Below are 70,840 nucleotides of genomic sequence, written 5' to 3'. Positions count from 1 at the left end.
GGGGTTCTAAATCTCGTCTGCTACATTGTCTTGTCCATCTCGTCCATGGCTAATACAAAGATGACTCGGGCGATACGTCTCGATCTTGGACAAGTTTTGAAACCATGCACCAGATGTTTGTCATTTAGAAATCAACACTCCAACCATTTTCCCACCAACTCTGTACACAAAATTAGTGGACTTATAATGAACTCAATTGATTTGTACTTGTAATTAAATATTGGAGGTTGAAGAGTAATTGAAAGAAAAATATAATTGCTGATTTTTCTTTAGAAGAGAAGAACAAGAAAATGAAATTTGTATCTTCAATGGGTTGAGACATTTATCTTTTATAGATATCCAAGGGTCATGTTAAATCAATGCAATTGTTGGACATGACACCCATATAAAGAGAAAATAAAAAGATGTGATTTTGAGGTATTTAGACTAGAAGAAGAGAACTCAATGTCTGGTATTAAGGCCAATGATTCTCTTTTTCAAAATTCAAATGTAAGGATTTGAATCAAAATAGCCAATAATCGACGGTAACTAAGAGTTATAACAACTAGTAAAGAATAACACTCCCTGTGGTTTGTGAGATAATGAAAATTCCTCACTCGAGTCTCTAGTAAAAAATGAGCTCTAAATTCATATTTGATATATCAAAGATCAAAATAGTCAATGGTATCAAGTGATATTAACCTCGCATTACACTCTAAGCTTACCTAAACCAAATCGCCAAAGTTAAGGATCAAGATCCAAACACACAATGATTACTTTTTGTAGTTGGAAGGCATTGTTGAATTTATGTAAAAAATAAACACATGTAATCATGAGTGAACAATGCATGAATTGACAAGTGGCATAACTTTGCACATGCATCTGAAGGAACTAACCTCTATAATTATCAATATGCATTTTGGATGACACGCGCCTTAATGTGCATAAGGACAAAAGACTTGAGACATGAAGAAAAATCATGTGACGTGATCTAAAAAGGTGATATCATTAGAGAACTAAGTGATACAATTAAAAACATAAGAAAAAAAAATCTATACATAGGGTGTTTACAATGAAGAAAGTTTTGATATTTTTGTTGATTACAATTTAAACTCTACTAATTTTAAAGCTTACTTCATTGTCAAAGTGTTTGTAAGTTGAGTTACATCAGGATTCAAAAAATGAGAAAATATGATATGAAATATAGAGGCACCCGTACAATTTCTGAGGCTTCACAATGCTCATGTGGCTAACGTGACTCATAACCTATTTTCAAATGGAAGTAAATGAGAGGGGGCGCTATGCAAACCTAAAATCACCTCTTTGGCAAAGGGTGTGTTTGAAAACCGTAGGTTGAGCATGAAAGCTAGGAACTCATGCCAATTTGAGGAAATTGTGTGTTTGCAATGCATAAATGACGAGAATTATCGACCTGCCAACTCTTCAACTTTCTAAAAAATGGACTTTTCAACTTTCATCCTCGAGGGCAGGGGCGGATTTAGAGAGGGGGTTGTGGGGAAACTTGCCCCCACAAGAGTTTTCAAATTCTATGAATTAATGTACTATTGTGACAAATTTTAGCGACGGATAAAGAAATCTGCCATTATTGCCCCAACAACTTTTTTTTCCACTCTTAGTTGCCCCCACAACTATTTTTTTCACTCTTCATTGTCCCCACAAATTTTTTTCTACTCTTGGTTGCCCTCACATGAGCAAAATCTTGGCTCCACCCCTGCTCGAGGGATGAAAGTTGACAACTCCCTTCATCTAACAACTTTTTGAAAAGGATTCAAAGATAATCATCATCTTTCTATCTCTTTCTTTGATCTAGAAAGCAAAAGAAGACTACGAACTAGAAACATGGTTAATTGCATACGATTCTCATTTTTCATCCTTTCCCTCAGTCAATATCAACAAAAACTACAACAATAGCAAAAATCATGCCTCCATGAGAGTATGTATAGTTTAAAGCTTCTCATCCTCACTAAAATCTCAACATAAATATGCAATTCGTACAGTTCGCCATTAATGGATAGATCAGATCTCTTTTTTATGTTATTTTTGAGAGTGATTGGTTCCATGTTTCTCACTTCCCTCTCTCTATGTATTTTTCTCTAGTGTTAATTGTGTTCCTCTTCAACCCATTGATCGTACTTCCTTTTAATTGAGTATTGTGAATCGATTGCTTCTAAAAATTAGAATCAACAAGAACGAAAAGGAGGGTTACAACTTGTTCCTATAATGTAAAATTTTTGTTTTTTATTTTCTTGCTTTTATACCAACCAAACACCAAAGTTAGAACTAACTTTCAATCTCAACTCTCAGAAGTTGAACTTTTGAAAGTTGAACTCTCACAATTAACTCTCGTTTGCCAAACACACCCTAAAGGTAATAGAGAACTATCACATTAACGGAAGGGTCAAAGTAAAAAATTTCAAAGGGCAAAGAAAGAAATTTGTCGTGTTAACAAGATAAAGAGAGAAACCTCACATGCCAACTTTAATGGAAGTAGATAATGAAGTTTTTTTCTTTTTTTCTTTTTTAAGGTACAATATATATTTGCGTATAGAATTGATAACTAATGATGGTTGAGATAATCATTACATTATAATGTTATATTAGCTCAAGTCATTTGCATGACATATTGATTTCCATTTGAACACAGAATCTTTGAATAAAATACCCCTATAATTTCAAACTTAATCCAAAAAAGTACATTACCTAAAATAGTAATAATAGGTTCATACCTATAAAAATTGAATTATTTATTTCATTCCAAATTCCTTAACAAAATAGTGAATCTCATAAATTAATTAAAAAACGATATAAAATAAGACCAACCAAGTTATCAATTAACCTACAATATTTTAGGTGAGTAGACCCATCTATATTTTGGTGAATATTTGAGATAAGCTCAGGTTTAAGATTAATACTTATTGTCCCCCTCCCTCAATGTGAAGAGTTATTGTGCTCTTATTTCATGTTTAGAGTTATTGAGAAGATCTTAACAAAGAGAATACATCTTTGTCTAAGTTAAATTTATATGATTTATATACAAAAAAAAAAAAAAAAAAAAAAAAAAAAAACTACCTATTAGTCCCATCTAAATTGAATCATAAAATTAACAAAGATTTTAACTACACATGTACATTGATATATGAAATAAACAACAATGCTCATTTTTTATTTTTTATTTTTAGCAAAATTTTTTTCTTATTAACTTAATAAGATTTTTGTCTTGCTTAAAGTGGATTACCACATCAACAATCCAACACTACAGTCCTCAAATTTTCATTGAAAAATTAAAATTCAAAAGAATAATTCATAAAATAATATATTTTTTTTTATATACTTAATCGAAGATTTTGAAAATGGATAGTTATCAAACTTCCACGTCACTCCTAAAATTAAAATTAAAAATTAAAACGAGAAAAATAATTCTAATGATAGTCATAGTGTTTTTTAATAATTTAGAGCATTGTATTTTTGAAAGAAGCGCAGACGCTTCAAAATTTTGAAGGAATCCCTCAATTAAGATGACACGTGGTGACTTGTGAGATGTATTTCAAATGTTAATGAAAATATTGAAGGTTAAAATGTTAAAAAAAAAAGTTGTCAGGTTGAAGTGATGATTCTGTCGACTGATGAAAGGGATAAAAATGTCCCAAAAATGGAAGTGATTTGATATTCAAGCAACCATTTTGATTTGACTTCCATATAACCTAAATCATAAAATTATAATCACTTATTAGGCTTTGATTTGAGAAGTCTTTTGTTAAACCCTTCCTTCGTACATTGTTTTCACGTTCACGCCCGCGCAAAACTGTATCAGTATGAGAGAGAGAAAAAATTACGTAAAAAGGCAGCGCATTTTAAGCGCTGAAGTCGAGCGTACGCCGTAGGATCAATGAGAAAAAACTTTGAAGCGGACATCCACATTCAAATTTTGAAGAAGCCATCTTCATTGAATTACACGTGGCATTTTTAAGGAGGTATTTTAAAATTTTGGAAACATAGCCACGTGTCTTATAACGAGCAGGGTTTCTTCATAATTTTGAAGTGTCCTGTCTACTTCAAAGTTGGACTCCTCAGCATCTATACGATGCTGTTATCTCTCGTCTCTTCAGTGCTGTGCTGTCTCTCTCTCTATAGTCTTTTCTCTTGTATCCTAAAGTTTTTTCGTGGCACTGGGAGGCTTACGATAGCACATTCTCTAGCGACGTCAGCATCTCTTCGCGTGCCTTACTGTTCCGCTTCTGTAAGTTCTCTTTCTCTCTTAAAGTAAAAAAAAAAAAAAAACAAAATCTCCTTTAATCTCTCTCTCTCTCTCTCTCTCTGTTTATCTTTGAAGATTGAAGATGAAGATTTGAAGTTTTTTCTTTCTAGGTTTTCAATCGATAACAATTTTGATTTTATTTTGTCTCTGTTTTTGAAGATTTTTTTTTTTTTTTTTTTGGGCTTTGAAGATGCGTGGAAGGAGGACCTCGATCTTGAATGGTTAGAGAGCATTGTAAGTTTTTTCTTCAATTTCCAATGGATCGAGTAGTTTGCAGTTAGTTCTAGTAGAAATCTTTGTTTCTTTTGAAGTAATGAGGGTTTTATCTTGTTTGAATCTCTGTTTCGAAACATAAAATTTTGATTCACATATATTTCTATGCTTGTTTGGTAACATTTACGTGCTAATTTTTCTGCTCTGTGGAGTTTTTCCTTTTTTTTGGCTCTTCGATTATGTTGAAAATTGTGATGTTCGAGTATCTTGAGCAATCGATTTGCTCTTAGAGCTTAGATTAAAATAGAGTTCTCTGCCTTAAATCCCCATTTTTTTTGCGATCGGTTACAGATTCTACTAGAGAATACGGACACTCAAATGCGTAGAATTCTTGCTGAGAGTTTTTCTTCAAACCTCTAAATCTCTATTGAACTTGATCGAGCTTACTTGCTTAAAGCTTACTTCCCTTCTATTAAAACTTCTAATTTCAAAATCGACACTTCATTTATTTTTGGGAGATAAAAAACAGATCTATATGTTTGAACCATCTTCAGACCTAAACGTTCAATTTCGGTTGCTAGAAAATTCAATGAAAAGCTGTTGGATTACACATCTAAAAAAATGTGGTTGCTTTGATTTAAATGGATTTATGTTGTTTGTGTTGTAGTTTAAAAGTGGTTGCAAATACTTTTATCCCAAAAAATAAATGTTTAATAATCACCGTGCTGTAACAGATTTAAGGAAGGCGTTAGAACTATGAAGAAAATCAAGGTTTCTTGCTTTAATTTTTTTTTAGATTCTTATTTGAAAAAGTGGTATAAAATTGGCATGTCACTGCCATTTGTAATGTTTTTTTTTTTTTTTTTTCTCAATCTGCAAAATAAAATGTAAATCCGAAATCGTTACCCATTATGGAACTCTGTTCTTCACTTTATCAGAGAGTTATGTGAAATGTGGGAGATATATATTTTTTTATTTTCCTTTTTACCTTTTCTTGTTCAAAATTGAATCTGGAGGCATGTTCTCTTTACTAAAATTGTGGAATTTAGATTGTCAACTATTGCTTTAAAAAAAAAAAAACCTATACTAGATTATAAACTTGAGACTGTCTTCCATAGATCCAAATCAAGGTTTTCATTGTTTGCCCTGCCACAAACATTGCTGATTGAAAATTTAAAGGTGAAATTTTCAAATAGACTATATGAGCTAGTTAAGTGAGTTGATGAATGGTGTATTCCTAAGCTACGCTCCAATCTTGAGAGTTACATATCCCAGCATTCTTTATTGAATGGCCTTCAATTACGGAGGAAATGGACGATCAACCATGATCAATGGTAATCGAGAAGCAGTAAAAAAAACCATAAAACAATCACATGCAATGCAAGAGATGGATTTATGTGTGGTTGGACAAAGGATATTAGAATTTTGGACTAATTGAATAGTTAATTACTATTTTAACAGTCCCAATTATCAACTGATTTGCTTAGCTAGCTTGATCTGTGAAAGCTGTAGATACCCTGTACAGACACATAAGCTCATTGTAACACACATACATGCAAACACTAGAGGGCTCTTTACATGAATGAACACACGACACCCTAGATGTCACTCGCAAGACTAAATATTGTTTGGGCTTTTTGAACCTTACTGGTGCTTTCTGTTGTCCTTGTAAAGCACTTAATTTTGCTTGATAGGATTTCTTCCTTATTTTAGTTTATTTGGTTCTTTTCGTTGGCTAGCTGGGTGGGTGTGCATGGCCTGATGTGAGGGGGATTTTAAGTATTCATTGATGTTTAATCCAAGTCTGTTGATGAGTTAATGTCGTTGAGGTGAATGAATAACTATTGAATTGTTTATTCTGTCATTTTTATTTTATTTTTCCTAAAACTGTGATTTTTGGTTGGTTCTCTGCTTTCTATGGGGTTTAGTTGTTAACTCCCTGCCTAAATTTTCAATTAAAAAAATATTTTTGTTGTTTCAGATGGATTCTGAGGCAGTAATATTCCCTTGTCAACATCAAGCAAAGTCTTATACTTCAGCTTTCACCTCTGTTCAGATACATTATGAATAATCCGAGACAATGGGCTGTTGTGTTTGTCACTGGAAATGAAGGAGAGGCAACGGTGGAGAGTTGAGGAGGACGCTCTTTTACGTGCGTATGTGAAGCAATATGGCCCGAGGGAATGGAACTTTGTGTCCCAACGTATGAACGTACCATTCGACAGGGATGCCAAATCTTGCTTAGAAAGGTGGAAGAACTATCTCAAGCCAGGCATCAAGAAGGGTCCTCTCACCGAGGAGGAACAGCGCCTTGTCATCCGCCTTCAAGACAAGCACGGTAACAAGTGGAAGAAGATTGCAGCTGAGGTCCCAGGCCGCACTGCAAAGAGGCTAGGAAAGTGGTGGGAAGTCTTCAAAGAGAAGCAACAAAGGGAGCAGAAGGAGAACAACAAGACCCTCAACCCAATTGAGGAGGGAAAGTACGATCGCATCCTTGAGACCTTCGCGGAAAAGCTGACGAAAGAGCGTCCAAACCCTCCATTCCTCATGACCAATTCCAATGGTGGTTTCCTCCACTCTGATCCACCTCCCGCTCCACCTCCTACTATGCTTCCGTCATGGCTTTCTAATTCGAATGCCACACCTATTGTAGGGCCATCGTCTCCCTCTGTTGCTCTAACTCTCTCACCCTCAACAGTTACTCCACCTACCACGATCCCATGGTTGCAGACCGAAAGAGTGGGAACAGATAACGCGTCTCTAGTCTTGGGCAGTTTGCCGCAACACGGGGCAGTTTCTACAGGCGTAGTAGACAAGATAATGGTTTCCGAGCTTGTGGAGTGTTGTAGAGAGTTGGAAGACGGGCACCGAGCTTGGGCAGCACACAAGAAGGAAGTAGCCTGGAGGCTTAGGCGGGTGGAACTGCAGTTGGAGTCTGAGAAGGCATGTCGGAGGAGAGAGAAAATGGAGGAGATAGAGTCAAAGATTAGGGCCCTTTGGGATGAACAGAAGGCGACGATGGACAGGATCGAGGTAGAGTATAGGGAACAACTAGCAGGTTTGAGGAGGGATGCTGAAGCCAAGGAGCAGAAGTTGGCAGAGCAGTGGTCTGCCAAGCATGCTCGCTTAACAAAATTTATAGAGCAGATGGGATGCTGGTCCAGGCCTGCTGAACCCAATGGCAGGTGAGATGGATTGGTTCTTTTGGTTTGTCGGTCACTTTGGGTCCTTTGTGCTCTTATTTCATGTAAACCTCAACTCCAACCTTTTCGATTTTCCTATATTTAATGATCGTATGTGCATTATTTCCTGATGCAACTGTTAGGGGTATCTTCCAAGTGTTCTGTCAAGTTTAAAGAAACCTTCCTCATGTGTAGTGGGACTGGATTGTTTCTTCCTGAGATGCAGCGAATGAGATGGTTGATATAGATGGAATGATGGATTGGTAGATTGATAAAATTTATCTTACTGAAATTCAATAGGTATGGATTGAGTTCTCAAGGTTTTTCAAATTCAATCCAAATTAATGAGGTCATGTGATGATGGCACCGAGGTATGTACAATTCGTTATAGGGTTGGAACTTTTGAAATATTATCCAGGTTGACAACACAAGTGGGAGTACAAATACAGTCAAAGTGCCTGCTGTACACAGGCACATTCACATCCACCAGCTTTTCACCAATAACCATTGATGAAAACCTTAAAGATGATCAGAGAAAATGATCTAAATTTCCCAAATTCAAATATAAATTCGTTCAAATAACCGAGGAAAAGCTAGTAATGTCTTTCATTCTCATTGCGACACCAGAATCCGGACCAGACCATATCCTCTGTTCTCCAACCCAGAGGCAACCAGTTGTGAGTCTTCGGCTATAATGGCACCATCACTAGCTCCAATTGATCCCTCTCTTCCATTACTTCTGTGGCAGAGACTCCGACAAACATTCTTTATCTTGTAACATTGGAAAGGCCCGATTTTTTGGGGAGATGTACAAGTGTGTATAAGCAAGACCCAAATAAAGATGTCAAGGGCTAATTAGAGATCGTTCTCACCAGAAATCAATTCTTTTCATAACCCTCATCTAATGTATAGCTTAAGATAACTGTGAAATTGATAGTCCAGAATTTTAAACCACTAGTTCATTTTATAGAAGGCTGGAAAAATTAAGTGTGAGCTTGGTAACACGTCTGAAGTCTGAATGGAGGTGGTCCACTGAAGTTTTATTTCCATTTGTTTCCTTTCAGATATCAGACTTTAGAATCGAAATTCAGAAATTTTAAATCAATGACGAGGGACGTTGGATGAAACTTCTAAAGTTTAATTTTCTTATTTCCAGACTCCAAACTTTAGAAGTGTTATCAAACATAGCCTAAATGGTGTGATTTTTGGTGAGACATACATGTGCGCATACACATCTAAAAATTCTAGTTCTGCCTCACATGCATCCACAAAAAAGCCTTAGGAGTAAGCAAAACGAGCCATGTTCCTTAAAAAGACAAACTTGCTGTCATAGGAATTGAGTTTATATCTACTTTCACCATCTCCATTCACATTCTTTTGGGTCTTCCTCTCTTTCTGGATGAGCTGAAGAATTATACATAAATTTTGAACAGGTGAAAAGAAATAGAAGTTTTCTTTCTTACTAGGACCTTCCAAAGAAGCAGCTAATTCTAGGTCTAAACTATATTTTGCCATGGTTACGATGCCAAGATAAACATCAGTATTAAAACTTTGTAGGTATGTAATCTCATTTCTACCTTTCCGTGTTACAATATCCATCCATCACAAACAAATTTGCCTCTTTCACCCTCTCCTCTCTCCTTACCATGTTATAGCTGTAAATCAAGACTGATAATTCTCTCTTTCTTCTTCCTACTTTTTCTTTTGTAAGCAGCACCAATGATATCAAACCATTCATGGTGAGGTGAAAGAAGCTTACATTGAAACCAGAAAACAAATCTTGACTCTTAGGCCGATGGTTGATGGTAGGAAGCTTCCCTCCCCAGGATCATTCATGTGGTCTTCCTCAAACAGTTTTTGCATTAAACCATCATTTGATTTTAAGTGCGGGGTGATGCTTTAGAGCTCATATTCAAAGATCTGCTTGGAGAGTCTCCACAATCCACCTTATTGAAGCACTAAGGCACCAAATTCCATCACATCTTCTGAGATGTGTCTCTAATAAATACCGACCAAGACGGAACCACATTGTTAATTTTCCACTGCTACAATGTTGATCTTTCTACAGAGCCCATGTTGCCTCTCCATGGGCATTAGTTGCCCTTGTCATATATGCAACAAGTAGTCCAGATTTATTTCTAGTTATCTTCCTGTTTGGCTTTAGCTATTGCACTATAATTTGAGCTTGATGGCTGCAATCCTGACCCTACCATCTCGTTAAGCAGAACCTCGGCCTCTTTCCACTTCCCATCCTTGCAAAGAACACCAATGGTCAGACTATAGCTACCCATGTTCGGAACCATTCCATTTGCTCTCATTTCTTTAAGCAATCTCAAAGCCCTATAAGAACTCCCTTGTTTGCAATATCCATAAATCATTATATTGTATATCACATCATTTGGTGTCAGACGCTTCTCACTCATCGATCTGAACAGCTTCAATGCATCCTTCATATTACCTCTAAGGCACAACCCATGTATCAAGACCCCGTAAGTGCAGACATCTGATACCAAACCAGCCTTTTCCATGGAAGATTGCATCTCGAATGCTTTCTCCATGTTGTCTAATCTAACAAAGGCATAGACAAGGATTGTATATGTCACTCTAGAAGGAGATATTCCTCTTTCCTCCATTTCTCTAACAAAATTGATAGCTTCCACTAAATTTCCAACTCTACAAAAACCTGCAATCAGAATGTTATAAGTAACTAATGTCACAGATGGACCGCTCGCTTTCATCTGATCAAATACCCTCAAAGCTTTATCAAACTTCCCTACTTTACAAAACCCATCAATTAGAGTGTTGTAAGTTATTGAACTCGGACATAAACCCGCCTTCCTCATCCGTCCCAACAACTTCTCAGCCTCCACAGGCTTCCTCTCTTGACATAACCCACCAATTAGTGTGTTATAAGTCACAACATTATACACTACTCCCTTCTCACGCATTTCCTCAAACAGTTCGAAAGCTCGACCCAAATTACCATCACGACAATACTCGTGAATCATCGAATTGTACGTATATATGTTAGGAACAACTCCTCTAACCTTCATCTCCTCATAGAGCTCAAACCCATCCTTCTTAAGGCCTCTCTTGAAATACCCATTAATTATAGATGTGTAGGTGAACTCATTAGCAACCAAACCCAACTTTTCCATCTTGAAGAACAATTTTTTCGCCTCTTCGATATCGCCACTCTTACAATATCCATCGATCAAAGTAGAGTATATTACAACACTGGGAGACAAACCCATCTCCTCCATTTGAGATAAAAGCTCAAACCCTTTGATCAAATCACCAACCTCACAACAACCCTTAATCATTATTCCAAAACTATAACTATCTAATTCAATTTTATTCTTTACTTCATTGAAAACCCTCCAAGATTTTTCAAATAAATTCAACTTGAGAAGAACACTTAAAAGATTATTGAAAGTGTTTGATCTTGGTACAAGGCCTTGGTTAATCATCTGATGGAAGTACAAGAGGGATTCTTCATGCATTTGAGATTGAATATGAGCCTTTATAATTGCTTCATATAGAAGAAGATTGGATGATGTAGAATTCACATTGGGGTGTGTTAAATGGCCGAGGAGAGATGCGGGGGTGAAGTATAGAGAGGAGAGCCTACCAGAGAGTAATTGTAGAAGGAGAGAATGAGCTTCTGATAACATGTTGGAGGAGAGAAGGAGGTGAAGGATAAAGGTTGTGGACTCATGGGTGTGTTGGAAACCTTGGCTAATAGAGGAGTTGAAGAGTGAGATAGCTTTAAGTGGTGGGGTTTTCACCATTTTTTGAATAAGATTCAAAGCTTGCTGGGTTTGGGACATTTTTTGCTCTCTCTCACACACACGAAAGTCGTTTTTGAAGGATAAAGCAGAGTTTGATTTTGCTTAAATAGTCAAAGAAGACGACTTTGCACATTATGGAGAAATGACGAGGGAGAATAACATGAGATAGTTTTGGAATTAAAAGTGAGGGACAAGGCTTCGAAAAATACTCATTCAATAATTTAACGGGTAGTTTGGGAATTTTGAAAAGTGTGGGGGATAAAAATGTAAAAAATGACCGTTTGGGCAAACCATGTCACTTCTAATGGAACATGAGAAGTCAAAAGCTGATTTGAGTCGCTTCTGGTCCGTTTTTGATTCCTCATTTTTGTGGGAAATAGAGGTTGATCCAAGATGCATTTTTTTTTGGATCTAAAAGTGAGATGTTGGCTGGCCTCCCAAATGGAATTCGACTTTGAAGGAACCCTCCTCGTTACAAGGCACGTGGTACTTGAATTTATTTTGCGCCCCTACATTTCTGAAAGAAAAGAAAGAAAAAAGAAATATCTCCTTAGAAATGTCACATGTCTTGCAGCGAGGATGGTTTCTTCAAAATTTTGAAGCGGGCTGTCTGCTTCAAAGTAATTTCCTCCAAAATGTATTTCCAAAGGCAACCTCACGAAGCTAAATGGTGAATTTCATACCAGTTTTTATTGTATTACTCCACTTTTTGAATAATCACAAAATTGAACATGACTGTTAAGAGTCACGGTAAATTAATCAACTCTCTATGAGCATTATCGGTCATTTGTTCATGAGGGAAAAATCAATTCCACGATGCACATACAAGACAAGACAGGAGAAGAAAGCACAAAGTTTTTTACAAGAATTTTTGAAAATCTCAAGATCATTGGAGCTACCCCATTTGTTTTCTTTACAAAAGGCTAAATTCATTTCTTCTTTGAATGGGACTGGAACTTTAAATACAAAAATGTTGCAATAGAAAATATCTTTCATGTGTCCCACTTGAAGTGAGTTTAACTCTGTTTGGTAATATAAGGTTTTTATTTTTTATTTTTTTATATTTATATTTTATTTTATACCAAATAGATCACTTCTTGTACTTTGTTTTTATTTTTACTTTTAGCGAAGGTATAAAAATAAAGAGTCGTGATAATCTGACACTTTTTTTTTGAGACGCCTTCATCACAAAATCGTAGATCATTTGCCTTGGGATACACACATGAAAAGATTTATGATTTTATAACTGGCAGGTCAAAGAGCGTATGGGGGGCGTCTAAAAAAAGGGAGCATTAGCTTAGTCAAAAATAAATTCTTAAAAATATAAGTTCAATAGATGCCGTTAAGATCCTAACCTAGATTAATTTAAATCACCATATTGAAAAGCAAACCAGACCAGCCAAAGGTCATGACATGCTACAAACCATGGTGGTCCTCCACCATGAATGGTTCCTTAGTTGGTGCTTTCAAGGAAGTCTGGAATTTTTCTTTACTAAGGAATGATGAAAGCTTAGGTTCCTTTAATTGGAAACAACTTTAATGAGAATGACTTATATGGGGTTGTCAGCTAAGGACGGGTGACCCAACCTTACCCACTCAACGATAGGAAAAAGAGAAGAAAAACTTTATTTTTTTATATCTTCTTTCTCTTGAACAACCTCCAGCAAACTCATGGCAGTTGGCCAGTTGGGGCAGTCTGCAATCCAAGCTGGTCCAGCCATTTTACATATATTTATTCGCACTCTTGTAGATAGAATGTCTGCATTTGAGTTGCAAATTATACAGTGGCTTTAACTATAGATATTTGAAAATTAATTTTAACCAAATTATCATTATTTTTTTAGGAGGAAAATATGATTTTATCCCGTGAGATGCATTGCCAACTCAAAATCCATACCAAAAACATCAATACGAGTGAAGTTAATTGTGTTGTGTAAATATCTAGTATTCTGTCGGTCATACGGTGATGAGCTGTGGGGGTTTCTATTTTTGGGAAGATAGACACATTTTAGCAACTCCCAATTTTATAAATACAGATCTCTAGATCTTTAAAACTCAAAAGAAAATAGAAAAATCTTAGAGGGACTTTGTTTTTCACTATGTTTCACACTGCATTGATGTGATGGCCATAGATGTATTTTCTTGAGATACGAGTGAAAACATCTATGGTTATGTGCACATCTCCTCGTCAGCGTAGTGAAAAACAAAGTCTTTCTCCCAAACACGATTCAAGAAAATAATAATTATTCTTGATTTGATTTGTGGACATGGGCACACTCTCGAATCAAGTAAATCCTTGTGTTTTGTGTGATTTTTGTATTTTTTATTATTTTATTTTTTCACAAATTGAATTATGATTCAGGATCCCAAAGTGAGTGATAAAACAATTTGAAATCCAAAGGCAAATCATATCATCTTATTAATGTTCGAAAAGTACCTAGATAATAAGTTAAGATTGCTACCTAACACCTAACTGAAAGCATAATTTATATATATATATATATATATATATATATGATCTCAAATATCATGAATAAATCCATGATTAAAATCTCAATAGAAATCTTTTTTACATGGAAAGTTTCTCAAAAAAATATACTCATCTATAATTTATAAAGGTAAGATTTGACCTAAAGAAAACTTTGAATTTGCTTTTGACTCCCTTCGATAAAACCATCTTTCTTATCTATTATTTTCTAGACAGATTCCAAATTCCTTTATCCGATAACTAGTTGACGTATATGAATTTGATGCCAGCTCCTCACATAAATTTTTTTTTATGTGAGGTGCCTAAGTTAACACATCATGTCATGAACCAATTAGGAAGCGAGACCTTCACCAACATAAATTTGATATCTTCCCCTAAAAATGTATTGTGATACACTCAATTGGGCCTACTCATCTTACTTTATTCAAACCATCCATTGTTAAACTTATACACAACAAATAATAATACTAGACAGTTACTATTGCCACACAAAACTCTGTGCAATTCTATGGTGATTTACATAAGAGTTGGTGTGGCAATAGCAATGATCTAATACTAATAATAACAATAATAACAAGAGTCGTGATGGAGTGACATTAAAATTGACATTGTTTCATACATAGTTGTCATGGAGGTGTGCACATAACGACAAATACTTTTCACTCGTATCTTGATGAAAAACATATATGATTCCGTGCATATATCTATGTCAACGATGTGTGAAATGGTGTTGATTTTAATGTCACTTGCACATTTTCCTACTAATAATAATAATTTGACTTTTGGGTATCAAAATAATCTAGCAATCTGCAACAATCAGCCATGCAATGTTTTCAAACTAATAAATAGAATTCACCAATCAAGTTAGAATGGTAGGGTATGGGTCCACCAAAAGTCATAAAAAAAGTATTCCACAAAGAAAAAAAAAAAAAAAAAGAAAGACTTTTGAATTAGAGTGGGACCCTTTAATGTGGGTCCCAATCATGGGTATATTTCACATGAAGATAGAAATTACCATCAAAAGACCATGACCCTTTACCCATAATGACCATCCAGGTGCACTTATATCAACAAATCCACCCAATCAATATTATCACTTGGAGAATTGATTGTTAGACCTACACTTCCCACTCCCACTCCCCATGGAAGACAAAGAGAAGAAGAAATACAAACATAAACACCAACACACCAAACCCACATCAGATCCTATTTTCAAACCCAGCTCCAATGTTAAGGGACTCAGATTTGGTGGCCAATTCATTGTAAAATCCTTCACCGTTCGACGAGCTACGCCTCTCGAGCTTTCACGTCTTCTTCTTCCTCTTTCACTCTCCAACCATTCCAACAACCACCCATTTGTATCAACCACAGCCTTCTTGCCAACTAACTTCACCATCTTAGCTCACCAAGCATGGCACACCCTCACACTTGGCCTCGGCACGAAGAAGTCTAAAATTATCCTATTTGTGTTCGAATCGATGAAGATGAAGACGGGTGTGGAGCGTATATGGCCACCCGAGATTCCACTCGGTGAAGTGAACCGGAAACTTATAAGGGATCTAACCGGGTTTGAGATGGCTCGGTTCAAGTTTAGAAAAGGGTGCATCACCTTCTATGTGTATGGGGTAAGAAAGGTTGGTAGCTCGGGCTTTTCATGTGCTAATGATCTTAAGATGATTCTACAGTCTGTGGTTTCACTCAAGGATTTCTTGGATCATACGGCCATGCTTGCATTGCCAAGACAGAGGGGCATTAATTATTCACCTCCTGTTGCCATGGCTCACTAATCCAATTCTTCTTCTTTTCTCTCTGATTTTATGGTTGATATTTTTTCTTTCTTTTTTTGCTTTTTTATAGTGGAGATTGCTTTATTTATTTTTATTTTTTCTACTTTTCTTTTGTTTAATTGTAAATTAGAATGTGAAAATTAGAGTAGTTAGTGGAAAGTTATTGTTTGTTGATATTTTTAGAAGTGAAAAATTCTATTTATTTATTTATTTTTTCATTTTAAAATTAGATCAAGTAGTGAATGGAATTTAAAAATAAAAATAAAAAATCTCAAACAACATTTAATGAAAGAATTATTGTACATTTTGTTTGAGATACCTTATTGAACATTATTATTAGGATCAACTAATTGCCAGATCACCCAGTACCAATTGCAAGTTTGCGACGCAAGAGGTGCATAATGAGCATTATTTTCTTTTTCAGTTTTTTTTTTCTTGATTGGTCTAAGCTTGTGATGTCGTTCTTTTTCTTTGTTTTCTTCATCATTCCAAAATTAAAAAGAAGAAGATTGCACTCCATCATCATCATCTTATTTTTTTTATTTTCTTCATCTCCTTCTTTTTTAATTAATCATTCAAGAGTATAATTACATGTTACATCATCCTGAATGATTCTCATAAGTTCTTGAGGTATGACAGCTTCATCCAAAATTACAAAAAATTCCTCTCTCTAGTTCTTAGTCGAGCCAAAAATCTGGTGTTCTATTGTCTCTCTCCAGTAAAACTCCAATGAGCACGTGACAAAGGAATTAGCTAAAAGCTAAAATTCCTTTATTTCTTCAGCATACCTCCAAGATACATCAATCTCACCCTTAATCGATCTGATTGAGAATAAAGAAACCGAGTAGATTAAGACGTGTTTATAAAATCTTGCCCTTGCATAACTCAACGCTTCTTTTATCCTCTTCAATTCAATTGAAAGATGGTTTGTTTTGCACGATTATAGTTCATGTGTGTGGTTGCAATTCTTAGAAAAGGTGCTTGCAATTGCGATTGTGATAATGTCAAGAGAATAGGAGTGAGAAGAAAAAAAAAAGATGAAGTAAATTGAAAGATATCGTAAAGACTCCTGACATTACATGTATAACCAGTGAGATTAAAACCGACATTAAAAAAATGAATATATTTTTAAATTTGGTTCTGCAAGTGACAACTTATGATCAACAAGTAGTCGGTATATATATATTTTAATATCATTTTCTTCAATCCAACTATATTGCGTAGCTGTGATGGAAAGATCAAGGCAGGTTTTCTAGGGATCAATTTTCTTGGACAATACCATCTGTTTGATTGGACACGAATTTTCCAATTTATTTAAGACTTTTCTAGGTTCAAACAGTGGTGTACAATCTTCATAGGGATTAATAAAACAGCTGTAGATAATCTGACTTCCCCACGTGCCATACTCAATTGACTACCTGACGTGACAAGTTTGGGAGCTGTAGATCTGCTCTCCTTGGGATGCCTGGTTCCCTTGAGATACATTTTTTAATGGGGAAGTGCAGCTGTGTATCCCGAGGAGTACAGATCTACGATTCCCAAACTTGTCATGTCAGAATAGTCGATTGAATTTGCCACGGGGGTAGTCAGATTATCACGATCCTCAATAAAAGTTTTCTAGCGATCAGTTTATTCTCTTGGGAATTTTGGTAATTGTTTTTCCTCCTTTTATGATAAATGGAGGAAACATGAGGAAAGTAAGTGTTTCATTTTGTTTTTCAATAAATCTTGTGACATAGCACCTTATTGGTCCACCACGAGTATAATGCTTACCACTCTTGGTCCCCACGAGCTAATCGAGAGTTTCTTCTTAAGGTCCACACAGTGTACGGCTCGATTGATTTTAATCTTGAGTAGCATTTATCAATCTAACCAAGAAAAAATATCTACCTAAAGATGATGGATTCACTCTAACACCTTGTGTACCTTCAGATTTATGCTTTTGCCTGCGATACTTCTAGGAGTCATGCTGGGGGGACTTTGTTTTCCACTGCATTTCACGCTGTGCTGACGAGGTGGTGCACACATAACTATAGATGCTTTTCACTCGTATCTTGAGGAAACAATCTATGGTCACCACATCAATGCAGTGTGAAACACAATGAAAAACAAAGTCCCTCTAGGATTTTCCTACCGCTAATGTAAATCTCCAGATGGCATGTGTGTGGTTTGGATGCATTTTCATTCTTAGCCGACACAGTATAAGAAATTTCATTAATTTGGTGTAATTAACCTCAGTAGGATTGGATAGTAAAGAAAGACTAAAGGGTGTCGGTTGAAGGCTGAATGGGATATATGATGGTAGAAGTAGGGAGAGCTGTCGCGCATTATCCTAAGCTGAAAAGAAAGAGGAGGGGTCGTGAGGTGAGGTATGAATCTCACCTGTTTCTGACACTTTGTCTACTAAAGTAGGTGGAAATGTGAACAATCTTCTTTGTTGTTCCCTCTTAAATCATCCTCATCATCGGCCCCTCCTAAACAATTAAGATTTTCTTTTTTTTAAACTTTAGTTAGGTAGCATTAAATTGTCCTTAGTTGATTTGGACAATAAAAACTTGGTAGGAGAAAAGTTTTCGAGTGAATGAAATTTTAGATATTTAAAGGAGTTGTAATCTAGAATGGTGTCCCATTCCTAGCTATAACAACGTTAGGTGTTTACATGGCACATTTTTGTTGGAGTTTAACATACTGGACTATGTAGATGGCTTGGTTAAGAGTTCTAGGTGTTTCAAACTCCAATAAAAATGTGCCATGTAGACATCTTACCTTTATTATAAGAATGGGACACCGTATTGGTTCCTCGGTCTACTTAAAGTATTATAAAAACTGACAAATAAGATGACATACATATGTCTATATGAGACAGTAGAAGTTCTTGGATTTCCTCCACTCTCGGGTGTGTTATACATTAGTGAAGCCCTGTAACCTTCTTATATTCATAGTCCTCCCCCTCTCCAACACATCAGTCTTTCGGAGTAGTTGGTTAGTCAACATGGTATCAAAGCACTAGATTTGTATAGGTCACAAGTTTGATTCTTTTCACTTATATGGGCAAGGGGGAGTGTTGATTGTATATTTTCCTCCACTCTTGGGTGTGTCATACCCCAGTTAAGCCCTATGACCATGACCCTCTTATAACCCTCTTATATTCATAGTTCTTCCCCTCTCCAAAAAATTGGTCTTTTTGAGTAGTTAGTTGGTTAACAGCTAGAGTGCCAAGGTAGAATGGGTTCCCAATCTATCCTCAAAATAGACTATGAAAAGATTCCCTTCAACATCGCTAGCAATGGGCCCATGATCCTCTTGAGCCTTCTGTCAGGAGATCAAGAATCCAAAACGACGATTGCATGCCCACTTCAAACAACTTAATGTTAATGATGTAAGATGATTGTGACCTATACTAATGAAGCCTAACTAAGAGGATACAATACTAAGTTCTCGCTAACTTAGTTGGTAAAGTCTTTGGGTAAAGATACTAGAGAACTGGATTCAAATCTCGCCAGCATTGAGTTACTTAAAAATAGGCTTACTGAACACCCCCCCCCCCCCCGCCCGTAAAAAAAAAATAATAATAATATATATACGTGCTAAGGTCAAATCTTACAAGAAAACAATGGTTGCGATTTAAGCAAGTGGAAGTAATTCGGACAACACAACACCCTATTAAATCAAGGATCCATCACTACTATAGAAAGGATCACTTACATAATTTCCCATCCCGAAACGCCATTACTCAGATAAATATTCTACTAACTTGTTCTTCAGAGTATGATTACAAGATACACGAGACAAATGATCGAAGAAGAACACACAACATTCAAAACACCGTAGTCAATATCGTGTGTTGTGGCTGCTCATGGAAAAGTCAGACTTTATGCTGAGGCCAATGCCTGTTCTGTCGTCTTGGAAGATTCATGCTTTGGGACCAAAAGTTGCCAGCCTGGAATCAAGGTAGGGCTATAGTAATTCGCCATTTGCTTCCGCGACTCGCTGCTCCCCGAAGGGCATACCAGTTATTTTACGAACTAGCGCATCCGGGAATGGAGGAACTGCCCGTCTTGATCCATATCTTCCAGAAGATAGGTCAAAATGGAAATGGGAAAGTCGAATCCCACATGAATGAAGGTAATGACGCAACAGACAAAGAGTCGAGGAACTCTATCGTATGTCAGAAGCTTTCTTGTGGTCCGTTACTTGCTGTAGACATGGCTTGGAACATCATTCTTTCTTGCCAGTCCTTGCCAAATGCCCAGGCGAGTGAAGCCTCATGGAGCTCCCCCCCACCCCACATATATAAGCTCGTTGAGCCTCATGGATAGTTTGCTCATGTGACATGGAACATCTTTAAGAGAGCAAAAGTAGGGGGTGAAATTTAAATAATACGTATCAAAAGGGAAATTTTATTGACACAACAATAATCTCAGAGGGCCCTTATATTTTTAGGGGCACCTCTAAAAATTGAAAAAACGTTTTTGGGCAATCCATGTCAAAGGGCACCCTTACGACACCATTGAATCCAGTGATCGGAGAGAGAAGAAAGAGAAAGATTGGAGGAGAAGAAGAAGAGAGAGAGAGAGAATGGCCAGCGCATTCATTCACCAGAGAAGATGCAGAGGTGTCGGAGAGGGGTTATGTTTGTGGTACCGAAGGAAGAGGAGAAGAAGAGAGAGAGAGAGAGAATGGCTGCCGTGTTGATTCATCGGAGAAGATGAAGAGGTGATGGAGAGGGTGGTCAGTGTGTCAATTCACCGGAGAAGAAGCAGAGGTGAGGTGACGGAGTGGGTGATGCCCTTAAATTTTTATTTTATTTTTAAAATTGACCCACCCCGGGTGTTCAGTGGTGTCAATATAACTTCCCTTCCGATCATAAAATTCGCACATGGCTGGTGGAGGCCATACAACAAAAGGGACCATTCTTACACGGGAATTAATTATTTTGAAGCAAACCATTCATAGATTGGCAACTAAGGCCATCGATGAAGCAATCAGACAAAATATAAATCAGAGAAAGTTGAACCCGATTCCACAAGTATATCAAACAAAATTGTAAGCAGCAAACAAACAATATGAATATCAGAACAATTAGGAATGATCACCCATGTATCATTCTTGAGAAGAGCATTGACCTCATCAAGGTTGGGGCAGTACCAGAATTGGGTCAAATCTCTTCAAATGGATCCAAAAGTCCATGACTTGGCCATAAACCAAGATTCTCCGTTCAGAAGAACTTGATTTTATCAAATAAAGAAAATAAGATATACGAGGGAGGAGGTGAGGCATGGACAGAAACAGCCCACAAACTCTACAACACACTCAACAATCTATGATCCTGTAAAGAGCAAATGCCCACCATAACCTCATCCATCTTCCAATTGGACATTTTAACAAAATCACGTAAACCAATCTAATCTAATCTACTTTGATCCTTCAATTATACCCTAATTGATTGTTTTTTCATACTATAGTCATCAAAATCGCCGAATTTTTCAAAAAATCGTGTTTAAATCGCAATTTTAAAGATTGATGATTAAATCATGACTTTTTTGTAAAAGTCACAATTTAAAAATATTTTATTATTATTATTTTTTTAATATGCTGAGCAAGCTATTATCAAAGACCATTTATTCTTAAGTTAAAAATAGGATTTGATAATATCAATGATAAAACATCATTTAGTAGGAAAAAAAAAATAGTCTGAACACTATTTCAATTTTTGTGTTTTTTTCAACTTTTTCCCTTGCCGACTTATTCCCAAACCCCGACTTGGTGACTATGTTTCATACCCAATCTCCCGTTGATTTCTCACCATTTTGAGATAGCTCTTAAAATGAATATATAGCATAGATTCACTTCCCTGCACAGAAGAAACCAACAACTTACTCCCGAGTTATTCAATATCTAGTGAATTGCAACAACCAACCTGAGCCCATAAAGCTCGATGTTTGCTTTAGTTATAAAAGCATAAAATCTTGCAGCTGCTGCTGCGAACAACATTTTCCATCTGGAAGTTAACAAAACTATAATAGAAACCAGTTAACAAGACTACAATAGAAACCAAAAATTTTCTTTCTCATCTAAAAACTAAATAAATGCACCAGACATAAATATTTATGGTGATAACCGAGTTCCACCATTGATGTCATGCAGGGGCTTTTAATCAGGAGTGGCTGTGCCTTGGTTGAGCTCAGCAAATCTCATGCCAACTCGCATTGAGTGCTTCAAGAACTTCTCTGCACACCTGCGAACACAAGTCTCCTCCTGCTTGTCTAGAGACTTACGGCGGAAGGTGTCCACACAGTCATTGAAACATCTCTCCACCAATGAATTATACATCCTCAGACTGCACATTGATTTGGGAGCAGGAGGAAAGGGGATTAAACGTCTAAGGATGCACTACTTGCCAAATAACAAACAAACCATTAAATCCAATAGGCACGACATGTCCAAATATTAAATATTGTGTACCAATTTTTTTTAAAAAAAAGCAAAAACTAGACATTATTGAATATATAGATTTCCCCACTTGATAAAAGACTTTCAACGCAGACAATAGCTAAGGTAGTGGTTAACAATTCATTCATATTCACTTCCTCTAACCACCAACCTACAATCCTAAAGATCTGTTAGTCGTACTTGCTTTGAAGTGTTAGCTTTAGGTAAGTAGGGATGGCAATTTTGCCCCGCCGATGCCCCAACCCGCGCCTATAGGGTTCTTTCACTTTTAAACTGTTTCAGCGCAGTTATGGAAGTAGAAATGAAAAACCGATTCGGTTTCAGGGCGAGGATGGTTTTGATATACTCCACCCTGCCCCGATTATATATATTAGATTTGCCATCCAGGAGTACCACTTAGTGAAGTGGTAAGACGTTTGTAACCAAGTTCCCACGTTCTAGGTTCAAACCCCCACTGACCCAACTTTTACTTATTATATACCCAATTTCTTAAATTAGTTACCATACCCAATTAAAGATTAAAACACACCATTCAGACATTAAACCAGAGCACGGGCTGGAGAAAAATTATTTGGGGCGAGGATAGGTCAAACATATTAGACCGAGTCGGGGTCGGGGTAACCAATAATAATTGAGGCCGGGGTCGGGTTTAGCTAAACCTGCCCCGTTGCCATCCCTATAGGTAAGTTATGAACAATGGCAAGATAAGCTGTCCTAGACTTCATTTTACAGACATGTTCTTAAGATCTTTGGAATACTAGCTCTGTGACTTGAGTTTCTTTAGTTGATATGCTCTTTAGTTCAAGGGTAAGGTGAGCTTTTTTTCTTCTTTTTTTTTTTTCTCCTGATAAGGGTAATGTGAGCTTTAAAAGGTTTGAACTTGAAACCACAAGAAATCAATAAAAACTAAAAAAAGATATTGATAGTGCAAAGAGTTATGCATCTCAGTAGCAAAATAACAATTTAGGAAGGCATCTATGTTGCAACTTATGGATTTCAATGACCTTTTTGTTCTTGATATCGACATCAAATGGAGAGAAGTTAAAAAACCTTTGGTGTCGAAAAAGAGTAATTTTGGAGGAAATTGGTAGCCGCAAAATTCGGGGAAGACCCGTTTGGGTGGGAGTGCAAGCCGAGTAAATTTCCATTTGGGTGTCGCGTGTGGAGAGGCATTTCTTAGAAGTGGGTGAGCACATTCGTTACGAAGTGGGTAGAAGGGATCATATTCAGTTCTGGGAGGATCGATGGTGAATTGATACTTCTTTAGTCTCTGTTTCTTGGCCTGTACTCCTTATCCCTGAGGAAAAGGTTGTCAATCTCTGCCTTTCTGATTCCTAATGAAAAGGGTGAGTCATTGGATTTAGAAGAAGATTGAATGACTAGGAAATTGAGGATGTTGTTTCTATCATTGATTTATTATCCTCAACGGGTCTTTCGCTGGATAGGAAGGATTATCGGATTTGAAAAGCTAGTTCTGATGGTCGTTTCTCGGTTAACTCTCTTTGCTTGCTTCTCGAAGGTAATTTTGAGGTGTGTTTCCCTACTTCTTTCATTTGTCTTCTAAGGCCCCTTCTAAAGTTTCATTCTTCTTATCGTTGGAGGCGTTGAACAAACTTCCCACAATTAATCTTCTTTGGTGTTAAGATCTTTTCCTAGTTGATTATTGTTGCTCGTGTAGAGTTGATGGTGAGTCTGTGGATCATGTCCTCGTTTATTGTAAGATGACTTTTTGGGTTTGGTCTCATTTCCTTTCCTTGTTTAATGTGCCTTGGTGTCTTCCTATTTTGCTTGTCCCTCTTCCTTTCGGTTGGGAACCATCACCCTTTGGTGGAAGGTTGAAGATTCTTTGAAAGCTAACTCCCTTTGCAATTTGTTGGGGTTTGTGGAAAGAGAGGAACACGTGCACTTTCGATGGGGTGGAGACTAATTTGCATGAGATCATTTTCAATATCCTTGATTTATTAGTCTTTTGGTGTAAGCAATTCAAGGAGTTTAGGGATTTCTTTTTTGAAGATTTTATGTTTAGATGAGAAAATATAATTAGGGAGTGATCGCCGTTGTTGTGTGTTGCTTTCCTTTTTTATGACTTCTTGTCCTCATTTCAATAAAGTTTATACTTATCCAAAAAAAAAAAAAAAATTGGTGGGAGTTTCATGACAACATATTGACTAGACAACAACTTGCAAGGAGCCATACGAAAATACATCAAAGCTTTATTTTGACCGTTTCTTTCTTGGGAATATGTTCCAGAATTGGCAGGTCTTTTAAGAAAGAACATGGCATGACTTTCTTGGGTACCTAAGGCGCCAATGAAACTAAAGCACAGACTGTTCTTAATGGGTTGGAGATCTACCGCTCCATGCTTAGTTATTTATAGGGTGATTTAGACATACCCCTACACATTCTGGGGAATATTTGAAATACCCTCGCATTTTCAAACTGATGAACCATCCCCTCCCAAAAATAATTAAAAAAAAAAAAAACCAAATGGAGGGATGTATCTAAATCACTCTTAATTATAAAGGGTACTGCGAAGAATGCCATTGCTTCACCATTCAATAGGGCCTAAATATCATGGAGAATACTAAGGAGATTTGTGTAAACAATGATATTTTGTGTTAGCCTAATTAAAAGAATTGGCTAAAGATGATGAATACTACCAATTTTTTGTATAACAGAAGCTCTTCTTAGCTTTCTTTTCCTCTTTGTGTTTTTTCATAAAATTCCATTATCACTTATAGGGGAAAATAAAGCATAATAAATCATTCTCATCAAAGCCTTATCCAATAATTATATTCCTCCATTCAATTCTGAACAAAGACTGCAAAAAATAATAATTGACAGATCACAAAAAACACTTGAAGTGCATGTGAAACTTAAGAATTATCCCAGAACTGAAATCTAATGCAATTTGCAAGTAAAAAAAACAAACATAATCATCCAAAATCTACTAAAAGAATCTAAATGTAATATCAATTGCTAATTTTAAATTAAAGTTAGGGTCAACTAGGATCTCTAATAATTTTGGGATAATTAGACACGACGAACCAAGCAAGCCTTAATTGTTTGATTTACTATAACCCAAGAAATCGTTTTTTCAACTTTTCTTTTTGTGTGGGGTGCATTGAAATAAAAAAACAAAAATAGGAGATCGATTATTAAAACAGAGAAAGAACCTGTCGCGGATCTGGAGCTGATCGATCATAGTAGACATTCTGAGCTTATCTTCTTCAGGGAGAGAATCGAGATCTCCAAGCATACTTTTGTCCATCTTCTTCGACTAAGATGAGAGAGAGAGAGAGAGAGAGAGGGCTAGGGTTTTCAGCTTAGCTAGGAGTCAGGACTCAGGAGTGATGCGGATGCCTTACGAAAACCCTAAGAAGGTTTGTGAGACCCCTCCATGTTTTGGTGAATATTACAGATACCCCCTGTGTTTTCAAATTGATGACATACTCCTTGACCATATTCAATTTATAGGATTAATAAAATAACTTAAATACCCTCACTTTCAACATTTCGCCCAAATACCTTGATTTTTCTCTTGAAAACTTTAGTTCGAATTTCCTTCTTTTATATATTCGATTAGAGTCAGGTCTAAAATGGAATCGAATTGATAGTAATTCAAAACCGTTTGGTTCTATGTAATGGGTATCGAAATCGATTCATTTTGTCATTTCTTAATACCATCGATGATTTGAACTTATCCTACGTTTTAAAATTAGAGATTATATTGCCACACCAACTTTTTCTAAGAACACTCCAGTTCATAACCAAAGATTATATTCCACTCATGAAATGGAGATTCACTTAAAGAATTAACACATATCTTGGAGTGCTATTAGTAAAAGTTGGTGTGGCAATAGAATCTCTCTAAAATTAATCCATATCTCCTTGAAGTTCATTACTTAAAAAGAAGACGAATTTTAACTTTTGAAAAAAAAACCTTTATTTATATCTTTACTAGAACAAAGTGTAATTATGTCAATACTTTGTAGATTGTATGTTAATTTTTGAAAGTATAAAAATAAAAAAAAATAAAAAAAAAAAAAAAACTTTATGATGATTCAAAATGTTCCATGTCCCATATGATTCTAGAAAATCGAAATCTATAAGTACCTGGCTACATGCGGTTATTAGTGGTTCTGATTTCATTTATTTTATAATTGTAACCGACCTTAATTGGAAAAAAAAAGTGTAATAGTTTGATTCTAGGGACCTTAGGAAATGGATCGGAACCGACTCAATGACACATCTAAAATGCTTATGTATTAATTGACTCCAAAAGAATATCCTACAACAAAAATTCAAAAAAATTACTTAATAGACCTTATGGGAGGAACATGGTTCTAAATGCACCCTACATTTTAGTAGTAATTCTAGGACACACACACACACACACACACACACACACATATATATATACTTAATAGACCCTATGGAAGGGATGTGTTTCTAAATGTGTCTTAAGTTTTGGGATAGTGTAAACATGAGATGTTCATCATGGAACCTCAATGTTACGTTATTTTGAGTCGTCACCAATTCCTTTTCGGAAATAGATGTGAATAGGCATCCGAAGTGATTTTGAAATTGATTTTATTATTATAGTGACTCTCATATATGGAAAAGACATGGTCTACCTAAGATCTAAGTTGGGAGGTCCGGTTAAAAGTTGGAGAAGGTGTTAGACACCCCATCTTTTCTACTAAATATGATTACCTTTGAAACTTAGCCAATCTTTTGAAAAGCTTAATAAAGTTAAAAATGCATGTTTAGAGGTGGTGTGCATAACAAGTGAAAATGTACCCTTGAAGAGGGGCTTGATGTCAATGTGAGACATTGAAAAAATCATATGAGAAAAGATAACCCATATAATCTACATTATTTTCATCAGTATGAATATTAGTTTAGACTTTTTAGAGGGATTTCGTAATGAAGTTCCTTTAATGTCACAACTTTAATACATATATGCAAGGCTAAAAACTTAGTGTTTCAACCCCAACAATGGGGTGACACATTTCTTCATCATTACCAAGTATATGTGAGTATGTGCATGGTGTATAATATGATGCATGCGATATATCATAAAAGAAAGAAGGTTTCAACACCTACCCTTTCGACAAAACCAAAGTCCAACTTACCGAAGGTGGGAGAAGATATGTATTACATCCTAAAGACTTTTTAAAACATAAAAATAAATAGAGGATTAGGAGTAAAAGATGCAAGTACTTAAATAAAAGTTCTAATCTACACCTACATTGTCCATTGATATTCTTGAATGATGTTTAGTCCTAAAAGAAGTAACTTGAAGGTTGAGAGGTTTAGTTAAGAGTAGAAAATTGAAAAAAGTGAGGGTTGTTGGTTGAGAGCTGAGAGATGGATATAAATTCTTGAGTTGGAGGTTGAGTTGAAAGAGGGTTAGAGAGGTAGAGTAGGAATTTTGGGTAATTTTAGGTAGAAAGATAGAGATTTGAGAACATGAATTGCTCATATAAAATATGATTATTTATAGAGTTTTTGGAGAACTTTTGAAGATAAAGTGGTCCAATCTTAAAAATAAAAAAAAAAGGACATGAGATTTTGGTTATTTATTTTGAGATTTTTTATCTTCACGAGGGTAAATGTGAAATTTGTGAAATGAAATCCTAAAAATATTTTTAGCTTTTGATTTTTTGGTAAATAGAGGTAAGAGAACAAAAGTATTTTTTGGAAGGTGAGTAGAGGAATGACATGTGAAAAGGTGGAGTGGTAGGTGAAAAGTAAACTTGGGTTCTCTTGTAAATGTCCTAAAAAATAAGAGTACATATATATATTTGAAATATATTAATGGGAGAGTTTTATACATGTACTTAAAAATTCTGATATTTTAGGGATATGAAGTTTCAAAACTTTAGGGATTTTTACTAAAGATCAAAGTGACTTTTTTGGTTTGACCACACTTTTTGAGGAGAATATTCTTGAAATTTCTAAAGGGAGTTGACTTTTCAATTAGGTTGGAGCATTGGGTGTTGGGGCTTATGAGAGACCATCATGTGTCATATTTTGGGGACAGGCGTAAGCCCTTGGGCTTAGAATGGACTTGGTATGAATTTTGATTTTAGACTTGGGTTATAGGCTTAAGATGGTTTAGGTTTGATATTTGGGTTATGAACTTAGGATGGTTTATGTTTAGTATTTTGACTAAGCTTGAATATGAACTTGGTATTGGGTAAATATATGCATAATAAGTTGGATAATAAATAATGGGTTTGGATTAGGGACTAGGTATGAACTTGGGTCGAACTATGGATTTGGAGCAATGGGTTGAATGGGTATAAAATTAGATTGGATTAAAGATAATGTTTGGGCATGCAAAACAATATGAGATGATGCATGTGTGTATAATGCATGAAGTGAAGTGCAGAGTGACAATTATTATGCAATGCCGATTCGTTGAAGGGATTTAAGCTCTTAATTGAAATCAACTTGAGATTTTGAAATTTAGGATTATTTTTCTAAAGGTTAGTGCAAAGTGGGTTATCTACAGGTAGTATCTTGATAATAAATTAATAAAATATTTCATTCTTAATGTCCTTCATCCCAATAAAATAACGAACTCACATTAAAGAACTCAAGATTCAAATTGTTGATCTCGGTGATTCAAGTTCAAATGTTGAGATCAACGATTTACAATTTTTAATCTCGACAATTGTAGAGGATATTTTTTGTAAAACACTAAAGAATGACATGTAGCACATTGAGATCCATGTAACTCCATGAGTTCTGAGAATAAAGCATCTGAATCCAACTAGATGAAGTTTCTCGGAACATTTCGATAAAGTCCATTAGTAAGATCAGAGTTCGGATGGTCGGGGAAGACAAGATGAGAGTTAACAAGGGATAGGGACGATCTGAATCCAATTAGGATATTTTGTAATAGGAAAAGACATTTAAGGGAAATCCCTAAAATGAAGGAGTGAATAAAGGCATGATTTTGATTAAATACATTCCAAATCAAGATCTACTTTCTAAATCATATAAGGATGAAATTGGCAAATGATATCCTAGGGTTTCTCTTCTATAAATACATGAGCAATTTTTTTGTACTTAATCTGACTTGGGCATCGGAGATGCTGTAGTGTAGGCACACCTAGGAGTTCCAAGGTTGTAAATCAAAAGTAATTAGTGAGGATTTTGCGGTAATGCAAGCTTTTTACATCTACAAGTTGGTATTGTTTGTGGAAAATTCTACAAGGAGAAACGATCATCATGACGAGAATAAGATAAGAAACAATTAAGAACAGAGAAAGTGCACCCCAAGCTCTTGTTGATCCTTAGAATCCCATGCAGGCCATGCATCATCTACTCATGCAAGTGAGAGCAGATATGCAGGAAGGACTCAAAAGGCAAAATGCTGAGATATAGGCCTTGATAAGAGGGAACAAAGAGCTATGTTAGTAGGTAGCAGAAATGACATAGGGCGAAGATGACCATGACCCAAAGGATTATGAAAGGAGGTCCAATGCGGGAGAAATTGAACGCACAAATCCAGACCAAACAATGGATTCAAGAAGAACATGGACTATCGCAGGGAACACTTTGGTTCGATAGCCTATGAACAGGGAAGAGGTCGAAGATTTATTGCTCATGAGGGATGACGAAAGCACCTGAGAAGGAAATACTAAGAGGATTACTCGGAACATAATGTGGGAACTCATAAGGGACCCTATTCTCAAAGGCGATCGTGTCAGTCGATCCCCCAAGAGTATTTCACATACCAAAGTTTGAGATGTTAGACGATACTAAGGATCTTTTGGAACACATACCCCTACTATAGTTCTGCAGTTTGTAGGCATTTGCTCTCCAGGATACAACAATCCACGTTTCAAGAGGCTACTTTAATTGTAACGTAACTTCAAACTAGACGAGATTGTGTGCTCTCACAATGTAAAATATAAGTATATTGATGACGATAAAACAATGAAAATTACGGAGTAGGAGATAAGAGGATTGTGTGTTTAAATCAACTAAATGAAAGTGTTTATATAAAAAGAGGAAGTGATTGTTTAGACAGTCACACATATTTTCGTTCAGAATAGGCACAAAAATAAAAGATACCAAAATACCAATGTGTTGGAAAATTTAAATAAAATGGGCCTTAGAAATTAAAGCAAAAATGGGTCTTCGCACGTACTCACGTAAAGTATAAATCTGAGATTTTGCACCCCCCTGCGCGAGTACGTTAAGATTTTCGGACAGATGAATCCAAATTCCAATTGAAATCTTAAGTTTTCCTCTTGGACCACGGGTGAACTGGCCCACTACCTCTATTAACTTTAAAATTAATAGAAGTACAACTATTTAAGAGTTGCAAATTAACTCTACTCCGAGTCATGTTGGACTAAAATAACTTAGAACAAAAACTATACTTCAACTAAAGCATAAAGCAAAAAAGGAATACAGTAAAAAAAAAGCAAAAGTAAAAGCAAAAAAAGAGATTGCGTTTTTTACCTTAAGGTCAATACCCAATGGATATTAAAGGTTAGTGATTTTCAAATTCAATCTACCGTCTAAAATTCCAACATTAGTATCAAGGGAATAATGCTTTAATGTGCAAACTCTTCTTGCTTGCTCTGAGGCTAGGTGCCATCACATGGTTCTAGGGGTTCCTCTCAAGCTCGATTATGAATTTTACCGAACTTGAGGAAATCTTCATTGCATAATTTGTCCACAACGAGAATCGAAAGATCAAAGTAAATATTTGTTTCCATTTGAAACAAGAACCTAATCATAATTGTAAATAACTATTGAAGTTGTTTGAATAGGTATTATAATGTTTTATTACACTAATATTATAATTTGAGCCAAACCTTTGTAATGCTTTAAGAATGTGTTTTAATATTTAATTTCAACATGTTAAATAATTTATGAAATTGGGTGTAATAATTAAAAGTTGGACTGCCACTAGCAATTCTATAAAAAAATAAAATAAAATAAGACTGAAGTGACCTAGATTGTACTTGATATTGCACACCCTAATTGGGTAGTGTGCAAGTACAATCCTGAGGTCACTCTAGCACAACTTAAAAAAATATTGTATCACGACCCTTTCTTATTTTTCAGGAAAGATCGAAAGAAGACGTCTCATCCAAGTTGGACAAGTAAGTCTCCACAAGAGTACAACTACAACAACAAGAACACTCTTACGGATCACAAACGACCAATGCTGAAATCTCGTCATAAAATAGATACTATTGGTGGTGGCCCACATCAATGATGATCTGGATTTAATCCTGACCGCCCATCAAATGGACCCTCACTCCTAGTCATTCTATGACTTAATTACAAACCCACCAACAAACCTTCCTAATTCTACTCCAAATCGAAAATCCAAAACAAAATAAAAGTTCTCAAATCTTCAACATCGTATTCTCCATCCAAAACTCAAGATGTGGTATCTAAGTAGAACCCCGCATTCATCTCCACAAGATCGCCGAAAAACAAAAACAATTTTCCCTGTATCAGATATTGGTATTTTCGAAGACATCGCAATCGTCGAAATTGCAGACAAACACATACATCATAACAAAGATATCACACTTCAACCACCACATCACAATGACACACAAACACATACAGCTTGGGAATGGTTTGCTTATGAATCCTCTCTATCCCAATTCAAAGCTGTGGTTGTCCCTCGAACCCCATCTTTCAATCTTCAAGTCATCACCATCATTCCCACAACTGGGAAATTCTTATGTGCTCTTGTGGTTCCTTCTCCACGACCCTTTGCTTACCTATACATGTATTCTCCTCAAGACAACATGTGGGATACAGTTTCGAAGATGAACTGTGAATCTCGTAATCTGGTGGCCACGGCTGGAGCCATTGTCGATGATTTCCTCTATCTTGCTGGCGGGTACCAAGGCAACCCTTCATGTATGTTTTTTTTTTCTTCCCTCCTGTGTTCATGTTGTTCTTGATGTTTATTTGAGAGATTCTATTGCCACATCAACTTTTACTAATAGCACACCAATTCACAGGCAATACAAGTTCTCATATTTTTATTTTTCCGGAAAATTACTAAAAAAAGAATCAAAGTCTTAGTTAATCATAAAAAAGTACCAGTTTTTTTTTTTTGTTGAGAAAATTACCCAAAAAAGAAAAAAAGAAGAAGAAAACAACTTAAAAGTGTTGGACTACCTATCGTTTTAGTAACTTGTTGGACAGCATGGTTTTAAAACTCGGTTTCTAAGAGAAAAATCAAGGGATTTTGGTTAGAAAGGGATTAATGACAAACTGACTCACTAAAATTGACGTGGTGGGTATTTACTGCGATTCTCACAATTCTGATGTGGGATGTGCACTTAACTATAGATGTGTTTCCTCACAATATGAGTAAAAACCATCTACAGTTATGTACACATCTCCACGTCAGAATTGTAAGAATCACAGTAAATCCTGTGTCACCCCAGCACGACTCTACTTATATAAGTGCTCTATTTATCAATGTCTTGGGTTCAAAATTAACAGATGTGGATCCATCCGCTTATTTAAATTCGGTGGAGCGATTGAACCTCACGACAGGGGAGTGGGAAATGCTGCCACCAATGCAGAAGAGAAGATCATCCGCTACAGGGTTTTCCTACAATAACAACTTATATATTGTTGGTGGTAACAAAGAAGCACCATATTCAGCTGAGATATACAATCCTATTTCGAAAGTATGGAAGTTTGTCGACAAATTTGTGCCAATGGAACCAGATGGGTTCACCGTTGGAGTGTTAGATGGGTGTTTGTTATTGCTGACTTGGACGGATATGGAATGGGTCGGAATATGGATCCAGTTGGGTTCTTCTGCACTAGAAAATGCTGGATGGACTTTGATTGGATTGTATCCGAACCAAGGCAAAATGGAGAGACAGAGGTTGAGGCAATATGGAGCGAGATTGGTTCGTGTAGGGGACGAGCTGTGGGTGGTGATAGGGGACTCTCAGTTTAGTACTCTTGATTGCCAAGTCGATGACACGTGCATATGGCCAACATTTCCTGGACCGGATTTCAGTCCGAGCGAAGGACGTTCGGTTGTGCAAACGGGTCAGATCTATGCTTTCTCTTTGGAGTCTAATGTTGAGTTGGTTTGGAGACAGATCCCAGTGTACTCTTTTTGACTCCTTCCCTTATTAAACAATCCCTCCTTTATTAATTCAATTTTGATGTCCTATGCAATGTAAAACTGAGCATCTATAACTATGGGATACTAACTGCCTAGACTTCTATTTATCTGGATAAGAAGTAGTACTAACAAAGAGTTCTTAGATATTCAAGAATTGTGTGAACTTTTTTGTTGGAAATTCTTCTTTAATTAAGACTTTAACTTCCTTTGAGTTACTAATCTAATTAGATGTTTAAATGGTAAAATATTAAGTTAATTTATATATTAATTACAAGTTGGTAGTTTGGAGTTCAAAACATACTAAATGTATACTACATTTAAGGAGAAAATATAGGTTTCTACAAAAAAATTAAAAACATCTGCACAACAACATCTATTCATAACGTTTTTTATGTGCCAGAAATATTGTTACACTTGGGCAATAATTTATCTATGTTTCTCTTCATCAATTGAGATTAATATCTATAGTCATGAGCTTCAATATTTTCCTTAATCATTTTCTACATTTGCAATTGATTTGTTATAAAAATATCATAAAAGAAGAAGAAAAAAATGTTAAATTGTATACTCAAGAACCCAAACAAAAAAGAATAAAAAGAAGAGAAATTTCAAACAAAAGAAAGTAAACTGATTTTACTAAAAGAATGTGAGATAATTGTCTCACCCAACTCCTTTTTGGTCTTGGAAAATTCTGGGGTCTTGGTTTCTTTGCGAATGAAGGGTGTTTTTGGATGGTCATTAGTCCTAAAAATAACAATTGTGACTTTGAGAGAATTAGAATACAAAACAAATTTTATGCTTAATTCTTTGTGGCTATAGTTTCTTTGTTTAATAAAAGAAGTCATTGTGTTCTTAAAATTTTGAATGTAATGCTTGTGATTTTGGGAAAACCTCAATATATTACAAATTCTATTCTTAATTTTTTGTCATGTCTCACATGAATTGCGCGTTGTTCTGTCTTTAACAAGGCATAATTCTTCATCAAATTTTTTAGAATTGAGACTCGATATTGCTATCGTGGCAGAAAGGATGAGTGGCTTTGATACCACTTGTAACGATCCCCTTCACACTTTGTAGGAAAGAAGGAAAGAGAAACAAAATCATTGGAAACTTTTGAGTTTTTATTTTATTTTAAGGAAATCACACCTAGGAACCAATTTTAAAAATGATCTTGTTATTCAATCCTCCAAACTGTCATCCTATTTGTAGCTACGACGATCTTTATAAAATAGAAGCAATTTAGAAACAACCTAATCTCTATCCGATTACAAGGAATCCCTTAAAATGGAAACTATTAAAAAACTATCAATTAGAAAATAATAAGGAAAAGATGCATAAAATGAACAATTGGTTGGACGATCTCTCCTTCATCCGATCCCAATAAAATAGGTAGAAGAGTTCCACTAATAGTCCATAAATTTGATAAACTCATTCGTAGCATATAGCCTACTAGATTCAAATTGTGCCACCTCATTTGTAATAGTAGAATAGTAGATGGATTTGCTACAAGTAAATTATGTAAAAATCCATCTTCTCACTTCTCTAAAAATTCATCTTATTCTTGAGGTTTGAAGATAGTATTTTGTTTATGTATTTTGTTGAGGACAAGGTTTGAACTCAAGACTTCTTGAGTGTTGTTTGTAAAGTGTAGAGATTTCCTTAATTAGTGGAACTTAAATTAATAGAGCTTTTCCCTTTTCTGTATAAGTTGAAAGTCAAAGATTCTCTTTGTTTTCTTGGTTATGAAAGTTATAAAGACAACTCTTCAAATCTTTAGTCCCACATCGAATAAATACAAGAATAATTTTCAACTAATAAATGATCATTTTCTTTCTATTGCTTGAGTGTGAGTGATAAAGAAAGTTGGCCTCTCGCGCACATAATTGCCCAAGGCACTGTGGGACTGCAACCCATTGTGTTTGGGGCCAACCTGTTAGAAAACTTTAGTGTGTGTGAGCACATGAGATGCGCGCGGGGAAGGGGGGTGCAAGTTTCTCTAACGTTCAGAAACGGGCTACAATTACTATTGTGGACCATTGGCTTTTTTAGACCGTTGGGCCTACTACCTATAAAATTAAATCGTGTCCTAATGTTTGAGACACACAAAAAAACCTTTTTGATCTCTCTCTTCTTATGCACTCCACTGTTATCTTCGAGATAACATCTTACATACAACCTTATTGCTTGTAAAACGTCAGATCCGGTTGAGTTCATTGTAGATCTACTATTTTTTAGTGCAAGATTAGTAGACCGTGACTGTTTAATCTTGAAAACCAGAAACTGGTTTTAAGGACAACGATTTCTCTGTGCCTTAGTCACCGATAAGTTCTTTCAATTTTTTCAAATTTTTTATATTCTTTTATTGGTTATAATCTACTGTTTCAACAACACATAACCAGAACCAGAATTCACAACAAAAATAACTTAAGATTGGAAAAATATTGGAAATGATGAAAACTTTCCCGATTATGTGTGTAGTAAAGAGACAATAAACTAAATAGAAAAAAAAAATGTAATTACCACACCATAAACAAGCAAAGCAAGTCAAGTGTAAATTAATCTAACACAGAGAGCAAACAACATAACACCAAGATTTACAGGAAAAACCCTCTCAATGAGAGAGGGAAAAACCACAACACAACTCCGAGAATAATTCATTTTTTCAAAACTAGAAACAGTTCACATGTACATTGATTTTCTTCTTAGTTTTTGCCACTTATTTTAAGCTTCAATGGTAAACTAAATCTCACTACAAGACACCTTCCAATCTAGACGAAAAAGACTCAATCTCAACATGGTGGAAACAATGTGAAGATCAACTGACAAAACTCTGTTCTTGAACATCAATGGAAGCCCAAAAGAAAACCATACCTCTTTTCTCTTTTATTTTATTTTTTGTTTTGTTTTTTGAACTAAGTATCATGGCTTCTAAAGCATTTGCTAATCCTTTGGGCATCTGCAACCCCTTTCCTCTACACCCACCAGGTAACTTTTGGGATAAATCCCTAAGAACAACCCTTAAGGGGGAATTCAAACTCAAGACCTCCACTTCATGAGACGTGGTCTTGGCTATCTTCTTTTTTATTTTTCCTTTGTCTTGATAATCGAAAATATAAACTTATCGTTATGGAGAGAGTCCATGGGCTAAAGAACATAACATACTTGTGGGGGTAGGAGGAGTGAGTTGAGTTGTAGGTTGGAAGGGGGTAAGTTGGGTTTGGATTTTGGTTTGGTAATGGGTTTGGGTAACGGGTTGAGTTTGGGTTGGGTATTGCTTTAGGGCTTTTCCTCTCCGTTTATAATTTTGGACTTTTTCTCAATCTCTCTAGACCTCAACTCTAAGGTTGTGCAATTTTGGGGGGTCTACAATAGGTTAAAGACGATTGATTTTGGCTGAGAGAATAAACGACCTAGCTAGGATGAAGGGGGCATGTCATCAATTTGAAAACACAGGGGTATCCCTCAAAACATATATAAGATGAACGATAATTAATCTTACTATTTTATTTTCTCGAGATATCCCAAGAATCCAAAAGAAATTGATGGTCCGGCAGTATATACCCGCATAGCCTTTTTCGACACTACAAACTTTGTACTTTTTAAGATGCCTTTCTACCATGTAGGATGACGTAGAAAATTTATATTGTCCTCCTGATAAAGAACGAGAACTTCTATTGACATGTCCAACTTTTACTTATTACACTATGATTAAATTTAAAAATCAAAACATTAGTAGGGTGGGAAAATTATTTTCTCACTTTAGGTAAGTACGTTAGGTCTGAATATTTTCTTCACTTTGAGGGAGCGAGAGATATTGAAAAGAGAAAAGCACGAGATCAATATTAAGAGGTCAAAGTAGATGATTTCGTTAATGTCAACTTTTTTTTTTTTATGGGTAATTGTCGATAGTGGTAATTCGTAACATTTTTTCTTTTTATTTTTTATCTTGTGCGAGTTCTATGAAGAAAATTTTGATGTGAACATAAATGGCGTGCATTAAATTTTAGTTTGGGTAATACATAATTTAAGGGTAAATTACACTTTGACCCCATGTGATTTGGCATAATTCCATTTTGACCCCCTAATATTTTGATAATTGCACTTAATTGCCTTATAGTTATCTAAGGAGTTCACTTACCCCTTTTGTCAAATTAATGTTAACTTAATAGTTAAATTCTTTTAGAAAGATCTTTTTGCTCTTTTTAAAATGTTATTTTTTTTATAAACAAAAATATGCCAGTGAAAAAATGAGTTCAATGAATGCCTAGGTGGGGCATTTTAGTCATCGTTTTAAAATTTATTTATTTTAATAAAAATAACAAAAAATAAGAAGGTAAAGAATTATTAAAACCTTAAAGAGTCAAAATGGAATTATGCCAAACTATAGGGGGTCAAAGTGTAATTCACCTATAATTTAAATAAGTAAGAGTTGGGGTGCCAATATAATTTCTCTTAGAATACTCCGAATTTTCCACGTGGAAAAAAATCCACGTCACAGATTTATCTCAAGTGGGCAGGCATTCGAGCCTGTTCCGCACGCTCAGATTAACCCGCTTCAATTCAAAAATCAAAATCAAAATCAAATTCGAAGTAAAGAATTAACGGCTCTCTCTTCCACACCAACGGTCGAAAACTCAAAACACTCTTCTCTTCTCATTTCGACGCTCTGAAACTCTTCATTCCTTTCTGATTTCTCCAAAATTTTAATTTCTTTTACCAGATTTAATCTGATTCAATCTCAATGGCGACTCCATCAATATTAAAGACACCCAAAACAACAAGATTTCCTTCTTCTTCGAAACCCTCGCAGTCGAATTTCATGTCCAAGGTCAGGGTCGTTTTATTCGTTCGATCTTTTCTCCCTTCTGAGATCTTGGACAAAACCCGAAACCCGATCTCCTGTGTGTCTCTTCTCAACCCAGAATGGGGTTCCGCCAACGAAGTTGTTGTCCATCTCAAAGATCAAGAAACCAGGTGAGACCAATCTTGTTCTGTTTATCTTACAGATCTAGTGTAGAAATTTTGTGAATTTTAGTCAATAATTCAAATATTGGGTAATTTTCTTTTTACTCGGTTACAGCCGGAACGAGTGCTACAAGTTGGATTCCTTCTATGGGCAAGACGACACTGCCATTAAGATCTTCGAACAAGAAGTTAGTCCTTTGATCCCAGGAATGTTTAATGGTTGGAATGCCACTGTTTTCGCTTATGGGGCAACTGGTAGTGGTAAAACTCATACAATGCAAGTATGTCAAAATCTTTAATTCTTCCCCTAATTCAAATTTCTGTTATTTATTTATAAATATTCTAGTTTTTAGCATTTTTGTTGAGAGATTATAAGATTATGGTTATGATGATGCAGGGAACTGATGAACTACCGGGTCTCATGCCACTAGCCATGTCTATGGTTTTGTCAATGTGCGAAAATTCTGGGAGTTCTGCAGAGATTTCATATTATGAAGTGTATATGGACAGGTGTTATGATCTCTTGGAACCTAAAGCGAAGGAAGTTTCTGTGTTGGATGACAAGGATGGACAGGTTCAACTTAGGGGACTCTCTAGGGTTCGTGTGGGCTCAATGTCGGAATTCGACCAAGTCTTTTCTTGTGGAATCCAAAGGAGGAAAGTTGCTCACACAGGTCTCAACGATATCTCAAGTAGAAGTCATGGGGTTCTCGTGATTGTTGTTTCTTCCCCCTCTCATGATGGGTCTGGGTCCTTCGTTACGGGAAAGCTGAACCTCATCGACTTAGCAGGTTCTTCATATTCTTCGAAATTGTTTTCTTGTGTTTTAGGTCTGGTTTTTCTTGTTTATGATATATTGTAATTTAATCAGGTAACGAAGATAATAGAAGGACTTGCAATGACGGGATCCGTCTCCAAGAGAGTTCGAAGATCAACCAATCTCTCTTCACCTTGTCGAATGTGATTTATGCTCTCAATAACAACAAATCCCATGTACCCTATCGAGAAAGCAAACTAACTCGGATATTGCAGGATTCTCTTGAAGGAACTAGCCGTTCTTTGATGATTGCTTGTCTAGTAAGGATTTTAAGATCATTTTTGTTCTTACAAGGTTGTTTCTTGCTTATATTTATTCTCTTAAAATTTAATGATTTTGTTTTTTCTCCATAGAATCCCGGAGAATATCAAGAATCAGTCTACACTGTCAGTTTGGCTGCTCGGTCACGCCAGATTTCAAATTATGTTTCTTCAGACCGAAAAGAAGTTACTCCAAAGGTGAAAATTGACATGGAGGCAAAGCTGCAAGCTTGGCTTGAATCAAAGGGCAAAACAAAAAGTGCACATAGAATGGGAGCATTAGGTTCTCCGTTGTTTAACAAAACTCCCATTCCTACTAGTTCTCTAAAGAAACCAATTTTTTGTCACACGTCTGCGAAAAGAAAGGCCACTAATGATCAGTGTGTATCTAATGCAAAAGAGAGGTATGGCTAAATGCATGAAATATGGTGACAATAGTGACTACTACCATAGTTCACATCACTTAATTTGGTGTTTGATTCTGTTTTTGTTTACAGAAATCTATCCAATTCAGACGCTCCAGTTTTCTCTTCAACAGAGGTAAGTGCAAAAAATTTTGAAACTATTTAATCTCTTGTTCAATGTAGAACTTGGTATTTGAAATAAAGAAACAAATGAGCAACAATCTTTCAACAACACCTTTTCCCCTTAATTTTTTTAATAGACACATTGTAGGAAATTAGCATTGTTGTAGAGAAAATTTTTGCATCATAGTTTGCTAATGAGTGTGAGCAAGTATTAAATAGTTCTGTTATTGTAGATTTACCATCTATGTTCATGTTTTCCTCCAGATATTTATGAGGGAGAGTTATTGTTCAAATGCTCCAACAGTTGGTCCTGAACTAGTTACAAATGAGGTATGATAAACTTAATATTAATGCAGTTAACAAATGGAATAATTATTGGTCTGGCTTATGGTCTAACAAATGATACAAGTGGTGGTGCCGTATCTTGATCAGGGTCAATCATTGATGGCTATACACTAGTTGATACACTAGTTGATAATAAACATAAATAGGCGGGCCTTTCTGTCCAGAAAGATGTTACATATCAAATAGTTACAAACATTTGATTAACTCGATTCTTGTCATAGGAGATCTAAAGTCATGGTTTTAAAACTCAATTTGACTTCTTGTCTTGTCCATGAACGAGACCGAATCGTCTCGGATGAGTTTTCCGATACATTTGAGTCGTCTCGTTCAACAATGAGATAAATGAACCGTGATTTTAAATCTCGTCTGGTACGTTTGACTTGTCTATCCGTCTCATTGGTGGACAATACCGAGACGTATTGGACGAGTCGTTTCTGTCTCAGATGAAATTTAAAACCACGATCTAAGTAGATGGGTGATGAGACCAACAACCTTTACATGTCCCATTAAGAGTCTCCATTGTGAACTATGAGCAAGATACCTAGAGTATATTCTCATTCTAAAGATAGGGAAGTACCAGAGTTTTCTTGTAGTAACAGTAATTTTTCCACAGGATTGCCTTCACAATGTGGAAGATTGTCAAAAACACTCTGATACTATGCAAGATGGTGGGTTTGAAACTTCTGAAGATCAGAGCTGTAAAGATGTGGTTACTCCACCTCGTGAAGAAAATCACTTAAACTCATATAATGTGGGTTTTTTTTTTTTACCCTTCATCAATGTGGAGATTTGAAGAAACAAAATACATTTTTATGATAAATGGATTTTTCATCACAGATGACTGGCAACAATGGAACTGAGGAACATAAAGAAGACAAGGCTAACAGTGGTGGGACCAGTGTGTTAGAATCAATAACCTCTTTCTGCGGTATGAATCCCAGTCTATTGCAATTGATTGAACTTGTAATGCATGTTCATAGACATTTTGAAGACTATCAAGGGAATTGAAATTATTTTTAAGACTTTGTTCTACTTTTTCTTGCAGATGACAACTCTTTAGAAAAGGAAAAGACACCAAGCAACCCAGCTCCTAACTCTATGGGATCACCATCAATTAGTGATATTAGAGCATTACAAAAATCTCTAAGAAAAGTTCTTTCTCCCATCAACTCCAATATAAACACTAAACCTCTTGAGGATCTCCCATCCAAAGATGGAACGCGTCTTGTTTTCTTCGAACCAAAAGATCCCAAAACACCTTATGTTTTGAACACTGAGAAAGATATATTCCAAGCAACAAACACCCCACTTGATAAATTCAACGCTCGAAGTTCCAATCTGAAGGTTTGTGGAGTTAACTTTTTCTTGTATTTTAATTTATATTGAGAAATTTTCGTTTTTATCTTAATTTGTTTTTCATGGATGTACAGAGCTCTCTAGCTCAAGATTATGTTGCATTCTTGAATTCGGCCAGCAAGTAAGTTGAATTTTTCTGTCAATGTTGTATATTCCAGTGCAATTTGTATTTTATATTTTATGTTTTCTAAAAGTTCACTTACCTTATAAGCTTCTTTCATTTTCCATGACAGAGAGGAGCTATTGAAGTTAAAGGTGCATTTCTTATGACTAACATTCAATAATGAATTAAAATGTCTTTCTCTTTTATATTCGTAACCTCTTATTTTCATTCCTACAATCAGGGGATTGGACATAAAAGAGCAGATAGCATACTCCAGCTCAGAGAAACAACTCCATTAAAATCGGTTAGAAAAATAGCGAACTTTCATGCACAATAGTTATGCATCTTGATTATTTTAGTAACACTGCAAACACAAATATAACATGGGTTGTTGTTGTGCAGCTGTGTGATTTGGAGAATATAGGTCTCTCTTCCAAGCAGGTCAAAGGCATTTTCAGAAGAGCAGCCAAAGGAATTTTCGACCAAGTGGACCAGTTACCATATGAGAGTGGTTCCAACCTAAGTGCATATTCTTCATGGAGCACTTGCAATACTAAAATGGACTTAGCTTGATTGTTTGATTTGGCATCAACAGCTTGGATGATGCGGATTAAGCTATTGAGTACAGCGTGTGATGTCTGTATTTTAGAAGTAGTGGGGTGTTTGTATTAAGCTATTTGGGGGGCCTTTACTTGTCCCAAGTTGAAACGGTTTCTCTTTTTTTCGCTTCCTTCCTTTTGTTGTTGTTCTGAATCCATGTAAAAATTTCTAACTCTTTTGAGTTTGCATTTGTTTAGAAAGCCTGCTTTTCTTGATCATTTCCTGTTTTTACCCACAAGAATTCTGTTTATATAACAATTCCTTAACAGCAGCAAAATAGGGTCTTTCCATTTAATTATATAACAATTCCATTTATCTACAAATTAGAAAAAAATAAAAAGAATTTGGTGAAATATACCCACACTATTTATTCCTTCACACCAGAGATCCATACAAGGTTTGTTACTACATGATACATAAATATGTCTCCTTTGTCCATCTCCTTCAATTTCAGTTGCAAGGGTCGCAGGTGCAGTTTGATCTGCACTTGCAGCTTCATTCTCAGCTATGGGGGTTCATCTTGTGTAACAAATAATAATCGAATGGTTAGGACCGTGTATGTGTTATAAAATTTTCATGGTAGAAATTTGGATCAAGACATGCTACCCTCAGCTGAACCCCAGAACTTCATTTGCATCCAAAATAAAAAAAGGAAAATGAAAAGATCAGAAAAATATATCAAAGAACAATTACTTTTTAGTTTGATCATTTTTTTAATAGGAAAAAAAATATCGAAGTCTTATCCCTAGATTGTTTTTCTTTCTTTATATAAAATACATTGAAAATGATGAGTGAGTTGCTCAAATCCCATGCAAGGTCTGGTAAGTTCTAGTTGAAAAAAGTAAGAAAATGAGAAGAAAAAAAAAAAAACTGGCTCTATTTAATCTGCCTAAGAACATAAACATGAAGAGAAGAAGAATACTAGCTTTGCTTATTAAGATTCAGTAAACAAGCTCTCTTCAATTTTAAGCATTAAGAAGAGAAGTTATTTAGCAAAAGAGAAGAAAACAAGCCATTATAACCGTTAAGTCAAAGTCTAACATCATTACCCTTATTGTTGCTTTCACCATTCTTGTCCAGCTCCCAACCTTTCTCTTCATTCTAGATGTATCGTAAACAATTTGAATCTTCTAAGAAAATATTTTGAGGAGAGTATCTTGACAGAGGAAGTTGTATCTTTATTAATGGTAAGAAGAACCCCACACTGGACTCATCAACTCATCATTCCTAATTCAAATGTGCATGAAACACAAGGAGTAATGGACATTTTTTTCTGTTTGAAATAAAATAAATAAACAAAACCATTTTTCTGGTGACACTCCAAATATTTAAATTTTGGATATTTAGTTCCTGCAATAGAAAGGACTGGATTGATGAATTGGGGTCCATTGGCATACACTACGATCGTGACGACATGGACTAAGAAAGCACTCTTATGTTCTTGTATCTAGATGCGCTGATTTGGCTCTTTAGCATATTAATTTGGTAGCATCCAATCTATAGCTATTAATACTCCACCACGGTAGCCTGGTTGGACCCTTCCCAGATGGATACATTAATTTACTGTACCTCTCTTTGTTAGGAATTTCACAGACCAACTACTTAGAACCACACAACACCACAAAAAATAAAATTTGATTAACCATAAATAATCCAATTTTCACACAGAAAATTGCATGAGTTTCTATATTCTCAGTCTCAATTGTGTATCAAAAACATTAACTGTACAATATGTATACATCTAGAAGATTTCCACATTTTCTTTAACTTTTCCTGTGATTTCGGAAGAAGCTTTGACCAAAAAAAATTTAACTATATACAATCACTCAAAGGCAAAAACATCATGTATAAGAAAGCCGAAGAAGAGTAGAGGACTTCTGTAGCAACAAACTCAAGTATAAATAATTTCCTCCAAGAGGTCATCCAGTATAATATCCTCCAACTCAAGTCCCACACACTCAGAATCAAATTGGAGGTTCATCCATTCGTCACCCTTAGAGAGATCTCGAGCAACGACATAATCCAATAAAGGGTCTGGCTCTGGTTCTGAACTCAAGTACCACCTAACACTTGCCCACACCTCCCCAAGAACATGGTCTCTCATAGGCATTGGACGAATGTGGCAATTGCACGACAAGGGCAATGGCCAATATGTAAACGATCTGTCGTAGATTTCTAATAGAACTTCATTAATGATATCAAACAGAAGTTGGTGATCATAACTGCTGCCAACATCACCTCCAACACAATTGGGTTTGAGAGGTGAGAATGCCTCAACTTCCTCAAACAAAGAGGGGTTCACCGGTTGGTCAGGCGAGTGCCACGCTTCAAGGTACTCGTTTCCACTGAACCCTGATAGCTTCAGCACATCTCTCACATAATTAAAGTCAGCTTCATCCTTTGTATCCACTTGAACATGACAAAAGTCATTGTCAAAATGCTTGCTAGAAAATTTTAAATCCTTGAGATCCCTTGTAGTTTCAGCCTCACTAATTGACTCCATAACGGATTGATCTTGAAGATTGACCAAAGAATCCAGCTCACCATGATGGATGTGCTTGGGTTTCAACTCTGGACCTACTTCAATTTAACCATAGTCCATAAATTTTTTTTGAAAAGTATAATATATTGATAAAGAAGGAAACAAAATACAAGGAGGCCGAGAAAGCCTCCAAAAGAGAGAGAAAGAAAAAAACTTAAGCTACATTAATCACAAAAAGATTGCCATCTAAAAACGAAATCATCAAATGTTATCCCCGCGAACTGAATGTTCTGTTTAGACCACATGTATAAAAAGCCCAATATCTCCAAGAAGCATGCATGAGAGCTACTAGTCTTATTATTGAACACTCTGTTATTTCTCTCCTTCCACAATAGCCGTCGGTAGCATATCCCACAAGATCCGTTTTTTGGTGTGAAAAACATTACTGGTCCATTCTACTAACAAAGAAGAGAACTCACGCGGGGGAACCCAAAAAACATGGAAAAGCTCGAGGAAATTTGACCAAATATTATACGCTAAAGAACAGTGGATTAAAATATGATTAACCGATTCCCCGTCTCTCAGGCACAAGGGACAACAATTGGGGGTGATCCATCCCCGCACAATCAGATTATCTAACGTAAGAATCTTACCTCAACAAAAAATTTGGTTTTATAGAAAATTTAATATATTAGCTTACAAAGATTGATTTATTAAATTTTTAAGTTCAAACTGAAATCAGTAGTACAAATCCCTTGTATTGAAATATTAGTGAATGACGAAATTAGGTCAAACTATTAGCCTAATCTTACAACTTTAAAATGAAAGGTGAAATTTTAATGAACCATGATATTGCTATCAGGACAGTTCACTATGGGTGTGAGGCCGATTTGATGCATTGAAGCCCAAGGTAAGAAAATAATTGGTATTGGAAAGTTACCTTCTGCGGTAGAAAACTTTGTAGGGCTGATAATATCCTCTTGAAAACAGGAATCAAGCACTGACCTCGGATTGAGTTCCACAAGCTTAGAACTTGCATTATTTGGGGACCCAATTTGTTGTTCATATTGAGAATCATAACTGACTTCCCCATTTTCCACATTGTCCATATCATCGATTTTCTCACACATGATAGCATTTCTGTCAGACAGACTATTTGCACCTAATTCTACCAAGTTCTCTTGTCTTCCACTTTCAACAAAAGCATCTAATTGTCTACGATTTTCTGTATAGGTAATGTCGCTGTCCTCGAGAATCCTAGTTGGTGTCCCTGGACAGAGAGCATAACCAGACATTTCACTTTGAAGAGAGCAGTAAGATTCAAGATCAGGTAAAGAGAGAATCCTTCCCAAGGCTTTTGGGGAATGACCAAACGGCGAACCCCCATCTTCAGTTCTCAACTTCAATCTGTTAGAGAGATGCCGCTTGGCTTCTCTGCCAAAACTAGAGTCATACAACTGAGAATATCTATCCAATGATTCATCGAGAGACGATGTTCTGATGCGGTGAAGTCTGCTCTTGCCAAGTGAAGAAAAAGATACGTCACTCTCATAACTGCTTCTCGGACTTTCTTTACTATCTATATCAACTGCAGACCCCTTCCTATGACAAGTAGGAATTTTGTGAAGGATTGCATCCATGGAAATCCGGTGTCCCTCCTTTCTGCTCTCTTTAATTGCAAGTTTTATCCTTCGTTTAATATCCTTGAAATGATTCATAACCACTCGATTCTTTCCCCACTTCTTCAACTCATGGGGATGACCTGGAGAAGAATATAAATCTGAACCAGTTTCACCAGCTTCAAGTCTTCCGTGGTCTGTGTTTAGTATATTCTTCACATAGATATCTTCTGAAGGCTCACCCGTGGTCAACATTGACGGTGGGTTTCTAGCTTGCAACTTCTGTTTGTATTTGAGCTTGCTAGGTCTAAGATACTTTCTACCTGACAAATCAGGGAGAGGGAACGATCCTGACTTTGTTAATCCTCTCTTTGCATTGGAAACCTGATGGCCAGGGAAGTGATGTGCCAAAGCATAGTCTGGGTCTTGCAGAATTTTTAGAAATAACTCCTCATTTACGTTAAAGATCTCCAAGGCATCAAGAAACTCCTTCGACTGGTGGAGTCCAACATGCTTATGGAGCTCCTTAGCATGCACACCCTTCTGCTTTGAAAGGGTTTCTGTTGCTTTGTATAATTTATCCTTAAGTGCATGCTTCTCAAGTATCTGCCTCCTGAGCTCATGGAGTTGGTTATGCTCCATAGTATCCATGGTTGGGCCATATAGCTGACACCATTTACAGGAGTTAACTGACTCTGCCAGGATCTTTAGCAAAAGTGGGTCCCATGAGCTGGTGATATGAGTGGGGCTTTCACCCTCTTTTCTTACTTCATCGGGGAGATCACAATGTGAAGGTTCTAAATGATGTATTGAATCAGTCCGTACAAAACGTGAAGGAAGGGATGAAAACCAACGCTTCTGGACCTCTTCTTTAGCCATCTCTTCAGAAATTAATTCTTTCATGCGGGCTTTGCTAGACTTATGGCTGGTTGGACTAGTATTGTGCATCTTTTCTTGGATCTGTGAATTTCAAATGCAAGTATTCTGTGTCATCTTTTGTGTTTTGCATTCGGAATAGAGGGTTTAAAATTAACTTGAGAAATCAAAAAACCATGGAAAAAAGTAAAGATGAGGATAAGTTCCCTAGAAATGAAAATACAAACTAAAAATAAAAAATGGAACTTTTGCTCGTTTTATTCTATAGTAAGTACATAACATATTCCCTTAATTGGATTCCCTCAGTATTGTAACAAAGAACATTTTACATTAACTTACCAGGGAGTCGTCCATTTCAGAATCAATGAACTCTTGCATTTCACCGGTATCAGGGATGTTCAATTTCATTCTCGAAGTCCTTATGCCTATAAATAAGAAAAAAAATTAATAAGCTCGTAGCATGGATAGACAAGTGTACTAGATCCCACCTAGGAGGTTACCTATGCCAAAACTTGATCCAAACAGATTATATTGACGATCCAGTCAATCACACTCTTTTGGAAGGTCAGATAGGAAAAAAAATTCATATCCAATGGTTGGAATCATATGCTTGGGTCAATATGGCATAGGAGATCTCCAAGGTAGGACCATGTGCTGTTACTAGACCACCCTTTAGTCTAACCTATACAGGTAAGTTGTTATCATAGGGAGGAATTCAAAGCATCAATTCCATAGGAGGAGGAACTACAAGATAAGGCGTGACAAACATTTGTGTGGCCTTCAAAAACAAAATAGTTACAAAAACAGCATTAAATAGTTAATTAAAGCCTAAAGATCTTTTAGCAGCAGAACATTCAGTTCTAGCTAGGGTAACGCAGGGAACATTGAAAATTTATATATATCTGTCACGGTAAGTTTTTAATTATTATTTGCAAAGCGAGATGAAATTTTGAGGAAGAACTCATTCCTCTTGAAAAATGGAGAGAAATGTAGCCCAAATACCTCGGGAAAAAGAACAATGAATTAAGGTGTGATTATCTGACTCCCCATCTCTTAAGCAAAGAGGGCAAGAATTTAGAGTAATCCAACCATGTCTAATCAAGTTATCCAAGGTAAGAATCTTCCCTAAGGAAGCTAACCACACAAAGAATGAAATCTTGAGTGGGATAAAAGCACTTCAAACAATAGATTCTAAGAAGGAGATATCGAACAAAGGAAGAAGAAGTTTATAGAAGGAACAAACTGAGAATCTCTTGTCCTTTGCCTAAAACCATTCCCTCTTGTATTGATCATTCTCATTAATTTGGGCAGAATTCAAGAAATCTAGAAAAGATGTTATCTCCGTTATCTCCCAATCATTGAAATTCCTCCTAAATCCCAAATTTCAAGTGACGGTGATACCATTACGAATCAGACAGAACCAAGCAATTCTTTTTCAAAGAACAAGCCTACAAAGATGGGTATTGAGTTGACAGAGGCAAGTTACCACACCATCCATCCTCTCAAAATCTAATTCTATCTCCTAACCGTGCTCTATAGGTGATCCATCTATCAAACTGGTTGACAACCTTGAGAATCCATTTCCACACACTACAACTATACATGCCTAAGGCCTCGCCACTATACCAACCAAATCTCTTCTCCCCGTACTTAGCCCGTACCACTCTCCTTCACAAACTACTCATTTCCTCCCCAAGCTACCATAACCATTTTCCGAACAAAGTTCTATTAGTAAGCCTCGGACCTCTAATCCCCAATCCTCCATTTTTCTTTGGTGTATAAAATCAACTTCCAATTTACCAAGTGGTATCTCCTTCCTCCATTCTTATCATTCCAACTTAATCTCTACAGAACTGTGCAAAAAGAAAAGGGACAAGAAATAGATTGGAATACTGGATATTGGTCAAAGTACTCGTAATCGAAGTTACCTTTCCTCCTTTCGAAAGGTATCTCGCCTTCCACATGCTTAACTTATTTTCCTATCTCTCCACTACCCCTTCCTAGATACTCTTGCTATTGAAAGGGGCTCCTAAGGGTAAGCCTAAGTAAGAAGAAGGAAGAGTGCCAAAGGAGCAACCAAAAGTGCCTGCCAACATAGGAAGATCAAAAACATTTCCCACCTGAAACAACTTGTTTTTTTTTTTTTTTCAAATTTATATGCAAACCGGATATTGCTTCAAAACAATACAGTAACACTCGCAGAATACACACTTGCCCTTTGGAGTGATCTAGAAACACCAAGGTATCATCCGCAAATTGAAGATGAGAAATCAATACTCCTCATTGTTCACCCTGAAACCCAATAACTTCCTTAAATCAAATGCCCTTTGAAAAGTTTGCCTAGAGCCTCAACAACGATAAGAAATAAAAACGGGGATAAGGGATCTCTTGTCTCAAGCCCCTCGTGCCTCAAAAGAAACCTGTTGGACTACCGTTTATAAGAATTGAGAAGGAAGCCATTGTAGTGCACTTCATAATCCACCATATCCACTTTGTCCCAAAAACCATTCTTTTCAACATATACTCCAAAAACTCCCACCTCACATGATCGTAAGCTTTTTGCAAATCAATTTTTCCTACCCACTCGGCCTTATTTCTTTCGATCTTGAGTCAAGAAATTCATTTGTTATCAACACTCCATGGTTTGTCTCAATAAATATCAATATCTTCCAACCTCCCAAAATTGCTCTCTTTCCCTGATTTTAGATAGACCATAAATACCAAAGAACACCCAATGAAAATGGTCGTTGGCGCAATTACACAAGACAAATAGTGAAAATGCCCCCACCAAGCTATCGGTTACATGCTTCAATTCCTTTTTCCACATCACAATTATACCACCAACCAAGCCTAAAGAAGGGAGGATAATCTAACCAATATCTCCACCCTAAAGCTCCTTAATGATCTTTTCATCACAAACTTGTAATTTTGACTATTGAAGTGTGACTAGACTTGGATTTTTTGATTTGATAAAAGCTTTGACTGCCGCCCTCTTTCTCTTGTCTCCCAAACCTCTTACATTCCATGACAATATTCTAAATGTCATTGATAGCCTCTTTGTCCCCCCTTGTCAAATTCCTCGATCCCTCTGATAAACTTGCAACCACCATATTTTTATAATGTATTATTGTTCATAATTAAAAAGAAATGACTCTCTATATTGAACAATTTCGAGAAGCTCATTAATTAATGGGTTGGATACACTGACTCATGAAAAATAATTCATAAAAAACACGAAATCCCAACCGTTAAAACTTGAAATCCAACCATCGAGATTTATTTTAGAGACGCATGATGTATACTCAAGATAAGTGTTTTATCCCAACTGTTAGATTTCGTGTCCTAACGGTTGGGATTTCATGTTTTTTTATGAGTCATTTTTCATTAATCACCAAATCCCAACATGTACCTAAAAGCTAAACTTCCACTAATTTGGAGATGTTCTACAAAAGGAACTTAAAGCATGAAAACAAATATTGATCATAAGAAAATAAGTTAAAGATGTAAGAATATAGACAGTCAATACAGTGCCACAAGGATATCGTAGGCACACAACCAAAAATCATACCCATCACCTCAAAACACCATACACACACATGAATTAGGTGACAAGAATGAATAATGTTGGAGACATAATAAAAATAATGGTGACAATGGATCCTGAACATATTAATTTAGTTTCCCAATTCAGAAGGAGTGGTGTAAGGGATCAATACTAATGGAAATTTCAGGACTACTGTATTCTGTGAAACATCAGCTTCTCAGTGAGGTATAATTGCTCTTTCCATTAAGATGTATCATGAGTTAGTGGTGCAGAGCATTTTTTTTTCTTAGATCTTCAAGTTCAAAACTTTCTTACACTGAATTCAAATGAGGTTCTTTTCTCTTGTTTCTTAATAACAAGGATGATATAGCAACTATGGCTGAGCCAGAGATGTGAATTTCTGAGTTGATGAAGAAGCATTTAGTTTATGAATTTGAGAATCAAGCTCTGGTAAGATCAGATAACGATAAACTGACCTTCTTCATCCTTAATGGAAACCTTTGGATACATTTACTTCACCATATATCCAATGAACTTCAAGTGTTTATGAATTCACGTTGACGTTCTAGAGCAATGAAATTGAATTTCAAATTGAAATTCAAGGTGTTATGATGGAATTCTACAACCAAATCAATATGTTACGAAAATCCGAAAAAAGTTTTTAAGACCAACATACTTCATAAATGATAAATTTAACGAAAAAAGGCCTTGAAAATTGGATGAACCTAATAAAATGGAGAGCCTGAAAGCTCCATCAACACTATATATATACCCCATTGAATGCATATCGAGCAGGTGTTTCCAAAACAGAAAAAAGAGGCAAAAGTCCCAACAAATTCAATTAGATGAAAAATCCCAATGATGGGAAGAGAAATTCAAGATTGCTTACTCACCACCATGCCTCTTGTATGGGAGCATCTTCTTGATGCTATGCCATTGATGAAAGCCGAGAACATGAAATACGCCCCACATGCATCCTGGATGATGTTGATTTTCAAATGGCACACCCGAGAATTTACGGTCCAAGTTCTTGGCCATAGATTACACGACGATCAAACATCCACTTAAGAGCCACAAAAGGAATTTAGCTGCTATCTTATCAACCCTGATTTCAACTTAAAAATAAAAAAATTGTAAACAAGGGGATACCCATCTCTGATAAATTCATAGAGTTACACAGTTATACACATAGTAACAAAGTTCGGATTTGGTAATTATTCTGTGGGAGTTCAATTTGGTTAATTCGAGAAAATTTTGTGAAAAAGTCTACAAAATTTCAGAGATTATACAAATATTATTTAAGGTTTCTTACCAAAACTTATAATCTTCAACCTCTCTCTAAACCCTATCTCCTTCTTGATGTTTGAATGTTGAAAAAAACTAAAATTTTGGAAGTGAAGGGTAATTTTTTTACTATATTCCACAATTAATTGAGGAATCGTCAATTTAATAGGCTAACCCCTAATTAGGAGAACTTAACGAATTTTTTGACTATATATATGCATGCACGTGAGATGTTCCATAAGAAATTTAGGAAATTTTGTTAACAGCGTTCGAGGACTGAGCATTGATGCCGATAATAAATAAAGCAATAAAAAGAAACGATTTTTTCCCCAAATTGTTTTAAAAAGGATACAGTTTCAACGCGACTGATTAAATCCTTATTTCTAAAACTGAAACTAAAGGAGAAGAGCTTACAGAGAGAGGATTCAAAGAGATGGGTTTCAACTCCAACAATCGAATACCTAATAATAGATAACAGAAGAGCGTGATATCTCGATCTATTAACAGAATTTCAAGAGCGTTGATCGATCAAAGCTCCTTAAACAAAGAAAAAGATTATACCTTTGGAGGGCGAAATGCTGCTGGGGAGAAAGTAGAGATGAGCGAAGAATTTGCGGTGCTCCGAAGCCATGGCGATTGCTTCAAAATTGCAGAAATAGAGGAGAATTTTAGGGTTTGAGATGAGAATGAGAAAAATTATCACTAATCCTTTGTTAATGAACAGTGATTGAAATAATTGGATTAATTACCCAAATCTCTCTCTCTCTGGCGCCTGTTTCCCGCCAACTTCTCTCGTTCCTACGCTTTCTTTATTGGTCATTATTTGCTAGACTTCAACGACTCTTTTTCCACATTTCTGTTTCGTTGCATGGAACACAGAGAATACGTGGAACCAACTAACAACAGTCAATTGAGTTGGATGATCATGACCATCTGAAGTATGTACTTATTTCTTTTTGATTGGTTGATCATTTTTACTTGGCTTTAGAGGAAAGTAACCATTATCATAGGAGCAGGATACAGAACGCTGTACTCTTCATAGGATTGGTGTCTACGTGGCACATTTTGTTTGGACTTTAGAATACATTGGATTCCTCAACAAGCTGTTTTATACATAACACACGGCCCAATGTATTTAATCTCCAACCAAAATATGACATCTATACACCTTTTGTAGCTACAGAAACGAGACACCTCCCGACGTCACTCAATTTCATATCGAATTGGGAAACTTCACCTGTACCCAACAAATCCTTTTTGTCTTCAAAATAAATAAATATAATCATAATAACAACAAAGTCTTATGTCCAAGACTTCTCATATTGAAAGTGAGTTTATATATGCTTTCACTATATACCCTTATTCATGAATTTTTTTGGTTTTTCTATAATTATTTTAAAATATTTTAGTTGAATATTTCTTCTAATTGAAGTGGGAATCTGAACATTTCTCGTAGGGGTCCTGTTCGGCACCCTACACATTACCTTATGTGTTTTGTCCTACATTGAAGAAAATGTAAGAATATCTTCTAAAGGTGACTATGAGAAGAGAAATGTTCAGCACCCTACGCTTTACCCTAGACTTTACCCTACGTGTTTTGTCCTACATGGGTTAGAAGTTTTGGATGGGCTGATTTTTGGTGAGGATGATCTCTACGGTTAGAAGATCATCTTCACAAAAAATCAGCCCATTCCAAAATTTCTAATCCCATGTTTACAAGTTGAAAAATCGTGGATCATCCATTTTTTGTAAATTATTTTTGATGGGGTTAGAAGTTTTGGAATAGAGTGATTTGGAGATCATCATCACAAAAAATCAGCCCATTCCAAAACTTCTAACCCCATCAAAAATGATTTACAAAAAATGGATGATCCACGATTTTTCAACTTGTAAACATGGGGTTAGAATTTTTGGAATGGGCTGATTTTTTGTGAAGATAATCTTCTAACCGTAGAGATCATTCACACCAAAAATCAGCCCATTTCAAAACTTCTAACCCATGTAGGACAAAACACGTAGGGTAAAGTGTAGGGTAAAGCGTAGGGTGCTAAATATTTCTCTTCTCTTAGTCACCTTCAGAAGATATTCTTACATTTTCTTCAATGTGTTCATTTATAATTTTATCTTTCTTTGCCTTTCATTCATTCATCTAAATATCCTCATCTCTATTGTTATTAATTTATTAGTATGATGTTTTTTTGATCGTTCAACATCTAGTTTCATAAAATATAGTTGGTCTTATTATAACATTTTCTTTTTATTTGATTTGTATGCGTATGTCACTTATCACGTAAGAAGCACACATCCACTTTAACCATTTAACTTTTATTCTAAAGGCAATATCTTTCCAAATATCTTCATCGTTATGTATAATAGAAGTAAGATAATAAAAGTGGTCATTGTGAGGTATTTCAATTCCATCAATTTTTATCGGACATTATGAGTAATTTTTTTATGGCAGGAGTTTTGAACCCGTAGGCTCGACTTGTTGGGACGAGACAACTAACCTCTTAGAGCATCATATCTCATCCAAATCCCTTAGTTACATGCAACACTCCACAAAATCACACATATCAAGTAAGCATGGATAAATCCATACGGGTGGCTAACGAGGGGTTTGAACTCTAGACCTCTCATTTTTTTGAGGGATGACATTCTGATTGTTTGGTTGGTAGGGAGAATTAAAGTTGAAGTATTACTTAGAAAGAGTTGAATTAAATATTCTTAATAATAACATTTAATATCACCCATTTCATTAATATACATACAACTTTTTTTCAAACCCAAGGAATATCCCCACTTTTGGTGAGACTAATCTCCCTAAGGCCGCACCTTCCCACCACCAAGTTACGCACCTTCTCACTTAATTACGTGTTACGACAGGTAAGTAGTCATATTTCTATGGAAAAGCACATAGAGATTTGAAGTTACAACTTGAGGAGCAAACCCAATCATTTCTTACGATCCCATACAACCCCCGGTGGGTACATACATATATACAACTTTTTGATTGACAATATTGCACAAAAGTTTCCAGCTTACCCATCATTTTTTTGAGATTTATGATAGTTTTACTATTTTCATGAATTTTAATTAATTTTTATATAAATAAAATAATTCAAACTAAATTTAATAATTAAATATTCAAGTTTTTCATGCCTTCAAATTTTTTACATTTTATCGGTCACGCACTACGTTTTGAGACTTGTGATAATTTTTTATAATTTGAACGAGTCTTAACTTAAATAAAGAAATTAAAATTAATTTTAAACCAAGGGTATCAACAATTCAATTCATAAGGTACTGAGAATCAAAACCATCATATCTTCTTGGATCTGATTTCTTGTAGGTTTCTTTCGTAAAATAAGTGAAATTGGAAGCACCAAGAACCACTTGTACATGTCGATACTCAAGTGATACTAGAATTCCATCTTCTCTATGTATGAATAATTTTTCATCACAAAATATGAGAAATGTGAGAAAATACCTTCTACGGATCATCACATAAAAAGTTTTTCCCCATAATACATTATCTACAAAAGCATCAATAACATATTCACGATATGTTTTAGTAAAGATATGATTAATTTGTTTTATTCAAAAATTAAAATTCATCTTCTTTATAAGTCAAAAACTTTCAAAATAGATAGTTCACTTTAACCTAGTATACATAATTCATATAGAAACTTGAAGAGCATTATGTAATATCTATTAACTTTTTAAGGCATGAAAGTTTTCAACCATCTATAGTTTTTTTTTTTTAAAGTGACAGAACAAATTGATTCTCAATCCCCAAGCAAATGCCCTTCAAATAAAATCGAATCGAATCCAAATCCATTGGTTCGATTCCTTTTAGGTTCAATTTCAATTAAATGGGTACCCATTTACTTTTAATTCAATTATCCGAGAAACAGAGTAACCTACAATTTTTATTTTGTTGGATGAATAGTCTTAACTCATAACATCGTTACTATTTTTACGAGAGAAGGTGGAGTAGAAGTCGTTAGAAATTAAAAAAAAAAAAAAAAAAAAATTTGAGTGCTCATAAGTGCCCGCCACTTTTATATTTAAATTTAATGTAATTTATTTTGATAATAAAAAAAAAAATAATAAGAAAATTGCAAACTAAGACCGTTTGCTTTGTTTTCAAAATTACAAAAGGATAATAATCTTCAAATACCACTTTCTGGTGGAAAATAATAAAATAAAATAAAAAATTGATAATTTTTTTAACTAACTAATTATTTAAAAAGTATTAATTTTCAAAAAATTATCAAAAAGTAACGATCTAGAATGGTGTCTCGTACTTAACCGAGGTCAGGTGGCACCTCATTTTATGCTACATGGCATTTTTTTATGACCCACTGACTGTATGGATATGTCGTCCATTTCTTGATGAATCTACATACAAAAGATCAGTTTGATTGGTGATGTGCATCCATTGACAATAGCATTGTCTTAAAAATGATTTTTAATCGTTGTAATTAAACTCTTTCTCAAAAGCTTAGATCTATTGGATACAAGACCTCATGTCCATACGGTCAATGGATCCAAAAAAAAAAAAAAATGCCACGTGGCATAAAAAGGGATGCCACCTGACCTTAGTTAGGTGCGGGACACCGTTCTAGATCCCTACTCATTACAAAAAAAAAAACGATTTAACATGCTAAATTAACAATCTGGCTTGTTTCCTATTTGGTGGACTGTGCCACGTCTTAGGATTCTTTCATATTTGAGTATGGAATCTTTCATATTTGAGTATGGAAAGGCAGTTAGCTAACTAACTCAATAAGATTTGAAAAATTACCAAGGGTTGTTAAACTCATATTGTGGCATCCAAAAATATGATTGATGCATCAGTGATGTAAAGGACAAAATTCTATGAACTTTTAAAAAAAAAAATTATTGTTACATTTTAATTTTAAAATTGGTAATTCGTGACAATTTAATAGAGTATAAAACCTTGGATCAAGCTCAAAAATCAATTGTTTATTGAATCTGAGTTTTTCAAGAAATTTATAAGACTATGGTATTGGATTGTCAATTTGATAATTCATTTAAGTTCAAGAATTCTTAGTGAGATTACAAAATTGTAAAAAAAATGTTTTTATTCACAATGCACATAACCTCAGCCAAACTCATGTTAGAAGTAGGAGAGATCAAAACGCTGGACAGCCAAAAAAAAAACACTGAACAGTTTAGCGTGTTAAATTGTTTTTTGTAAGTTGTTAAAAAATATATTTTTTTTTTTTACTCTTTTTTTAATATAGTAATTTTCCCTCATTTTTATTAATAGAACACCAGCCCCAACTCCCTGATCATACTCTCCATCACTCAAACGGTTCCCAAGAGAGGGGTAGGCCTTCTGGGGATACATTTTTCTTGAGTATCCCTAGGGTCTGTTCTTTACAGAAGCCAGCTTCAGCTCCAGAAGCCAGCTTCTGGAAGAAACAGAAGCCCAGAGCCTGAAAAGTCATATTCGACAGAAGCTTGTTCGTTACAGAAGCACAGAAGTCAAAAAAGCCTGTTCGTTTTATAGCTTTTTATTACTGGATTCTGGTAAAATGACCAGAATACCCTTAATATTGATAATGCACAAAAAATAACCAGAATACAATAAATATATAATTATACTAATGTATATAATCAATTTATATTAAAAAATGATTAAAATAATTATTTTCAATTTAAATAAATGTATAAATTTTATGATTTTATCGAAATTTCGACAACACCTCCTCTTAAAAATGGACATCTGAAATTTTCCTGATAAAGAAAATACGTGCATAATACACCATCAACTATAATTCACTTAAGTTTGGTAATTTTACAAACACCTAACATACAATTCATCGAACCATTCACCCAATCCTAAATCAAAATCAACTTATAATTTAACAATCAAATAAAAAATGCCTTGAGATGGTAAAGTTATAAATTGCTTTTGCCACAATAGATTTATAAATTGTGAGTATCCCACATGGCATACCCAATCGACTCTCTTGACATGACAAATTCGGGAGTCGCAGATCTGTATGCCTCGAAATACACAACTGCACCTCCCCATAAAAAAGTCTATCCTAAGGGAACCGTGTATCCAGAGGCATACAGATCTGCAGCTCCTGAACTTGTCATGTCAATAGAGTTGATTGAGTGTGCCACGTGGGGTAGTCAGATTATCACTACTATTAGGATTTCTGTTTGGAGAAATTGAGCACTGTTGGAATGCGAAGCGAGTTTTTGATTTTTTGGTTCAGAACTTCTCCTTGTTAGAGCTTGGGGGGAAAAGATAACCAACCAAAAGAAACGGGAGAGTGTGCAAAGCATATACTATTGGGAGTTGGGTTACAATGTAACTCCGGATCTACGATTTTACGTCACGTGGCCAAATCACAAATAGTGCACTTTATAAAGTAAATCCATTGGAAAAGGATTTATCCGTTAGGATTCCATTCTTTAATTGGATCCGAAAATAATTGAATAAATCAGAGTGAGCCGTAAAAAGAGTGCCCATATGGCATATAAAAAAAAAAAGGCTTGGAGTTTTTACAAAATTTTCTCAGAATTTATCTGTATCAACCAAATAATTACCAAATCCAACCCAGGACAAAATCAGTACTGAAAGGCCCTATGACATCACCCATGTTTCAATTTTAATTTTGTGTTTTGTGTGGGCATAATCAGAAAATGTCCACAAAAATATATAGAATATATGTTGACATCTAATGCAGACAAACATGTGGGAAAAATAATAATATAAGCTATTTTCATGTTAAGTGAGGTAGCAAGCACATTTATCCAAAATTTAAAGCAAAATCAGAACTCATCCGAAACAAACAAATAAAATAAATTATCAAAAAATAAATAAACAAATTAAAAAAAAAAAAAGCAAATTAAGCATTGAATTAGGAGGAATTGGTAACAATCCGAAATAAAAAGAACTCATCAATTCGATTTACAGCAAAATCAGAACTCATCCGAAATACACAAATTAAACAATCCGTTTAAAAAAAATAAAAATAAATAAACAAATTAAAAATTGATACCTTACTTGGTCGTTAATGGCGGAAAGCAAATGACTCGATTTGCCGTTACAAAAGAGGTCGCTAATCGAAGTCTGTAATGAGACGATATTGCTGTCTACTGTTGGGGCTTTTCGTTTGTGAGAAAAAGACGAGAGAGAGAGAGAGAGAGCGGGAGGAGATCTCTGCGACAACGAGAAACGTGATCATCGATCGACAGTCAATCGTTTGATCGAACTTGCTGGAGAAGACGAGAAACGTAAATGTTTCTCGATTCTTGTAACGTGAGAGAGATAGATGAGATAACGAAGAGGGATTCACAGTCGATCGGGTGAAGGAGACGAAGATGAGAGAAGAGAGATGGGTGACAGTCGATCGAAGAAGACGAAGCTGCGAGAGAATGGTTCGATTCTCTGTCGGATTTAGGTTATAACTCGTTTGTAAATTTAATTAAAGGTGCGGGGTATTTCGGTAATTTCACCTCAACCGTTTTTCGGTGACGAGCTTCGCGCAAGAGCAGAATGAAGAAGCTGACATAGAGAGACTCTTAAAAAGAGTCATTTTTACGCTTTTTTTTTTATTTACTGAAACTAAAAAAGCTGAAACGAACGTGCATTAGATGGCTTTTTAGGCTTAAAATCTCAAAAAGCTCAAAAAGCCGACTTCGAAAGCCCAAACGAACAGTGACCTACAATTTCAATTAAATGGGTACCCATTTACTTTTAATTCAATTATCCGAGAAACACAGTAACCTACAATTTTTATTTTGTTGGATGAATAGTCTTAACTCATAACATTGTTACTATTTTTACGAGAGAAGGTGGAGTAGAAGTCGTTAGAAAAAAAAAAAAAAAAAAAAAAAAAATTGAGTGCTCATAAGTGCCCGCCACTTTTATATTTAAATTTAATGTAATTTATTTTGATAATAAAAAAAAAAATAATAAGAAAATTGCAAACTAAGACCGTTTGCTTTGTTTTCAAAATTACAAAAGGATAATAATCTTCAAATACCACTTTCTGGTGGAAAATAATAAAATAAAATAAAAAATTGATAATTTTTTTAACTAACTAATTATTTAAAAAGTATTAATTTTCAAAAAATTATCAAAAAGTAACGATCTAGAATGGTGTCTCGTACTTAACCGAGGTCAGGTGGCACCTCATTTTATGCTACATGGCATTTTTTTATGACCCACTGACTGTATGGATATGTCGTCCATTTCTTGATGAATCTACATACAAAAGATCAGTTTGATTGGTGATGTGCATCCATTGACAATAGCATTGTCTTAAAAATGATTTTTAATCGTTGTAATTAAACTCTTTCTCAAAAGCTTAGATCTATTGGATACAAGACCTCATGTCCATACGGTCAATGGATCCAAAAAAAAAAAAAAAAAAAAAAATGCCACGTGGCATAAAAAGGGATGCCACCTGACCTTAGTTAGGTGCGGGACACCGTTCTAGATCCCTACTCATTACAAAAAAAAAAACGATTTAACATGCTAAATTAACAATCTGGCTTGTTTCCTATTTGGTGGACTGTGCCACGTCTTAGGATTCTTTCATATTTGAGTATGCAAAGGCAGTTAGCTAACTAACTCAATAAGATTTGAAAAATTACCAAGGGTTGTTAAACTCATATTGTGGCATCCAAAAATATGATTGATGCATCAGTGATGTAAAGGACAAAATTCTATGAACTTAAAAAAAAAATTATTGTTACATTTTAATTTTAAAATTGGTAATTCGTGACAATTTAATAGAGTATAAAACCTTAGATCAAGCTCAAAAATCAATTGTTTATTGAATCTGAGTTTTTCAAGAAATTTATAAGACTATGGTATTGGATTGTCAATTTGATAATTCATTTAAGTTCAAGAATTCTTAGTGAGATTACAAAATTGTAAAAAAAAATGTTTTTATTCACAATGCACATAACCTCAGCCAAACTCATGTTAGAAGTAGGAGAGATCAAAACGCTGGACAGCCAAAAAAAAAAAACACTGAACAGTTTAGCGTGTTAAATTGTTTTTTGTAAGTTGTTAAAAAATATATATATATATATTTTTTTACTCTTTTTTTAATATAGTAATTTTCCCTCATTTTTATTAATAGAACACCAGCCCCAACTCCCTGATCATACTCTCCATCACTCAAACGGTTCCCAAGAGAGGGGTAGGCCTTCTGGGGATACATTTTTCTTGAGTATCCCTAGCATCTCAATCGTTTGTTTGATGGCATGGTTGAAGCTAGAAAGGTCTTTTATATGTTAATTCTTTACAAGAATAATAAAGAGAGAAAATACTAGTATTAAATAACCACGAGAACCAAGTCAGATTACTGATTTACACAACATTTCGCATCCAATAGAGAAAAATTATTGGTTTAACTTATTTAAACATCCAAAAGGATCCCAAATAAAAATAGTGGCAGATCTATTTTCGACCCATAAACATAGTAGGCGGTGTAGATTGGCTGCCTCTGAGATTGTACCCCATAAACTTCAGAGAAAAAACAAATGAAAGAATCGAATTCCCGCAGATCACCTCCTCATTCTTTCAAGACCATCATCCCAACCTATATAAGAATAAGAGGAAGTCCAAACAAACAGAACAAATTGTAGAGAACGAAAAAATAAAAATAAAAAAAACAACGCTGCATTTGCCTTTCCTGTATATAGGATAGAGTACTCTTTGTCCACTTCTCTCCCTTTCGTGCATTATCAGAAGCATTTCCTGTGCACGATTGAGGGCCCAGACTCATCATACTCTGCCTTCGCAATCCACATCTGCACTCAAAACAATAACAATAGAATCCTCCAATCAGACATTCTCCAACACCTGCATTTGGATCACATACATACGAACATACACATACACAAACTGGAAGAAACACACCTGCTGGAAAGTACTGAGGGAAGCCAAGATAGAGCCTCCAATCCACACACTGTACTTCCTCTCGGGTGGAGCAACCACCTTGATCTTCATGCTGCTAGGTGCCAGCGCCGTGATCTCCTTGCTCATCCTATCAGCAATGCCAGGAAACATGGTGGATCCACCACTGAGGACAATGTTGCCATACAAATCCTTCCTGATGTCAACATCGCACTTCATGATGGAGTTGTACGTAGTCTCATGAATACCAGCAGCTTCCATTCCGATCATGGAAGGCTGGAAAAGGACCTCTGGGCATCGGAAACGTTCAGCCCCAATGGTGATCACCTGCCCATCAGGCAACTCGTAGCTCTTCTCAATGGAAGAACCAGTTTTGGAAGTCTCTATCTCCTGCTCATAGTCAAGGGCTATGTAGGCCAACTTCTCCTTCATGTCCCTAACAATTTCACGCTCAGCTGTGGTGGTGAAGGAGTAGCCACGCTCAGTCAGTATTTTCATCAAGGCGTCAGTAAGGTCACGACCTGCCAGGTCAAGACGCAGGATTGCATGTGGGAGAGCATACCCTTCATAGATAGGGACCGTATGGCTGACACCATCCCCAGAGTCCAGGACAATACCTGCATAAGCACATAGCATTCACATATGAACCATCACCATCACTATAAGAATCCATTTGTAACCTCATAAAACTATTGGGAGAGAGATTGATTGACCAAACCAATACCAAAACCAACACAAGTTGGTGTCAACATAGAGACAGTTCAAGTTGCGTACCAGTTGTACGACCACTTGCATAAAGTGAGAGAACAGCCTGGATGGCAACATACATAGCAGGAGCATTGAAGGTCTCAAACATGATTTGGGTCATCTTCTCACGATTTGCCTTGGGGTTAAGAGGTGCTTCGGTAAGGAGAACAGGGTGCTCCTCTGGGGCCACACGTAGCTCATTGTAGAAGGTGTGATGCCATATCTTCTCCATGTCATCCCAATTGCTCACAATACCATGCTCAATCGGGTATTTCAGAGTTAAAATACCACGCTTGGACTGAGCCTCGTCACCAACGTAAGCGTCTTTCTGTCCCATGCCAACCATCACCCCTGTGTGGCGTGGTCGGCCAACAATGCTAGGGAACACTGCCCTTGGAGCATCATCTCCAGCAAATCCAGCCTAAAAGTAGTGTTGTCATCACAAGAACCAAAATTAAGTTCCTTAAATAAATTAGGGGAAAATGAAGAGAATGGTATTGACTATATCTACATAAGAAAGAAGTCATGAATAATAATAGAACATACAAATATTCCATTATAAATATAAAAAAATCAAACATGAAGAAGAATCTTGATTTGGTACCTTAACCATTCCTGTCCCATTGTCGCACACAAGAGGCTGAATATCCTCAGAGTCTGCCATTTGCTATTGGCTGCTGGACAAAGCTACCAATTTCAGATCACAGGAATAAAAAAATAATGGGAAAAAGAACAACCGCTTGATCCATGCCCAATTCATAGGTTCAATTAGCTAGCAAGAACTATATATGATGCTGATGCAGACTTTGATTCAGTCTAAATTTGTAATTCACAGAGTTCCCTTATTTTTTTATTTCATCTATAGCATATATAATAATGATAACAAACTATTATGTTTACATTTTTTTATAAGTATAAATTTTATTGAAAAAACGAACAATCGGCCGAGCTGGCCAACAACAAAAGAAAAAGGTGTGTCCTGAGACATCCATGCAATGGTGTGTCGCACAACAAACCAAGTAGTCAACAATCTATAAAGCAACAATGGTTAGAAAGTTTAACAACTAATAGACCATGGAACAAAAAAAAAACAGAGAATTTTGTAGTGGTGTAGTTTTGCCAAAAGAGAAAAAAAAATCAGATTCAGCAAAAATTTCAGTTACTTGGAAATAATACAGGACCTGGGGATACTAATAATATTTGCATGAAAAAGGAGAATAACTGGAGAGAAAAAATTAAATATGAAATATTTTCTGAAAATGCAGTAATGATCTTATTCGAGATGATAAGAAAATAATTCATCAAAGTTTCCATAGAATGATCAGGATCACATTAATTTGTGTCCAAGAAGATGGCTACAGAACTTAATCACCCATAATGTTTAATGAAATCTCAAAACCTAATTGATGCACCCAACACATATGCTAAGGGTCCTTAGACCAGACAAATGCAGTATAAGACTACCAAAATGCAGTAGTTCAACCAACAAGCCTTTTATGATTTAGAATGAATTTTCTTTTGAAAAACAAAAGGTAGAAGTAGAAAGCAAAATATCCATAAATCAAGCAAAAAAGCAATCAATTCCAAAAATGTACATCAGCATACATGGGAACGATATAAAATGAGACAAAGAAAGAAAGAGATTCAGTTATCAAAGAAAATGACCAAAATTTCACAAAACATTAAAGGCAAAGCAAGAAACGCAGATATAGAATAACCCCATTGAGATTAGGACAGATTTTTCAATGGGATGGGAGAGAGTCAGATAAAAAGAAAATGCTCAAAATATTTCTTGCTTTAATGAATTCGAAATGCAGATCTATAATAACAAATCTAAAATTAAGCCAGATTTTGCAATGAGACAAGAGGAAAAGAAAAAAATTGTCCTGAAAAAAAGTGCTTACAGATGCAATCATGGTTTCAAATCTTGTCCGAGACCGACATGACTCGCCTGAGTCATCACGGTATCATGCACGAACGAGACAGATAGATATGGCGTCTCACATGTGCGAAATGCGAGACAAACGAGATAACTTGGACAATTTTTGAAAATCTTGACTGAGTCAATAAAACTCTTCCAAGTCAACAGGGTTCTTGTATATTTTAATTAAAATATATATGTTTTTAAAAATTTAAAGATTTATTATCTAAATAAAATATGATTTTATGATTAAACATCTTCTAATCTATCTTATTCCATAAAAAAATTACAATTATTTTCACATAATTTGTATTAATAAATAATTGTAAACCTAGTTAAATGGTTTTTCTCGTTTGAAACGAGTTGACTTGTACAAGACAACTCAGGCTCGTCCATAAGCGAGACGAGATGTCAAACCGAGTTTTGAAACGATGGATGCAATTTATTTTTTTCTAAATCTCAAACAAAATCAATCAAAATAAACAGATCAATCATGTCAATTAATCCAAACATTTTCCACAAGCCATTAGCATTAGCATTCAATAAACTAGATTAACAAATAAAAATCCTCCAGGGGAGCAGTAGAATCTCAGAAGAATTATTATACTATTCTGAAACCCCAATCCGACAAGAAAATTCACATCTACATTTATAAACAACCCAATACTTAAGGCAGATTGATCAAAAAGCACAATGTGGTGAAATCCAATCAAAACCAGAAAAAATTTACAGCTACATTTACATCCAATCCAGCATTTAAATCAGATTGATCAAAAAGTATCCAACCAAAACCAGAACAAATTTACATCTACATTTACATCAAATCCAACATTTAAGGCAGATTGATCAAAAAGCACAATGCGGACAAATCAAATCCAAACCAAAAAAATTCAAATAGATATTTACAACCAATCCAATATTTAATACAGATTGATCAAAAAGCAGAATGCAGATAAATCAAATCCAAACCAGAACAAATAAAAACTAAAATCCAGATCAAATTAACGTCTACAATCAGTTAATTCAGTATTCCAGATCGACATTAAACAATGCAATCCGAACACATTTAGAAAAAATCTATTGATAATCAGAAAAAGAGATCAATGGATCTCAAATCAACAAAAGAAATTACAAATCGATCATCAAAACCAATACGAACGTTCTTCCATTGATCGATCTAACATTGAATGAAAGATTAATAACAAGATCAATCCAATTGAGAGAAGAATTCACCTCTGAAACCCTAGATTTCGCGTACTTTGTGTGAGTCTCAAAAAGCGGTCTTCTCCGATCTCGATCTTAGTCTCGGCTGCCCCGCCCCCACCCTTCGTTCAAAATGGAAACAAACGTTCAAATGAAACTCCTCCTCAAATGAAATTCTCCTTAAATTCATCCCAAATTCACTCTTTCGAGCTTCGACCATCCGCTTTTATTAGCGTGATTAACGGTCCCGAAGACACGTCATGTTGATATGGGGCTCCAGTGGATACAGCTGTTTTCATTCTTTAGTCATCATTGTTACCTGGAATGACCAATTTGCCCTTGTAGTTTATTTAGAATCTTCAATGGATCCTTGTTGATCTTACTTAATTTGGCCTTCTTTGAGGCAACGTTTGTTTCAAATGGAATCACTTCTATGAGATTCGTTATTACATTATTGGACTTAATATTCGATGTTTAGAAAGTGCTATCTAAGATCTAAAAGCGGGATTTATTAATATTCAAATAAAATAATTTTTTTTAAATTACAAAAAAGAACTACGAATAGATCATTAGTGCAATAACAAGAACCAAGAAGCATCCTTTCCAAATGAGTCGTGATTTTCTAACGCTTCCCTTGACACACGCCTCTGATATGGCATGGGCTAGAACTATATATCTACCCTTGGGATAAACAATTGTACATTCCCATAAATATGTATAGTTGTGTATCCTGAGAAAAAGAATCTATGATTCTAATACATGTCACGTCAAGGGGTATGTGGGGGGAAATTCTTGAGCACCGACACGTGGCTCGGATAAAGGGCTAAGGATAATGATTTTGAGGTCGGACAAAGACTCTTGTTCGGTTTATTAACTCCGACGAATGCATGTATTCCAAGCTCGGAGCTGTGCCATCAGCTCGTAGGTCGGTATGACAGGTCTGACAGATAAGCCTGCAATAGACAGCCAGTTCTAACCACCCACGTCATGTCAGACCAAATCTGACTTTCTCAGAAGCGATAAGGCAGTTGCAACAACTCCTGCAGCTGACATGTCAGAGAGTAGGCTAACTACCCCAGGTCACCTCAAGGGGTGGCACAGAAAACGATCAAGTTGAACACCTATATAAGGAAGAAACTATGAGTAAAAGAGGTTCGAATTCTTCTTCTCTAAGCACATTACACTGATCAATTTGGCTAACTTGATCGTCGGAGTGGGCTGTTTTGCAGGTCCCCCCGAGCTTAAAGAGAAGGAAAGTGTAGAGCCATTTCGTGCATCTACAGGGTATATGAGGGCATGTATTAGAGGGGAGGGGGAGGGATTCATAAAATCACTATTTTTGCCTAATTCATACCACTCCTTAGAGAGATGTTGCTATGTAATAGAGATAGGAGCCGTGATAAATTGATGTGGTGATCTATACGTGACTAACGTGACAAAGGTACACAAGGAAAAAAGATCAATGATTTGGTGCCCTTGCCACATAAGCTACGTACAGACCATGTATATTTTGCTTTGTCGTTTTATCATTAGTCTAGAGAGAGATATGCCTTCTCTAACTAAAGACAAGGGGTTGTCACATACACATCTATAGAAAGAGTAAAAACATGCATTACTCCAATAGTTGGAGACATGATGGAGGGTGACATAAAATCTAGCTAGTTTGTGAAATACTAAGAAAGATCATAATAAATCGTAAAATAGGCATCCTCGCAACTTTGATGTAGGGGTAAATTGAAAATATTGAAAAATATAGGAAACAAAAGCATCCCCTTTGGGATTAAAGGAGTAAAAGCAGAAAAAATAAATAAAGTTAAAAGATATTATTAAAAAAAATGAGGTTAAAAAGTAAAAAATGAAAAATAATAAAATGAGTTAAAAGAAGTAAAAGAGAAAATAAAGTAACGTTACAGAAGATGAAGAGAAAAGATAATAAAGTGGATCCTACAAAAATTATAATTGAATGAGATGTTTATCTTAGTTAAATAAATGTTTGTCCCCCAAAACCTATAGTTATGTGTTATCATATAGATTTTACTTTCATTTTTGCTCACACATTCTATGATTGATTGTCTTACAACTGCGGAAAGCTTAAAGAGGAACTATTGCTTTTATAGGAAGTGAGAAGGTAATTGTTTAATCTAAATGCACTTGTAGAGGTTAATAAGAGAAATTCCCCTACCCCCGTCCTACTTCCCTCCCCAAACACAATCTTACTCAATCCAATAAGGCAAGATTTGGGAGCTCGTGATCTACCAAACTAAATAATGTTAGGATGCCAAACAAACCCTAGTTCATGGGCCAATATACCATGGGTTTTGCTCTAATTTTGTGTCTTTATTCACACTATCTCAATTTATATCTTTTAGAAGCTTGTATCTAACATCATGGATGCCTTGCTTCATGTTTAGGCACATAGATCCTAAGATTACAAGCGGTTTCATATCTACTCAATTTCGGCTCACAGTGACCACTTCAATCAAGAATTTCCTTAAAGACTGAAAAATACTCTCTAAGAGAAAATTTCAGGGGCATTCATTGTTGTATAAAATATATAAATGAGGGGCAAACCCCATTACGATATGAACGAAAGAAGCATTAACTTGAGTCATAGGAGTTGTAACTCCAATTCCCCTAACTCTCATCTTCCAAACAAATCATTCAAGTAATTTCATGTGCACAACTCATACAAATTCCTCCATAAATAAAAATAATAATAAAATAAAATAGTTCCTTAAATCAAGAAAGGAAGGGTCTCATACAAGGGGAAATTTTCTTCCTAGGAAAATGTGATTTTCAAAACAAACAAAAAAATCATTTTTCACAAGAAAATGATTTTGGTGGAAAAATATCCCCCAATCCATCCTCACTAGGTAAATGATTTTCTCATTATAGCGAGAAAATCCTAATGTTGTTCTCTTGCAATTACCCTCCACCAAATACTAGAAACCAACTTTTTTAAACATTTTCTTAAGTGTGATCAAACACTAGCAAACATTTTACAAGGATACCCATTTTCCCTTAGAAATATTTTTCTAAGAAAATGTTTTCTCTGCACTCATATACACCATTATTAGACAAGAAATACACTATTATAAACAATGTTGATCAGCTCTGGTTGATGGTTTCTTCAAAAAATTCGAGAATCCAAATCCAGATTGGATTGCCACAGCGTGAGGCCTGGTCATCAATATAAAAGGAAATTTTTTTGGGGAAAATGAGGTGATCTATATCATACAAACAAATTCGTCATTTTTTTTTTCCAATAACTAGGTGGGGACCGGGTCCATATCTCTAGGCTTTGCCCAGTCCATAGACCATTGTCTTGTCCAAGGACTAGTGTCGGGGCACTTGCAATGCCCGCAAATCACATGCACCAAGTAAGTGAGGGTGTACCCTCACGGGTGGCCCCTGAGAAATTAATGCTCATATTGGGTATCGAACTCACGAACTACCGGCATCAACCTCTTATCAGTCTGAAATTGCCATTGAGCCAACCCCTTGGGAATACTTTCCAATTAAACGCCCATTCTAGTAATATTCTCGTACTAAGTAGGTTTAATTGTGAAGATGCCACATTGCTAAGTTGGTTAATTAAAGACTGTAAGTGTTGATACCACGGCATGGGATCAAAATCCGTCTTTACCTAATAATTACTAACCAATAATCCCATTAGCCTAAAGTATATATGTTCAACTGTGAAGTTCTGATTGAATCCTATTAACTAATACTTTTAAACAGTATTTGATGCCCCGAATTAGGGGATTTTATTTGGAATAAAGCCCAAGGATTAGGAGAAGAGTTTTATGTTTCTACACATAAAAAATCTGCTATATTAGTGACTTTTAGCCACTGATTATAAAGCATTTATCATCAAGGGGTCCATGAAGTGATCCATCTATTTAATGCTATTAAAAAAATGAGTCGTGCCGGAATAACATAGAAATGTACTTCGTGCGGGACATTTCTGAATTGGATGTCTGTCAGAAGCATAGATGCTTTTCATCGAAATACAAGTGAAATCTTGACGAAGGCATCTATGGTTCTGACACACATGTATGTCAGAAATGTCCCCCACAACGTACATTTTAATGTTACTTCAGCATTATCTTAAAAAAATATGTTCAGTGCTATTTGGGTTTGGGTTTGTTGTGGGCTTTTGATTCCGAAAATTGCAAAAGTGGAAGTGTTGGAAGCAGAAGCAAAAGCAGTGGAAGTGCGATTGTGGAAAAATTATCATTTGGTGAGAGGTGTCTTTTGGGAAATAACTTTACATATAAAGGTAATTATACTAAAAGTTTTGGTCATTAATTTATATCTTATTATTATAATACAATATTTTAATAAGTAATTATTATACTAGAAGTTTTGGTCATTAATATTTATTTAGGATCATTATATATATGATATATTATTTATTAAACAAATAAATAAGGGGCAATACCACCATTCAAAAATCACATAACTTTACATTCCGGACAGATTTCTGCAAATGCTGAAAGTAAGAATTGGGCTCAAGACACTTCTCGATCATAGTCATTTTTTGAGTTTTCGAAAGACCTTCACAGGCATTTCCTTACAGTAATTTAATTTTGCAAATAATTTCTCGACGCTAAAGACATAAAAAGGGCTTTTGGGCACTTCAAATCCAATTGAACTCACCATATTTTGTGTGTAGGTCGTCCGCCTAACCAAAAATCCATTTTTGGCAGATGGAGGATCAAAACTCCGGGATACGATTTTCATTGCCTAGATATACTTGGAAGCACTAGTTTCACGTACTAACCTAAAAACGATGTAATCAAGCAATATGTGGTTTGACAATTAGATGATCATTAACATCACAATCAAAGCCTAACACGTGCTAAAGATCTCCCATGAAACTTCGAAGAGGTCATGTGCTGAAATTACTAAATATGATTCAAACAAGAAAAAACATCATGTAATTAGG

At 35.5% G+C, this 70,840-nt stretch overlaps 7 protein-coding genes across 16 annotated transcripts; 3 read left to right on the top strand and 4 right to left on the bottom strand.

The window, feature by feature from the left end:
• Positions 1–4,083: 4,083 nt before the first annotated feature.
• On the top strand, positions 4,084–7,778 carry LOC147399975 (transcription factor AS1-like). Of its 2 annotated transcripts, XM_086445560.1 has the most exons (3): positions 4,084–4,237; positions 4,446–4,489; positions 6,450–7,778. In XM_086445560.1, exon 3 carries the CDS (start codon positions 6,575–6,577, stop codon positions 7,655–7,657), a length of 1,083 nt encoding a protein of 360 aa, XP_086301686.1. In that variant the 5' UTR covers positions 4,084–4,237; positions 4,446–4,489; positions 6,450–6,574; the 3' UTR covers positions 7,658–7,778. The 2 variants fall into 2 exon arrangements, with proteins under 2 accessions (XP_086301686.1, XP_086301687.1); XM_086445561.1 differs by lacking the exon at positions 4,084–4,237 and having other exon boundaries at positions 4,299–4,489.
• A 144-nt stretch (positions 7,779–7,922) lies between these two features.
• Positions 7,923–11,608, bottom strand: LOC147399974 (Pentatricopeptide repeat (PPR-like) superfamily protein). The gene has a single exon (XM_086445559.1). The coding sequence runs from the start codon at positions 11,478–11,480 to the stop codon at positions 9,789–9,791; it is 1,692 nt and encodes a 563-aa protein (XP_086301685.1). The 5' UTR covers positions 11,481–11,608; the 3' UTR covers positions 7,923–9,788.
• Positions 11,609–15,015: 3,407 nt separating this feature from the next.
• LOC147399973 (uncharacterized) lies at positions 15,016–15,922 on the top strand. Its single transcript, XM_086446632.1, has one exon. The coding sequence runs from the start codon at positions 15,072–15,074 to the stop codon at positions 15,714–15,716; it is 645 nt and encodes a 214-aa protein (XP_086302758.1). The 5' UTR covers positions 15,016–15,071; the 3' UTR covers positions 15,717–15,922.
• Positions 15,923–21,577: 5,655 nt separating this feature from the next.
• On the bottom strand, positions 21,578–25,532 carry LOC147399972 (mitochondrial import inner membrane translocase subunit Tim9). The gene is made up of 2 exons (XM_086445558.1): positions 25,346–25,532; positions 21,578–22,056 (listed from the first exon to the last, which is right to left on the bottom strand). The coding sequence occupies exons 1-2, from the start codon at positions 25,438–25,440 to the stop codon at positions 21,870–21,872; spliced, it is 282 nt and encodes a 93-aa protein (XP_086301684.1). The 5' UTR covers positions 25,441–25,532; the 3' UTR covers positions 21,578–21,869.
• A 12,377-nt stretch (positions 25,533–37,909) lies between these two features.
• On the top strand, positions 37,910–42,425 carry LOC147399971 (ATP binding microtubule motor family protein). Of its 2 annotated transcripts, XM_086445556.1 has the most exons (14): positions 37,911–38,295; positions 38,402–38,567; positions 38,684–39,077; positions 39,158–39,363; positions 39,457–39,767; positions 39,861–39,903; positions 40,155–40,220; positions 40,849–40,986; positions 41,073–41,163; positions 41,281–41,579; positions 41,666–41,712; positions 41,825–41,846; positions 41,936–41,998; positions 42,097–42,425. In XM_086445556.1, exons 1-14 carry the CDS (start codon positions 38,063–38,065, stop codon positions 42,265–42,267), a joined length of 2,250 nt encoding a protein of 749 aa, XP_086301682.1. In that variant the 5' UTR covers positions 37,911–38,062; the 3' UTR covers positions 42,268–42,425. The 2 variants fall into 2 exon arrangements, with proteins under 2 accessions (XP_086301683.1, XP_086301682.1); XM_086445557.1 differs by lacking the exons at positions 41,825–41,846; positions 41,936–41,998; positions 42,097–42,425 and having other exon boundaries at positions 37,910–38,295; positions 41,666–41,716.
• Positions 42,426–43,920: 1,495 nt separating this feature from the next.
• LOC147399970 (protein TRM32-like) lies at positions 43,921–52,983 on the bottom strand. 7 transcript variants are annotated; one of them, XM_086445550.1, is made up of 7 exons: positions 52,849–52,980; positions 52,661–52,738; positions 52,514–52,560; positions 51,709–51,920; positions 47,611–47,696; positions 45,717–47,355; positions 43,921–44,874 (listed from the first exon to the last, which is right to left on the bottom strand). In XM_086445550.1, exons 4-7 carry the CDS (start codon positions 51,851–51,853, stop codon positions 44,186–44,188), a joined length of 2,559 nt encoding a protein of 852 aa, XP_086301676.1. In that variant the 5' UTR covers positions 51,854–51,920; positions 52,514–52,560; positions 52,661–52,738; positions 52,849–52,980; the 3' UTR covers positions 43,921–44,185. The 7 variants fall into 7 exon arrangements, with proteins under 7 accessions (XP_086301676.1, XP_086301674.1, XP_086301677.1 ...); XM_086445548.1 differs by having other exon boundaries at positions 51,709–51,930; positions 52,661–52,983; XM_086445551.1 differs by lacking the exon at positions 52,514–52,560 and having other exon boundaries at positions 51,709–51,930.
• Positions 52,984–61,628: 8,645 nt separating this feature from the next.
• Positions 61,629–66,079, bottom strand: LOC147399969 (actin-like). 2 transcript variants are annotated; one of them, XM_086445554.1, is made up of 5 exons: positions 65,920–66,079; positions 63,370–63,439; positions 62,793–63,186; positions 62,022–62,635; positions 61,629–61,912 (listed from the first exon to the last, which is right to left on the bottom strand). In XM_086445554.1, exons 2-5 carry the CDS (start codon positions 63,427–63,429, stop codon positions 61,847–61,849), a joined length of 1,134 nt encoding a protein of 377 aa, XP_086301680.1. In that variant the 5' UTR covers positions 63,430–63,439; positions 65,920–66,079; the 3' UTR covers positions 61,629–61,846. The 2 variants fall into 2 exon arrangements, with proteins under 2 accessions (XP_086301680.1, XP_086301681.1); XM_086445555.1 differs by having other exon boundaries at positions 63,370–63,442; positions 65,920–66,078.
• Between the last annotated feature and the right edge of the window lie 4,761 nt (positions 66,080–70,840).

Source organism: Akebia trifoliata, chromosome 6, assembly GCF_017979445.1.
Source record: "Akebia trifoliata isolate Shusen 1 chromosome 6, ASM1797944v1, whole genome shotgun sequence".
Lineage (NCBI taxonomy): Eukaryota > Viridiplantae > Streptophyta > Magnoliopsida > Ranunculales > Lardizabalaceae > Akebia > Akebia trifoliata.
This window is presented reverse-complemented; position numbering and strand designations above follow the sequence as displayed.

What these genes read in the sequence shown, in the direction of transcription:
- LOC147399975 (XM_086445560.1), top strand. Translation starts at nt 6,575, where the DNA reads ATGAAGGAGAGGCAACGGTGGAGAGTTGAGGAGGACGCTCTTTTACGT.
- LOC147399974 (XM_086445559.1), bottom strand. Translation starts at nt 11,480, where the DNA reads ATGTCCCAAACCCAGCAAGCTTTGAATCTTATTCAAAAAATGGTGAAA.
- LOC147399973 (XM_086446632.1), top strand. Translation starts at nt 15,072, where the DNA reads ATGGAAGACAAAGAGAAGAAGAAATACAAACATAAACACCAACACACC.
- LOC147399972 (XM_086445558.1), bottom strand. Translation starts at nt 25,440, where the DNA reads ATGGACAAAAGTATGCTTGGAGATCTCGATTCTCTCCCTGAAGAAGAT. An exon ending in CAGCTCCAGATCCGCGACAG is followed by an intron (nt 22,057 to 25,345) that starts GTTCTTTCTCTG and finishes ATCAATGTGCAG; the next exon opens with TCTGAGGATGTATAATTCAT.
- LOC147399971 (XM_086445556.1), top strand. Translation starts at nt 38,063, where the DNA reads ATGGCGACTCCATCAATATTAAAGACACCCAAAACAACAAGATTTCCT. An exon ending in CTCAAAGATCAAGAAACCAG is followed by an intron (nt 38,296 to 38,401) that starts GTGAGACCAATC and finishes ACTCGGTTACAG; the next exon opens with CCGGAACGAGTGCTACAAGT. An exon ending in GAACCTCATCGACTTAGCAG is followed by an intron (nt 39,078 to 39,157) that starts GTTCTTCATATT and finishes TAATTTAATCAG; the next exon opens with GTAACGAAGATAATAGAAGG.
- LOC147399970 (XM_086445548.1), bottom strand. Translation starts at nt 51,853, where the DNA reads ATGGCCAAGAACTTGGACCGTAAATTCTCGGGTGTGCCATTTGAAAAT. An exon ending in CTGAAATGGACGACTCCCTG is followed by an intron (nt 47,356 to 47,610) that starts GTAAGTTAATGT and finishes TGAAATTCACAG; the next exon opens with ATCCAAGAAAAGATGCACAA. An exon ending in AAAGTTTTCTACCGCAGAAG is followed by an intron (nt 44,875 to 45,716) that starts GTAACTTTCCAA and finishes GTTAAATTGAAG; the next exon opens with TAGGTCCAGAGTTGAAACCC.
- LOC147399969 (XM_086445554.1), bottom strand. Translation starts at nt 63,429, where the DNA reads ATGGCAGACTCTGAGGATATTCAGCCTCTTGTGTGCGACAATGGGACA. An exon ending in TGCAAGTGGTCGTACAACTG is followed by an intron (nt 62,636 to 62,792) that starts GTACGCAACTTG and finishes GTGCTTATGCAG; the next exon opens with GTATTGTCCTGGACTCTGGG. An exon ending in CCCTCAGTACTTTCCAGCAG is followed by an intron (nt 61,913 to 62,021) that starts GTGTGTTTCTTC and finishes TTTTGAGTGCAG; the next exon opens with ATGTGGATTGCGAAGGCAGA.